Source organism: Sebastes fasciatus, chromosome 1 (genome assembly GCF_043250625.1).
Source record: "Sebastes fasciatus isolate fSebFas1 chromosome 1, fSebFas1.pri, whole genome shotgun sequence".
Lineage (NCBI taxonomy): Eukaryota > Metazoa > Chordata > Actinopteri > Perciformes > Sebastidae > Sebastes > Sebastes fasciatus.
The window spans coordinates 5,620,274-5,675,116 of record NC_133795.1 but is presented as its reverse complement, the minus strand read 5'-3'; the positions used below and the strand labels follow the sequence as shown (position 1 = coordinate 5,675,116).

At 40.8% G+C, this 54,843-nt stretch overlaps 2 protein-coding genes across 3 annotated transcripts in view; one reads left to right on the top strand and one right to left on the bottom strand.

Annotated features, from left to right (window-relative positions):
• Positions 1-10,195, top strand: part of LOC141775804 (uncharacterized) — an 18,595-nt gene extending 8,400 nt beyond the window's left edge. Inside the window, exons 9-12 of one of the 2 annotated variants that reach the window (XM_074649546.1) lie at positions 1,615-1,687; positions 2,296-2,415; positions 4,642-4,759; positions 8,820-10,195. In XM_074649546.1, coding sequence (XP_074505647.1) covers positions 1,615-1,687; positions 2,296-2,415; positions 4,642-4,759; positions 8,820-9,015 — 507 coding nt within the window. In that variant the 3' untranslated portion in view covers positions 9,016-10,195. The remainder of the gene's footprint in view (positions 1-1,614; positions 1,688-2,295; positions 2,416-4,641; positions 4,760-8,819) is intronic. The other variant, XM_074649614.1, reaches the window with a different exon arrangement.
• A 17,433-nt stretch (positions 10,196-27,628) lies between these two features.
• On the bottom strand, positions 27,629-36,847 carry mdfic2 (MyoD family inhibitor domain containing 2). The gene is made up of 3 exons (XM_074651026.1): positions 36,436-36,847; positions 30,408-30,635; positions 27,629-28,008 (listed from the first exon to the last, which is right to left on the bottom strand). Exons 1-3 carry the CDS (start codon positions 36,530-36,532, stop codon positions 27,755-27,757), a joined length of 579 nt encoding a protein of 192 aa, XP_074507127.1. The 5' UTR covers positions 36,533-36,847; the 3' UTR covers positions 27,629-27,754.
• Positions 36,848-54,843: the final 17,996 nt, after the last annotated feature.

The following is a 54,843-nucleotide window of genomic DNA, read 5'->3' as shown; positions in this document are numbered from 1 at the left end:
ACAGTCGTGCAGTAGATATCGTGTGTACAGAGTAACAACATAATGAAAATACAACAAAAACAATCCATATGACAAATATTGATACATGTAATGTGAACATATGAAGAGATGGATCCAGGAGGATATGAAGGTGCTGCCAAACAGATAGAGCCTGAGCAACATGACTTCCTCTTCACCATCATATCAACTCTGTAATGGTTAAATTATAAGTTATTAAATCATCAGTTAAGAAAAACACAATGTATTTTTCTAATCCAATAGGTTTTTTAAATGGTATTTGTAGCTTTGGAAGCAGGAGGATTTTCTAAAATCATAAAGGAACAATTGATCCTTCGTTTTATAAAAAAAAAAAATTTAAAATCACCAAATTCTGAAACGTTTTTCAGCGGACGGCAACAATTAAGCAGTAGCACCTTACAGCAGGTACAAATGATGCAAAGCCACAAACCTGTGCTTTCATACTTACACAATTATCTTTAGTAATTTATGCTATATTCAAAATAAAAAATGGAGAATTTGTTTAGAAATTCTAAATATTTCTGTAAATTCTGCCATCGATTTGCTGGAGAAACGATCATGTCTTCCTTCAGTAGTTTGTTTCTATGAGAACTCGTTAGAGCACTGGTTCCCAACCTTTTTTCCTTAAGGGACCCCTTTTCTATCATTGAGTAAACTGACGAACTCTGACTAAGTGACATATTTCATAAATATCTCATATTATATTCAATGCATAACAATAGCAGTACAGAACAACTGATAAACTGTACAATTAACACAAACAGTGAACGCAATAACTGCAGGAAGTTTGTGTAAAACGAGCGATTTGGATGAATTTTGAGCAGATTATTTCCTGTGAATGTTGCATCAGAGATGAGTTGTCCTGTTATTTTTAGGAACTTTTAAAACAATAATCTGTATTATGTATTTTTATGTTTCACAATCATACATACATAGGCTTCTTTTTTAACAAATTCAGTGCTTTCTCCTCCATGACGCCTCTATTAGCTCTTTGGTTGTTTTAACTGCGTTGCAACTTGTTTCTAACGCAGGACGAGGCTGTTTAGCTCTGTGAATATAACCTGTGTTCAGGTCTTCACCGTGCCCTTATCCTGCTTATATCTTCAATAATAATTCAAACTTTAAAAATAACAATTGCATTTAGTTTTCTTCACATAATAAATGAAATGCTGAGATATAGATCAACTGTGTATTTTATTAAAAAGTTGTCTTACACCCCTTAAAATCAAGAAAGTCCTCACGACCCCCTGTGAAGCTTTGGCGACCCCTAGTGGGGGTCGGGACCCCCGGGTTGGGAACCAGTGAGTTAGAGTATGACCTAATGACTGATGGTCCAACCAGCTTTAGCTGCGACTAAAATTAGCTCTAAATGATCTAGTCACTGTCAGACATCTCTATACTGTATACATATATATATATGTATGTGTGAGTGTGTGTGTGTGTGTGTTTTTATTATATAAGCCCCACCACCCAAATGTTGTTTAAGTAGTATTCCTGTCTCCAAGGATAAACTACATGTTTTTGTGTTGATCAGTGGCGTATCAGTGCCATAATAAGGTGTTTAATGTGTCTCTTCCCCCTGAATCCTCGCCTTAGGCAGCAGGTCGAGTGATGTTGAAGCAAGGATACGGCAAGATTATCAACACAGCCTCCATGGCCAGTCTAATAGGTGAGTGATGATTCTATTCCCCCACCTTCTCTCTGGAGCCCCTCCATGTCTGCTTTTAATCTCTCCATTTGGCGTGGAGAGTCGGGTCGAGAGGAGGAGGAGGAGGAGGAGGAGGAGGAGGAGGAGGGGGAGGAAGGGAGAGTTAAATACATTTGTGCTGTGCAGTTATGTGCGGGAGGAGTACACATCACGTTAAATAGTTTTTATCGTCAGACAGAAGGTCGTCAGAACCGACTTTAGAGCAGCACAGTGGTTGAAATAAGAGAAAAAAAAAGTGCCTGTTTTCCTTTAAAACAGGATTAGCCAGCTTTTCTGCTTTGCAACTTTTACCCCAGTTAAACTGTTGTATAGAGATGCATCCACCCCCTGCACACAGTAAGCAGGAAAGTGTCGGTGATTGCGTCTCGCCGAGGCGGTTTTGCATCATAATAAACATCCCCTCTCTGCGGAGCTGTCTGGAGGATGTGGAAGGCAACCTGAGGTCCAACTTGGGAAGGGAGGGTTCCTGTGCAGCCTGCGCCGGCAGCCTTGTTTGAACAGCGGAAGACACTTTGAGAGTTTAGCGAGAGCCGAGTAAAAGCCGTGCATAATGTTCCTCCTTCCAACAGGTTCCTCCAGAGGAGCAGCAACACTTCATCAGCAGTATAGTCAAATCGCCAGTAAACCCGCTGTGCCATATGGGCCCCGGTCCCGACTGCAGGGGCAATCTGTAAAACAGGAGCATGCTGGTAAATAGAGGCCGGCGTAAAAAAAATGATCAATTACTCACATTACGTACAGTCCTTCAGGAATTTACTTTATTGGTCTGGACATCTGTTATAATATTGTCATAATGTGTAATCAGATGGGACCTGTTCTAGCCAAGTGGAAGCCCAAAAAGCAGCCGTAAATGCCCAATTAAAATGCACAATGACAGCTTTTTGTCCATCTGCTGAATAGAATGTGTGTGTGCCCACTAACGCCCCCTCACACACACACACACACACACACACACACACACACACACCGTTTCTTTTTTTTTCAGAATAATGGCCAGCAGCTCAAAGACACCCAGACAGGAAATATCCAAGTTGATATGATCACACTGACCTTACTGAGGGATTTGTGACTCTCACACTCTTACCTGCAGACCTCCGCTGCATAGTAATGCACGTTACAACAGCCGCGGCATTCTGGGAAAAAAAGAGTGCATCATTTGAACTCGGAAGAATTCAAAATGTAAAGGCGTGCCTGATAAAGAGCATGTTTTCTCCCACTTGAAATGGGCAATAAGTAGCGGGGTGAATGTTAAAGAGGGCTTTGGAGAATGCTCTCCTTCTACCTCCTTTTCCCTTCTCTGGGGATTACTGCTCTTTAAGACGGCGAAAAACATCAATGCAGGTTTATTTAAAGGATGAAGGCATTTTCTGAATGGTATTTTGGGGCCGTATCATCAGGTCTTGAGCGAGGATTAGTGCTGTTAGGCATTTTGAGCTGTGTTTCCTGTCCTGATAAGTCGGATTTCACCTTCAATCTGCGTGTAAACCCTGGGCTTTGCTCCTCCTCGCCTGCTCCTCTGAGGTCCTAGCCTACCCTTATCCAGCCCAGCCCAACCTCGCCATCCTCTGCTATCTCGCCACGCTCTGCACAATCCCACTCAACCGCACTCTCAGCTACGGTGCCCACCCTTTACATCTTATTTTCTTACCAACTTTTACCTCTACCCCTGCACATTTTCTCTCCTTTTTTTTTTTTTTTAACCGTGCAGTGTAAGCGGGATGCTGCAGCCCTTTTTCCTCCCCAGGACCGGTCCCTGCCTCTCCGCAGCTGGCCGGTATTCATCATCCCGGTCTCACACTGGAGCCATTTGGCAGTGAGATCGGCGGGTGATGAGGTTAACTACTAAAGTTGTATGTAACTTGGAGCCTTCCTTGCGATGATTAATCAACCAGCAGAAAATGAGCCCCTGTCCCGTTATCCCATGCAGTGTGCAGCATCTGTGATGGTCAAGGCAAACAAATGGCTCCCTGTCTTTGTTGCTGAGGACAGAGCATAACTGGACATTATGAGCAATTAATTTTACATGGCTTCATCCTCAGAGTCCCCAGCAGCTAATGGAAGAGCTTTTATCTAGCAGGCATCCACGAGAAACCGCATGAGCTGCATTATGAAATGTATATGTTGTCAGCTTTTGTGAGAAAGGAACTCTTTGTTTTCTATCTGTAACACACGTTAACGCAAATTTGTTTTGACGCCAATAATTTCTTTAACGCATTAACGCAACTTGCGATTTTTAGGTTGTAGTGAGATCAGTTTTAAAGCTAGAATGAAGATGCTGGCATCATATGAAACTAGAAAAACCTAGGGAATCCATCGGTACCAACCAACGTCATACTAGCTTGTTGCGAAGGAGGCTAAATAATGCCACAAAATTGCGCAAAATTTTGGCGAGGAAAAACTGTCATGGCTATTTTCAAAGAGGTCCCTTGACCTCTGACCTCAAGATGGGTACCCACGAGTCTCCCCTTTACAGACATGCCCACTTTATGATAATCACATGCAGTCTGTTGGGCTTGAGTTTGCCATGTTATGATTGGAGCATATTTTTTATGCTAAATGCAGTACCTGTGAGAGTTTCTGGACAATATTTGTCATTGTTTTGTGTTGTTAATTGATTTCCAGTAATAGATATATACATACATATTCATAAAGCAGCATATTTGCTCACTCCCATGTTGATAAGAGTATTAAATACTTGACAAATCTCCCTTTAAGGTACAATTTGAACAGATAAAAAATGTGCGATTAATCGTGATTAAATGTGTGAATCGATTGACAGCCCTACTAAAAATAAGATTTTTTAATGAGAATTGTGAAAGTGCATGCCATTATTAATGATGCAGTAAATGTTATTATTTATATAAAACGCTGTGTTGTTTCTATAACTGATTTTCTTTCCATCCTCCACCCTGCAGTCCCTCATCCCCAGAAGCAGCTTTCCTACAACACGTCCAAGGCCGGAGTGGTCAAACTGACTCAGACTCTGGGCACCGAATGGATCGACAGAGGAGTGTGTGTCAACTGCATCTCACCGTAAGTGCTGTCTATTCTTCTAGGGCTCTCGCAATAACCGCAATATTGCTATACTGCTTGTCTGCCTGTACTGCTTTTCAATATTGCAATACTGCAATATTGACAAGCCAACCACAGGGGATGGCAAGCAACCGCCACAATCGCAATGTTCAAGTTTTTTAATTTTTGTATTCTTTGCAGTAAGAGCGCCACGTTTTTACACTTTGCTACAAACGGCAGCAGCGTGACGAGGCGCCAAGCGTCTATTCTGTACTGTGCGCTGCACGTATGATGTTTTTTTCTGGTCGTCAAGTGTTGGAAAATGTTCAACTTTGTGTAAAACTCCACAAAGACCAACCATCACATCCCGCATGTAGGCTACAAGTGCTGGACAACAACAACAACAATGGAGGAGAAATTCACAAACACAGACCAGCGGGTCTGTCCTCTCTCCCTACGTGGTACTCTACCTTGTGCCAACATTTTGATATTCCATATCATTGCAACCAGACGCAACCAAAGCAAGTATTTTATTTGTTTTAAAGGTCCCGTATTGTAAAAAGTGAGATTCTTTTATATTATAAAGCAGGTTTAAGTGATATATAAATACTGTGAAAGTATCAAAACACTCAATCCATGGATAAATGCACACAGCCTGCATTCAGAAACTGTGCGTTTGAAACAAGCCGTCAGGATTTCTGTCCATTTGTGATGTCAGAGATATCACAATATTTAGACCATTTCACAGTTTTAAACGTAAACATACTAAATGTGTCCCAGTTTATTTCCTGGTTGCAGTGTATGTGAATGACATCAGCTGACAGGATGTAAACATGGACCCAAGCTGTTTCCGTAGCAACGCAACTCTGTTGCCATTCCGTTGAAATGCGCTAAAACGGAGCGTTTCAGACAGAGGGTGAATACAGGTATATTCAGACAGACGGTATGAGAAAAAAATTATGTTTTTTTAACATTAAAGCATGTAAACATGTTCTAGTAGAAACCCAAAATACAAGTATGCACCTGAAAATGAGCATGATATGTCCCCTTTAAAACTCTCATCTTTGTCATTTAAAAAGCAACAATATACCCAATAATAGCCGAACAATAAAGCTTATTTATACAGCATTAAAATCAGGATAAATATAGTAATTTGCAAAAATAAAAGTTGCAATAATATTGCATATCGCACTGTTGAAACGGTCTTTATCGCGACAGCCCTAGCCTCCTCTTCTCTTACAGTCTTGTGCCAAAAACATAACCGGTCCACCTTTTTGTGAGGGATTGAGGTGCAAAAAGGAAGTGGCGATTAGTGTGTTTGCTTTCATATGAAGAGCCCCATTTGAGAATGATGCACTAATTTAAGTCCTCAAACAATACATCAGTGCTTAATTAGATGACGTCTTGAGGGATGAATCAACCAAACACTTGCTCTAATTGTTCTATTCAATTAGGTAATCAAATTTGCCGCCTCACTCCAAGTGTCGGCGCAACAATAGCGTCCTTGTTTGTATCTATTTGTCTGTGAAGCTGAGCAGGGGGGAAGAAAGGAGGAGAACACAGGAAGGGTTGTGTGTGTGTGTTTGTGTGTGTGTGTGTTAAGTGGAGCATCCCTTAGCCCCAGCCATCCCTGAGCAAATCCGTCCGGTGGCACCGGGGCGAGCCAGGCCCAGCCACAGCCCCAGAACAAAGCCCTCACACACGCGTGCCGCGCTCAGCTTTATTTATCGGCAGCTTGTTTGCTAATTTTAATTTGCAAAGAAGCAATTCTCTCTCTCTCTCTCCTCCCCCGCCCCCCCTTCCCCGTTGCTAACCGGGTGTCTCAATGGGCCGCTGATTTCTTTGAAGTGACAGTCGGTAAATATGCATAAAAAAAGGGGGACACAATTAGCGCTCACGAGGTTGACTGGAGCCTGATTCCATTGGCAACTTTAGCCGCAGCGGTGATAAGCTGCATTATCTAGAAAATTGGCTGAGGGAAAACAGTACCTCTGATTGCCAGCAAAGGTTCCAGATAACAGGGCAGCTGAAGAGAAATATAATTGAGGTGGAATATGTTAACCAAGGTGTCACACGCTCCTTGGAAGTGCTAATTTAGCCAAATGTTGGAATTCCATATCAAGGCGCCGGGATACATCGAACAATGATTCAGGCCTCGTGGCTTTTAGTCACTGTCACGTCAATTGTTGTAGAGAGTCAGAAGTCGGCTTGTGTTAGGAACAGGCGGCTGTGTTGACATATTTATTCAAATGTAGGATCTGTGATACATCATTGTAGAAAGGGGAGAACTGCATTTGTTGTGACTAATGGTGTCGCAGAGCTTTTCAACACCAGTGAAGTCACAAAACCAAAAGCAGCAGTTTTCTTATAAAGTCCACCTGCGTCAGAGTTGATATCCTTTTAAAAAAATTGTTTGCATGATCCTGTTTAACTCAATGTAAAATAAAAACCATCATAGCCAGAGCATTCATTGTTTTTGCAGCAGAAAGCTCAGGCTTCTGTCTTTCGTGTCATTACATTGTACGCTCGTGATGACATCATTACATTACGTCACGTTATAAAACAAAACACCTTTGCACCAGTGAGCAACCGCCGGTTTTGAAAAGTGAAGCCAATGCTGAAGTGTCTTAAACTTGCATTCTTTCTAACAGCCAGCAGGGGGCGACTCCTCTGGTTGCAGAAAGAAGTCTGATTGTATAGAAGTCTATGAGAAAATGAGCCTACTTCTCACTTGATTTATTATACCCCCGCGACAACGTAGTTGAAAACTCGAAAACGATTTAACTTAGGAACTTCAAATTTTGCATTCTGGTTGACAGTGTGGTCTAGTTGTGCCTTTTGGGGGTTAGAAGTCCAGGGTGTCCATTAGTTAATTAGTTAATACCCATTAATTCCATTTGTTCCAAAAGGGCAAAACCTTTGGCAACGGGGTCAAGCAGTGAGCGGGGAGCCATGCTCATTTTTGCCTTGTTACCTCAGTAAACATTGTAAACATGGGTTTATGGTCTCAATCGCTAGTTTCAAGTCTTCTTCAATACAGCATGATGTTCATTTAGTAAATTCTGGTCCCATTTAGAGTCAAATAGACCATAAAGCAGGGGATGCTTTAGGGCGGGGCTACCTTGTGATTGACAGGTCGCTACCACGGCGTTGTCCAGTCTGAGAGTTGTCTGTGTTTTCAGTTCATGGAAGTTGATTATAACCTGTTTGGTCGCCTAAAAATATCTTATTCAGCATTCGGTTGTACTATAGCTCCACCCACTCGTGTCAGCAGCGTAACATCCACAAACAATTCACGGATTTGATAAAGTACATTAACCGTAGTACAAAAGCCATACTTCTAAATAACATACTTCTAGATATCAAACATGTTATTTATAAACATTATGTAATATTCATCATCGCATATATCAGAAAATCCAACACCTAAATTAAAAAATATTACATTAAGGTAGAGGAAAAAGGAAAGAAGAAATATTTAATATGTACAGTAATTTGGTTTAAAACACCCTTCTAAATAAGTAAAGTTAAGTTATGACTATATCTATATATATATATAATAATAATAATAATAATAATAATAATAATAATAATAATTCAATATTATTGACTTACATCACCTTTCAGCTTAGGTTGTACAGATTTTAAGGAGATGAAGCATCTGAAGATACTCCCAAGAAATGACGTCACAATAATAGCAAAAATACCGATGTAGGCAGCGGTGGACCTTTTCTATTATAAAGTTCAAAGGGTTAAATCATGTTTCAATCAGGAATCGGAGCAGGAATATGAAGGAGTAGTTGCATTTAATACGTATTTAACCAAAGGCTTTGAGCAAATGATGCCAGACGTCCCCTCACACCCGTGGGCTCTTCCTGAGACGTGCCAGCAGTCCCACAGTAAACATCATCAGAGATGCCACGCCGTGCCCTTTCTTCAAAGGATAATTGGGTTTATTTTTGTCACCAAAGTGGTGGCTCTGAAACAACGCTGTCACTCCTGGCTCTGAGCTGTGATGCCTTCTGATTTCATTGTGTGTGTGTGTGTGTGTTTTTCTTTCTTTCTCCGTCTCTCTTTTCAGGGGGATTGTTGACACCCCTCTCATCCACTCGGAGAGTCTGAGGCCTCTGGTGCAGCGCTGGCTGTCAGATATCCCTGCTGGTAGACTGGCTCAAGTGACAGACCTGCAAGCTGCAGTGGTCTACTTGGCATCTGACGCCTCCGACTACATGACAGGGCATAACTTAGTCATAGAGGGTGGGCAAAGTCTGTGGTAAGATGAAGAGATGAAAACTTTTTTTCTCTCTCTCTCTCTCTCTCTCTCTGTCTTCACTCTCCTGGGAGAGGTGGCATTCACACGATCTCCTTCTGACACATTCCCAGTATTATTAGTTAAAATCTAACCTGGTGTTTAACTTTTGGTGAGTTCACGTCTGTTTTCTAGTGTGATGAGATAACTGGCAGCTTTTTAGTCCTCTGTGTGTCCTGTATAGGTTCAGTTTGATGTCACGTGTGTTACGACTGTGGCACGCTGGACTTTTTAGAGGATGAAAAACACTGTATCATGATAAATACAAGATAAATAAAAAGAGGTAAAACAGCTGCCTGTAAGTCTTCTTGTCACACTGTGGAAATGTGCTGCTAACATGTCTGAGAAAATCTCTGTGAAGTCCTAGAAAGAAAAGCACAAACTCGTTGCAATCTCTGCTGTATGTTCTCTTGATTATTTTATACAACAAATGCTGTTTAAACCAGGATTATTATAGTCAACTAAAACAAAAATAAGTAGTGAAAATCATTTTTTGTAAACTGAAACTAAATAATAACTATATCCTTTAAGGAAAAACTAAACTGAAACGATATTGCTTTGTTAAAAAAATTAAATAAAAATGAACATTAATTCATTTTAGTCTTTTACCTATAATATATCACTGCTGAAAACAAAAACCCTGATAGCATGAATTTCCATCAAGTCTCGTGACATTGAACCACAGAAATTGAACAGACTTGACATTCCAGTAGATGGCGCTATCTATGCCGCAGTTGCTCCACTAAAGTAGCGCAAATATACAATATACATATAGCTACATACTTCTGAGACATTATACCTGACCCTAACAAAAACAAATTAAAAATAAATAAATAAAAAATAAAAATAAATATATAAAAACTAAACCTTATCTAAAAAAAAAAAACTGAAACTAGCAAACGCACTCTGAAACTAAAACTAAACTAAAATCAAAACTAATTGAAAAGTCAAAACTATTATAACCTTGGTTTAAACACACAACACTTTTGATAAATGTGACTGTTAGTGTCATCTTAAATATCACTTTGTTAAGTTGATTTTTCAATCTCTGTCTCATACAGATGCACTTCAAAGTACTGTACATGATAATTAAAGGTATGGCTGTTTTGTATTGTGATAAATAAAGAGACGGCTTCTTTGCACGAGTACATGAACTGTGTGTGATTTTTGAATAACCAAATTAGAGCTGCAACGATTAATCGGTTAGTTGACGACTATTAAATTAATAGTCAACTGTTTTTATAATCGATTAATCGGTTTTGAGTAAGAAAAAAGTCAAAATTCTCTGATTCCAGCTACTTAAAATGTGAATATTTTTCTGGTTTCTTTACTCCTCTGTGACATCTTTGAGTTGTGGACAAAACAAGACATTTGATGACATCATCTTGGGCTTTCGGAAACACTGATCGTCATATTTCTCATATTTTCTGACATTTTAAAGACCAAACAACTAAATGATTAATCAAGAAAATAATCGATAGATGTTGCCGCCCTAAACCAAATAAACTGGCCAATGTAAGCTGCATGTTATAAGGTACAAAACCTTGTTGTTTATTAAGTTTAAAATACTCAGAAAGTACCAGAATGTTTGGTTCAGTGATGACCACTATGTGAGTCTGATGCCAGTGAGTTTATATCGTGCACCTTGACTCACCGCTCCTTCTGGTCCTTTTGTGTACCACATGCAGGATTTACAGCGTCCCAGTCCGCCTCTCTGCAGCTCTTTCTTCCCAAATGGTCCCCACAAGTGGTGCTTGTGAGCGCCATCTTAATTGCTCCATTAACTGTTTGTGCGCCGAAAAACAATACTTAAAGGAGAGGAGAGGTTGGCCGAGGACATGACCCCCCCCCCCCCCCCCCCCCCCCCCAGTCGCTGCAATTATGCGAAAAGTAGCGGCCAATTAGCGCCCTCTGCAATGTGACACTGTTGCTGTTTATGTGAGCAACTTCAACTTCTCACTGTTAGTGACCGTTCTCTGATTTACATAATTGAGGGATTGGTCATTAATGGGAATGGCGTGTGAGAGGATCCCATTAAGATATGGAGTGAGATCTGATCGTCTCCCTCTGCTCTGTAGCTATTTATCTCCAGCTGCAATAGCACATTAGAAATTATTGGGATTCTTATCCTCAAACTTAATGGCCAAATATCAAAGTTTGTCACAGTGTTTGCATGCAAAGTCTTGCAGAATTTGTTCACAAGAAGGCAGATTGTTTTTTGTGGGCCATTTCCCCCATCCTGCCACCGAGGGGCAGTATAAAGACAGGCAGCTACAGCACTGACACAACGTTACAACAAGAGGTTATCACATTATTTGCTATCATCTAAAGGTAATAACGGTGAACTCTTGTCTTACGTGTGTGAGATAAAACAAGTTCACCTCTCCAATTCTAGTGTGCAAACAGCTCAACATGAGAGACAATCAAAGAAATGCTGAATAAATACTCATGTTTTCAATTAAATGTGGTTTGATAGTGGACAGTTACATTTCAAATGCATTAAAAAAATGTAATTTTAATCAAGAGATTGGAGTAGCCTTTAAAGTCCAGAGACAATGAAGTGCAAATATGAATCCAAAGCAAGCCGATAAATTACAAAATCTATTTGCATCTTCAGACTAAATCTTTTAACGAAGACAAATAGGATTCAACCTTAGTGTTTTTCATTTATTCAAGTTAAATAAAGGTGAAGTTGGGACACACTTCTGTGGTTAGTTTTACTGAAAAAAGGGATTGTTGCATCCCTGAGTTTAGCACAAGGGATGCAAAAAAGTTGTAATGCACCAAAAGCTGCTTTTACCCAGAGTCCTTCTGTTTCCAGCTGTCCGCTGTCATCATTCAGTGTCTAAACTGTTGTTTTGCCGTCATGTTTTGCACCACATTAAACTCTTTCAGAGCCCTCTTGGAGGTCTTGTTTTCCTTTACAATTGCAGCTCAAAGAATCAAATGTATAATTTGAGCAGCAAAATGTGATATCCCCCCTCGAACGTCATACAGTGGCCTGCTTCATGAAGTGTAAGTGATCTTGAATCCATTATTTATGACCTCCTTTTGCTACCATTACACTGACGAGTGGGGACCCTGTTGTACACAGCGCTGTTGTGCTAAACAGTTCTCCAGCAGAAAAAAAAAAGCCACTTGCGCCCTCACACTTGAAATCAACTTTGATTAATGCCCAGCTCTGTCACGGCATGCAACGTTTTACAGCAGCAGACGTTCAGAGGGAGACCCGGGTCGATGGCGAACAACACGATGAGGCAATGTGTGTTGCTGAGAAGGCTGCGTCCCGGTGACAAGAGGACCCAAGGGTTTATGGATGACATATTAACATTTGACAATATCAATACACTTTTATTGATGGATTATGGCGTCCTGTTACACGGCCACTCAGTGAGGTGTTTGAGGATGAAATGTTACCCCCTTATAAATTGAGTTGAGCCCCCTGATGCTACCATGTGCAACAGCAAAATGAAAATGTCAACATTTATCTTCTAATAAGGGCTGGCGTGAACTTCTAACTCAATGACCCAAGACGATTTAATTTGACTAATTACCTGATGACAAATCTGCTTCACAACAAATGTAAAACTCTAACTTTGCTGTGTCACGCATCACTTTTTGAAAATGTCTTCAATCCATTGAAATGACCAAAGACAACAGCTGGAAAAGATAAATGCAGTAGCCAATGTATCTCGCAGCTGCTCAGACATTTCAGATATCTTACATTACCTGTAAGTATCAGTAAATATCTTTTATTAACAATGTCTGCTGTGTTGCGCTTAAAGGAATACATTGACATTTTAGGATATACACTTATTCGCTTTCTTGCCATGAATTAGATGAGAAGATTGATATCGACTAACTCCATAGACGGCAGCTATATAAGACGTGGACGTAGTCACTGTGACATCACCCACTGGTTTGTGGACTGCCGTTTTGAAGCCTCGAGTTCAGCATTTTGACTGACGCCATCTTGTTTTTTTGCAACCAGAAGTGACACAAGAGGGTGGAGCTAAGTACAACCGAACGATGAATAAGACACTTATAGGCGACTAAAATGAAAACACGAACAACTCCCAGACCGGACAACGCCATGGTATAGCGACTTGTCAATCACATGGTAGCCACAAGCTAAAGCATCCCCTGCTTTATGGTCTATTTGACTCTAAATGGGACCATAATTTACTAAATGAACATCATGCTGTATTGAAGAAGACTTGAAACTAGCGATTGAGACCATAAACTCATGTTTACAATGTTTACTGAGGTAATAAATCAAGTGAGAAGTCATTTTCTCTACTTTCTTTAAAATCAGACTTCTTTTTGCAACCAGAGGAGTCGCCCCCTGCTGGCCGTTAGAAATAATGCAAGTTTAAGACACTTCCACATCGGCTTTAATTTTGAGACCTGGAGGTTGAATACTGGCTAACTCATGTTTGTACGGTGAATATCAAGATAGCTTAGCTTAGCTTAGCTTAAAACCACAATTTACCATTTTAGTTTTTTGTTTGGATTAAACAAGAACATTAACTGTAGAGGTTCGGGTCGGCATCCTTGTGTTACCTCTGGACATTGCTTCCAGTCTTAATGCTATGCTTAGATAACTGGCTGCTAGAACTAGTTTTATATTTCCTGTACAGAAAGTGGTATTGATTTTCTTATGCAGGCTAACTCTCGGCAAAAAAGCAAATAAACATATTTCCCAAAAATGTAAAACTACTCTAACTGCTCTTTAAAGACAGAAATCACCAACAAGAAACCAAACAAATGAATTCAAAATGTCTATTTAATCCTCTCTTACAAAAGCATCGGCACCAACTATTGACTGCTGTTTCATTTCGATCAAGAGAGGTTGCATCAAGTTTAATTGTGTTCTTGTGTGATTGTGTGTTTGTGTGTGTTGCACTTGACTCGCCGAAGGCATTGGATCATCGTCTACCGATGTTTGTTATCTCATGTGTTATTCATTGAAAAAGCTGTTTTGCTGTTTGCTCTCCTCATGCTACCTGCTGACTTCACATGGGGTCACTTTAACTGGCTGCTGTGTGTACTCAGATGGATTGCCAATAGATGAAAGTGTGAGGACTTTGTCAAGCTGCAATATTATTATTATCGTATTCCCTTTGAAGGCTTGTGAGGTGACTTGCACAATCGGGCTTTATTGAGAACTTTTTTTTTTTCCACCAACATCATGTTTCTCATACTTTAGTTGTGTTCCCGTTTAATTTCTTGGCTTTAAAAAATGTTTTCATAATCAAATCACAACATACCTGACGTGCTTTTCTTTCATTATTTGCCATGACTGCAATAATGTGTTCCTGCTGCATTATCTTTTATCCTTTATTCCACTGTATCAGATATGATACCAAACAGGATTAGGATTTATTTTTCACAAGATGCCTCCTATGACATCTCAAGAGGTATCTAAGAAACAATTCAAATGTCCACATCCTGTATCCACATTGTAAATGTATCAGGCTTTTATTCAACGCTAATACTGAGCCAGGGAAACATTGCACTCCGAGTTCTCTAATTACAATGCAGCTAATGTGTTATTTCCTCCCCAAGTGGGATTACTTTCATCTTTCCCATTAAGATGCACATTTTGTTTGGATACTCAAATTACAAACCCCATATTAAATCTGACTGTGCAAAAGGCATTGATCATAGCCCCGATAGCTGCACTCCAACTTTGATTTAATTTGCACTTCCATTAATATCTATGAGACGTCCGATTGTCGTCTTGGGCATATTGATGGTATTGTAAGCCCTGCCTTCATATAATGTTCCCCAGCGGCAATGAGGAAATGTTACAGAGAATTAGGCCGAGAAGCAGGCTCAGTGGAACTGGCACTGCAGTCGGAAATTCATTACCCTAATAAATAGAGAGGGGGGATAAAAAAGCGAGAATCTTAAGAGAAATTTCTCTCTCCCTCTCACCACAAAAACACAAAAAAAGCCCTCACTTTGGCCTGAGAGTGGATGACTGTAACCAGCTCATTATTGCTGCCCAAGCACCCAAAGGTCTTCTTGGGACCCTGAGAAGTCTTTAAAATGTGCCTGATGATGATTCAATAGAAAAGCAGCCTGTCCATCATGAAGCTTTATGTCTACATACTGAGCTATTTGGATATATATATATATATATACGTGGCTGCATCAATGAGAATGCGGCCTAAATCTCATTAAAACCTTCAGAATAGAACGAAATGAACATCATTTAAAGAAAACACAATACAGTCGTAGATTCATTGTGAGCTAGATAAGTGTCAAGCCAATGCTGATTTCGTATGTTGATTAATGAAGTGCCAACTGAGTATATGTACTGTTCCCTTCCCTTTGTTGAAGCCCTGACACGCTGTTTTCTATGGGGAAAACACGACCGGAGCCAAGAGACGTGAGTTATGCTGTAATTAATGCAATCATGAAGATGAAAATAGCTGTTGTTGCAACTAGAAAACGACAATGAAGAGCGTGTGAACCGAGGAGGAGGAAGATTCATTGTTAGGTGACTGCGATCAGAGACTGCGCTGTCCTCCGAGGCCCTCACCGAGGCTCGACAGTGTATCTTTCGGCGTGTGGCGTCTCTGAAACAAATATGTTTTACTGCATCCCTGTAGCACAGCTTTCATTCCAGACATCTGCAAGCTTTTTTCAGTGGATGGCACAATTTCCCTTTTTGTTTTTCGAGAAAAGGGGGAGGGCTCCGCTTCTCTTACGATTCTGCCAGAGTGATTCATTTGCAGGTCATTAAAAAACTCGTCTTTTGAAAGCGTTAGGCTGCTCAGGTGGCGAAGCCTGTGCAGGGGAGACACGTCGTAAATAAAGGCCGCTACATTTCAAATGCCATAAATAGGGGACACCTAAGGACCTTGCATGATTGCAGACATCTAATCATTTAATTTATGCGTGTCTAAAGGAGCCCTCATTAACATTCAAGTAGCACTCATCTGTCTAGCGGGATCACTCCGAAGGCTGCATCACTCTCAGATGGAACGTATCTATTTGGGCAACACAGCATGGCTACACACTCAGCAAGCACCTTCTCGCTTCTCCCCCCCCCCCCTTTCAATGTCATGAGAGACACAGCATGTAACTCTCATAACTTACAGTGTGTGATTTGTGATCCAGTGATTGTGTTGCTGTTAATGTGGAGAACCTTTGACAAAGTTAAAGTCGTATTCTCGAGGTCACAGTATACAGCGTTGGGACTAACAGTTCAGGCTGGGTTGCGGCTAGGGCTGGGTATCTTTAAAATAATTACAATGCCAGTACCTTTAGAGAGCTACAGGAATGAGTCCTAAAACCTAGATATTAACATTTTAGCACTTCTGGATCCCTCGTTTGGAAGTCGGTGGGTTTTTAGTTAGATGCCTGAAATAAGGTCTGTGGTTAACGCAAGCTTAAGAGATTTTAATGTTTTGTTCTACGACATAAAATGCATCAATAAATACCCCACTCGTGCATCTTTAAGGCGTAATGTGTCCTTAAAAAAGGCGGTTGCTAACAAGTGACTAAATGAGACTACTAAACTTCATCATGTCGACTGATCTGCCTCGTTGTCTATAATCACGCTCATGCAACTGTGGTTTATAGCCTAACGTTAGCTTTTTACTTCTGGCGATTTTATTTACTCTTCAAAAATCATAAAAGTGGTGTTCATCTGTGAAGATTATCTTGTTGAACAAAATGTGCAAGTGTCATAAATGTGTGTTTGCCACAGAGCTCATTTTCTGCCATGATCTGCCGTGATGCTGACTTCCTGGTTGATCTACAAAAATACATCATCCTGTGAGCCCTCTATACCAGTACCCTTAAAGTCATACCGATACCAATAGAGTACTTCATTTGATACCCATCATGTGAATGGAAGCTGTGTGTGTGTCCCACTGGCTAGCTAATCACCACCACACTGCATAGCGTTTTTTTAAATAGAGGACTCACTTCCCAGCATTGGACACTTGATGGGCTGCCACACCTGATTGGACGAACGCTTTCTGGACTGGGCTGCTGCTCCCAGCTTTCAAAACGGAACCAACATGGCAGCTTGTTTGGACACTTTTTTCTCGTATATTACAAAAATAGTTCCGTTTAGATTGACAATGATAAGTTTATAAGCCTCTGATTTGCATAAAGTAGCCTAAAGTAGCCTAGACCTAAACTTTATGTAAATGAGGAGCGGCCGACGTGACGCCGTCACTCTAAACGCAATGCTGCACTAATGCATTGCAGAATTAAAGGGAAGCGTTGCCCTTGTTAGTTCTGTATGTGCTGTTAGCACCGTTAGATGTTAGCCGCCTGCTCAGACACCTCCGTGTTCAGAGCCCTGTGCCTGAAGGCAATATCGGCTGTATGGGTTGTAGCTGCTGCGGTAGTGGGCCAATCACACGTCGCATTAAATCGAAGAATGCTTGTGGTGATTGGCTGCAAGCAAAACCATACAAATAGCCATTTTTTTCTAAATCTGGGCACAAAAAGGATCGATTGTAGGTATCGTTTGACTGGAGAAGTTTCCATACTATTTAGTACTGTGTTATTTCGGTCGATACCTTAAACCTATCGAGTACCGATACCCAGCCCGAGTTGCAGCAGATCATTTAACCTTTTCTCAAAGAGCTCCGTCTGGACAAAAGGTGCATCTTGGACTGTGTTTGCAGACGATCATCATCATCAGCCTTTTGATGAGGACAAGTGAAGCGTGTGATGTTTATTTTTAAAAGACTGTCTGAAGTCTTTGTTAGCACTGCGATACTGTAACACACCTCAGTGTCTGCACAGCAGATGCATGCATGACAGAAACTCAATAATAATTGGCGTGGATTGCTTTTGACACGTGCTGCTTGCTGACAGCTGCTTTGTTCTATGGTCAGATTTCATATTTAACACATCAAAGAGTTGGGATACTTCACACTCTGCTAAGGACTGATAGCAAGTCTGACACTTTGCTGTTAGGAGAGGAGAGAGTTGGTCTTTCTCTGGCGGAGAATAGAACAAGTTGCATTAAGTGTTCCTTTTTTTCTGACTTTCCTGCCAGATAAATGAAGTTATACTCATGAACTCTTTTACAAGGAATGCAGTAAACATCACAGAGGAAGTGTCATGTTTACAGTGATTATGAAAGAATTATTGGCAGGAAATTCCTGCAGCATAAGAGCATACTTAAAAACTGTCCCTTGCATGAGTAATGTGTACTGTACGCATGTGGATTTCATAACTGTTGTGAACATGCTCTTGGGGTGACACTACGGAAGTGTCAGAATGACTTCGCAGTTAGATGATTTAGTGTAACGGTGACAAATGAAAGAATTGATTTTTCTCTAAACCCTGATCTAAACAGTGATCATCCAAATAGTTTATCAACCACAACTAGGCCCAGCAGGTCCGTCAAGCTTTGGATTTCTCCACACGCAGAGATAGGGGGCATATAAGGCTGCAGTCAGAACGATTGGCTACCAATCATTTAAAGAGTTTGGAGGGTCTTTTTTCAGCATTTCCAAAACTAAAAACAGAAGAGCTAAAGTGTAAGGAATGGATTTATCCACAGTGACTTGAGCTGCAATAGTTAGCATGGCCAGCTAACCAGCTTACTATCTCAGTAAGTAGCCTAATGGATCACTTCCAAGGCCTTATGAATTGGCATATTATTAATGGACTACATTAGTTTGTGGTGCTACAGGTTACATAAAATCTCAGCATACAACTAGCACATCCACTGTGTACCTCTGGGCGTCTGTAGCTCAGTGGGTTGAGCGGGTTGTCCTTTAACTACAATGTTGGCGGTTAGATCCCCGTCGCCTACTGTCTGCTTGTCGAAGTGTCCTTGAGCGAAACACTGAACCCCAAAGTTGCTCCCCGGGCGCTTTACAGCAGCCCACTGCTCCTACAATGCTTAGGATGGGTTAAATGCAGAGGTCAAATTTCATGTACGTACCTGTATGTACATGATATATACTGTATGTATATACTACATATACAGTATATATATATATATGTATATGTAGTATATATATACTGTATATGTAGTATACTTGTATGTAATCCACGTAATTGTGAACCAGGAAGTATAAAAAGCGCCAAATGCTGCGTAAGGAGGAGGCCGGGGTGGACGGGTGGGTCAAACAACACCGGACTTTTGCCCAGGAGACCGGCGGTCGTGAAACCAGAAGTCAACGTTGATTTATTTGTCACGTAACTTCCATACTTAAAGGCAGGGTTGGCAATGTTCTCCAGAAAACACTATTTGTTATATTGGTTGAAATGGTCTTTACACCAGACAGCGATCCATTACTTATGAGCTCTGAAAAAGGACCGGAAAAGAGTCGCCATCTGTAGCTGCTGTAATCCTGTAAAAAGGTCTACCAATCACTGCCTCGCGGTCCGCTTGGAAAGAACCAATCAGATGCCTCCCTGCCTCCCTGCTCGTACTCTACCCTTGGCGTGCACCAGCCTGAACTCAAAGCGCGTTGCCGCTGCAAGATTACTGGAGAATGGAAGAGAAAACTAAGCCAAAAGTATTATAGTAAGTTTAGTAGTATTATAACATACAGGCTACAACACTGAATAAACTACTGTTCATGGAGCCACCGGTGGAAAATGTCTTTGTCGTAAAGGACAAAAGTGGACACAGTGTCAGGTTTTCCAAGAAAAATGGACCAGTTCCTGTTTCTTCACAGAGCTTAATGGAAAGCCAGGGTGGTTAGTGTGTTCACAGCACCTTTCAGTGCTCAAGGAATAGAATATTTGGCGGCGATGCACTATCAGACTCATCACGGCGGAAAATAACAGAACTTCAAGGGCAACTGAGAACACAGAAGATAAGTGAATTGTTGGCAGGTTTGAGCAAACAGCAATCTGTTTTTCATCTCAGGCTGTTCATCATCTGTTCTGTAAATGGATTTTTCTTTAATTGTGAACATTTTCAAAATGTACTTGTACTTCTTTACACTAAAGGAAACGGGAAACATTTGGAGGTGTTGTTATTTATAGGTTATTATGCAACGGTTTTACTGGTCCGGCCCACTTGAGATCAAATTGAGCTGTATGTGGCCCATGAACTAAAATGAGTTTGACACCTCAGGTTTAGGTTAACATTAGCAGCTCTGTCCTGCTCTTGATAGGATTTGGGGACATTTACACTCCAGCAACCCTGGCCAACGTTACCCGAGATAGACGTTTGCCAAACACATCGGTTAATCCTCATCCTAAAAGCTCTTCCTCTTGTACTGTTAAACGTGCAACATATTGTGTGAAAATACAAACCAGTGTGTATTAAGCAGCCCAGAAAACCAGAGTTATGTTAGAATGAAATAAGATGTCCATGTTTATACATGAATCATTAACTGCATGGTGAGGGGGGCTGATTTCTTGCCTGGGACATGTAGCTTTATCTTCAGTCTTTTAGCACCAATACATATTTAAGACCCATATATGATTAAACTGGAAATGTTAAAGAGTTATCCGGAGATTGTGTTTTAAACCAACTCATGGAGCTAACTTCAGCTTAATTAGCTAACCTGCTAGTTGATTTCTGGAAAACAGTTTCAGGTTACGAATTAGAAGCCTGCCTTTCTCTTCCTCTGATTGAAATCAATGTTTACATGATTTAATGTTCAAAAAACACTTTACTTCTCTCATACCGGCTGTGCTACAGCTCCTGTTTTTACCCTCTGTCTGAAACGCCCAGTCTGCTCTGATTCGTCAGCTGGTCCGCTATTGTGATTGGTCAACCGAACCAAACTCTTCGGACTCCGCTCCAGCTCCGCTCTAACTAGCTTTGTTTGAGGGCGTGCCAACTAGCCATTATGCAAATGTGTTACTTGGTGACATCACAACGTAACAGAAGAAATGGCAGGACATCCATCAAGGCGTTTCAGGAGCAGTGTTTCTGTGGGGGATAGTAACTCCCTTTGGCGTTGACTTTGGGCTTTGTAATTTTGCAGACCTTTTACATGCACAAAAAAACTATAACACTAAAGGAAAGAGGGAAAAGCACAAAAGCATAATAGGTCCTCTTTAAATCTGCCACCGTTATCATTGTAAATTAAAGGAGAGAATAGAAAGCCAACGGTCAGTTATAGTTTACACATCGTCAGCACAAGCCTTGAGAACGGACTGATCCTGAGTCAGTGTAGCTTTTATTAGGTTTTACTGAACCCAGACGGCCGGGAGGAAAGTGGAAGTATGTAAGGATAATGTGATAAGTCCCCTCATCAGCCCATGAAGACCTGCAACACCCCCGCTTCATAAGGTAAGGAAAAGCAAGGCGGGGGCCCTTTAATGGCTCTGAGTTAAACACCACATTTCACCCGAGTGAGAGAGGCATGCTCTTCTCTATAGGCAGTATCCAGCAGCATTTTGATGTCTCTAACAAGAACACAATAAATTGTTCCTCATTATTCAGTAATTAACTCCAATGCGCCGGGTCCCCATCCCCCTGCGCCACGCTCTAAATCACCACCCTCCTCCCCTCTTCTCCTCCTGCTACACAGCTCTTTAATTTCCTCTATGCTTGTGGGGGGTGGGGGCAAGAGAGGCTGGAAGTGAGGGAGGGGGGGGCACACACAGCTTGATGCACTCCATCATCCCCTTGCCACCCTCTTGTAACCCCTTTGCCCTATCCAAGCCACACCCCTCCCTTCCTCCTCTACCGGTGTGTGCTCTCCCTGCAGGACGCCACCTGGTTAAAGGAGGGAGAGGTCACCTGAGCCGGGACGACGGGCTCCAGTCACGTTCGACGCAGCTCCTTGTGCTATCAAGGCATCAAAACTCGCCTCCCGGCCCTGCTCGCTGTCTTTTTTGCGGGGCTTTCCCCCTTCCTCCTCTGCTCTTAATTGTTAAAATGAGGTCATTAATTGGAGGCTGAGTCAAATCACCTGTCATTTCAGCTGGGAATCATGCGCTGATTGAAAGGTATCATAAAAACCTGCCCAGGGCCTGGTTTTGGCGGCGCCTGCTGGGAGCTCCCTTTGTGCCTTGACAATCTCCGCCCATGGGCACACAACTCACTTTACTTTTCTCCGGCAGAGATTAGGCGGGTATAGTCTTGGGTGACACACATCCATGCGCGTGGCCCAAATATAGATTCAAGAGAGTCAGTAGTGTCAGGCGCAATTCCTGGAGGATGTTGTGGGGAGTGTTCGCTTTCCACTGTACTATTAACGCCCCTGACCTAATTGAGGATGATGCTCGCACACACCACTTCCCTATATGAGAGTGAGGTCAGGTTCATTTGATGGGGGGGTAATTGTGAAATTGCATGTAAACTAGGACAATAGAACAAAAAAAATTAGGACAGATGACAAATTTCTTGACAGATTTATAATAAATGTCCCGCTGTATAGAGATGTAGCGTGGTAGTCCAGCAGTAAAAGTAAATGTGGACTTGATTATGTTGAGGAACTGTACTGTTTACTGCCTTCTAATGTCATAATTTGGTGAAGCTAAATGTTATTTTGCTCCGACGGCGTTCTGCATCATGGGTGTAACTGCAAACTGGGTTTACGAGAAACACATGCGTCGGAATATTTGAAGTGACGTCAAGCTGAATGCACCCAAACATTCTTCACCTTGTGACAGCTACACTAAGGTAACAGAGAGCGGTACTCTCAGCCACTTAAAAATGCTCCATTTGCTTAAGAAAATCACAGTGAAAATGTTGGCAATATTAACACAGAAAGACCATAAGAAAAAAAACAGGCTTAAATTATTCCGAAGGCACAATGAAAGCTTCGGGACCCCATTTTCCACATGGACTTAATCTTGAGGAACACTACATAAGATGCTGACAAACCCGCTGTTTGAAATAAAAATCCTCTAAACACATGGCATTAATATTTAATGGTGCTGCTTCCTCGGGAGGCCACTCTGGGCTGCAGCGCTGTGTCTGAAGGGAGACGGTATTAGTGCTGTGTGCTCTGGAGGAAGAGCAGCCTCACACTAATGAAGCGATCAGGGCCTGAACTCTGAAGAAACCTCATATCCGATTAGTGAGCAGAGATGCATGTAAACACGGCGAAGCAGCACGCGATTAGATCACTTTGTTAATGTGAGTCTTGTGTCACTAAACACAACAGCCGAGGAGCGGCGTGCAGCTTTTTTGAAGTGTTTTTTTTGCAAGCAACAACACGTTTCGCATTTAATCATTTCAATATTACAGTTTTCTTTTTGACCCTCTGCACAAGTGTTTTGAATTAAGCTAGTATGCAAGCTAATGGGTTAACACTATCCTCTAAGCAACCATTAAAGGTGCATGCATGTGTTGTGCAGCAGTGAAAACCACCTGACCTTGTCCACGTCCGGATGGGGGCCGCATTCGAGCCCCGGCCAGTAAAGGACAGGCCATTTGGATGTTATTAAAAAAGCCGAAGCCCATGCTGCTCCCAAAGCCATCAGGTAATTTGAAAGAGATCCAGCGAGTTTAAGATGTGCAGATGTTTTCGCTTTAAAACTGGCATCTGTTTATGCAGACGCACTTTATGTTCGAAAAACCACAAAGGACCTCCAATAGGTTTTATGGAGCAGTATCAGCTCGAGCACTCAGCTTTGTAATTGTGCTGCACCAGGTAATGAGAAAATTGGTCACAAGCAGTGTTCCCTGTAGATGTAACCCGCAACATACAATTTTGCACAGCATGTGCAGTATCTACATTTATTTTTTGTAGTCTGTCTGAGCTCCTGTGCGGCTTTCAGGAGGTCTAACGTGGTCACAGTTTAGAGCCTAATTCATATACTGTAAGAGGACGGATTCTATCTGAAAAATACATGTGCAGACACAACAGTCTTCATTTAACTTCATACATGAAATAGTACATAGAAAGTCAGATCTTTAGTAGGGACATAAAAATGGTGCTGTGTCTGTATGTAATGTGTAAACCCTTCGTCTTAAAAACTCTGTGTTTTCCTCTAAAAGCAACCGATCCGACGAGAATTTGAACAAAATATTTCAGTCTGGTTTTCATAAAATGACAGAACTGAAACAGCCTCTCTTTGAGTTGCTGATGATTTCCTGACAAATCCTTTTCTGTGCTGTGTGACTAAACTGCAACTTTCAACACAACTGATCAAAGTGTTATAATTAAAAGATGGAGGATTTGGATTAGTATCTCTGCAGCTGCTCTGGCCTGGTTTTAATATTACCTGTCAAACAACTTTCATCCTCTATTAGAAAATACTGCATGTGAAAAAAATATTTCTTAAATTTGACTCAAGGCTCAGTTCTGAAGCCAACATAATAATATTGACCAATATGTCATGTTATCGGTAATGGTTACCACTTGGACACACAGACTATGGACACAGTTATGAAGAAAAGTAATGTAGCATTCAGTGATAATCAAGTACATAACAAGTACGATCATTATTTTCCTTCAGTTCTCCATGTGCTGTTGTCACATATTCAATCCGATATCATGCCAAAGCATGAAACAGACCCGCCTGTTCGCCAGAGGACATCGTGTCAGTGTCCAGTTTTGCCTCATATTACACACGTGGTGCAGTACCAGCAGGGGGCATCAAAACCACTCACTTAGGTTTAGGAAAAACGCCATGGTTTGCCTTAAAATAAGTAAATTAAGTACAATACGAACAGAAACAACGTAGCATAAGTACTGAAAACACATCACAAACGTCACTAACGTCTCCTGGTTGAAAGTCCTGTGTTTGTTGGACCTATCCACCTTCTCTCCTGCCCGTAATAAGCAGTCTTTCTCCCATTTTATTTTACGTCACTATAGCTCTGAGCGTAGCATATTTACGCGGATGCGTTTACATTGCAGTCGGTACAGACTACATGATGTACAAATAACACCCCGAAAGCAAGAACGGCGTTCATATTGTAAATTATCATGTCATTAATATGCCTTTCGTTCGACCAGGCTGACATATTATCTTGAGTCCTTGGCAGCGGTGTAGGTTTGATTCCAACCCACGGCCATTTGATATGTGTTATTTCCTCTCTCTCTCTCTTCCGCCTTTCATGTCATTCTCCAGCTGCACTAATAAAGGCAATAAAAGCGCAAAAAAATAATCTTAGAAAACTTTTAATAAAAACACATTATATTCCATTTCTGCCAATAGATCCCCCCCAAATACACTGGACCTTTAATTAGAAAAGCCATACATGTCATGTTCAGAAAGTGCCCGCTGTGAGTGCAAGAAAAAAAACGAAACATAAGGAAATATGATATTTATTTTGATGGATTACTTTCAATATCGCAAACAACTTTCTAGCTTCCAAATTGATTTCAATAAGACACTAGCATGAACCTCCTTTACAAAAATGTACAAATTGTTAACAGAGCTGACATGTGGCCATAGTCTTTTTCTGTGTGAAACACATGTATAGTTGGTATAATTACTCTTTTTCCCCTCTCTTTTTCAGTGCTAAACTAGACATCTTCCATTGGTGGCTCTAGGGCAAGAATAAAATAATTCTGAGCTACAAAGCTGAAAGACGTGAAGTAAAATGATAGATCATGGTATATCTGCTTTACACATAATAGTGAATGATCAAATTCCCCCTGCAGTTCAGATCCATTCTGTACCATGTGCTTTCGCCATTACCTCAGTGTACAACTGTGACAACGGGAGACGGCAGTGCTTCTGACAACGGCACTATAATAGTCTCCTTGTTTGTGGAGTGAGGTTACTCTCTTGGTCTTTACATGTAATGGCAGAAAACAAATGTTTGGTAATGGGAGATAATCCAGTAACACTGTGTTGTGCGCCTCGGCTCTCACGCTGACCTCTCCGGGAAACAGATGATGCTTAAGTACAATGTTGTCCTGTGTACTGTTCTCACACTGACATAGCAGCCATGCTCCTGTGTCCATTTCCCATTATGTGACAAGGACATATTTCAGACTGAAGTGATCCAAACAGTAATCTACCACTTGAGAGAACTGTCTTTGAGAACAGAGGTCGAGGGGAGCGACAAGGACGAGTGTCCTACAAATGCCATATCCAACAGCTCCTGTGTTTCCAGTGGCACTTGAACTGAAATAGGCACGCTCAACAGGGGACAGGCTTCAAGATTTATTTTTTTTTTTCCTCCATACTTCAGAAAGATGTTGAAGCTGGAGTGCTTGTTGGTGTGTGTCAGCGTGCGTATCAGCGGAGCAGCGGTGGAATTCGCAGGCCTCAAGGCCAGTGTATTGTTTGTGAGGACAGTGCTCCCTCGCTGCATAGTGATTTGGTACTGTACCATTGAAATTCAAGACTCTGCATTTGTAAGACTGTTAAGGTATTCATTCATTCAGAATCTACAGTAGATGGTGATTGTTGCAGCCATGATGTGAATGAGGTCAGAGACAGAAGAAATATTTATTTACAAGGGCAGTGTTGGGATGCAGATGCATCAATCAGTTATCAACAACCCATTCTTAAAGGAACAGTGTGTAACATTTCAGTGGATCCATAAGCAGAAATGGAATATAGTATTCATGACTATGTTTTCATTAGTGTATAATCACCTCAAACTAAGAATTGTTGTTTTTGTTGGCTTAGAATGAGCCCTTCATATCTACATAAGGAGCAGGTCTTCTTGACGCAGTCCGCCATGTTTCTACAGTAGCCCAAAAGCCTTTAACGTTTTTACATTACCTGAAGGTCACATTAGTTCTCCGATACGCTTATGAAACTGCGGTAACATGAGCCGCAGAGTGCAAAACCGTGGTACCGCCAGCCGCCGTCTGACTTCCGTCGCTCTAAAAGTAGTGTTTTAGGGTGCTCAAGGGATGACATATTTTTGTAGACCAACCAGGAAGTTAGCATCGTCGTGGTTCCCTCGACAAAAAGCCAATGCGATTTCTCCACTGGATTTTGGATTATTGCAGAAAATAAGCTCCGTGGCAAACAAACATTTATGATACTTACACGTTTTGTTCAAGATAATCTTCACAAATGAAAAACATTATTATGATTTTTGAAACATGAATGCTCTAGAAGTAAAGGCTATAAATAAACCACACCACGGTCGCATGACTGCGAATATACACAGCGAGGCTGTAAAGCCAGACGTGTCAGCGTGATGACGTTTAGTAGTCTCATTTAGTCACTTGTTAGCAACCGCCTTTTTTATGACAAATGAAAGCTTCAAAATTCACGAGTGGGGTATTTATTGATGTACTTTATGTCGTAGAACAAAATGTTAAAATCTCTTAAGCTTGTGTTAAACACAGACCTTATTTCAGATATCCAAATAAAAACCCATTCAAAAAATCCATTGACTTCCAGACAAGGGAACTAAATGTTAACTCAATTGCGGGTTTTAGGACTCATTCCTGTACTATTATGGTCAGGATGGCCTATGAGCGAGACAAACGGCGTTACCATGGTTTTGGAAAGGGAAGAGTGAGCGGAGGGGAACTCAGCTGGTTGCAATCTGCAACAACACCACTAAATACCGCCAAATCCTACACACTGTACCTTTAACGCAGCAATATAAGATGTTCTGGCTGAATACTGGTTCAGGGTCTATTTCATACATTCAGGAGACATATAAACACAAGGTCACGTGCATACACAGATGGATAATGTATATATTTATTTTCATACAAATGTTGCATATTTCAGTACAGCTTTAATTAGATTTTCTTATGTATGTATTTGTGTTTAAGCCCTTGGAAATCCTCCGCTTGACGCGGGACAGTCTGATATTTGATCATCCAGCCAGTTTCTTGTCATGATCAGTGATTAGTATTGGTTTCCCACTAGTGATAGCATAATTCAGACATCTCCATAGCCAACTCCAGGCAGTCACCTGCATCCTGACAGGAACTGAACAGACCACAGTCCCAGTCCACGCGGGACTCATCGTTACCGGGCGCTGACTCCATTGCTGAGACGACTAGTTTGTAGTTGGGCCAGCAGCGATTGACACATCTCTCACAGGAGCCGGGTAGCATGAGGATCAAATCGTAGAACCGGCAGAAGAGACAGTTCAGGACAATTCCTGCACAGTCAACTGAGGGAGACGCATACAGTCAGATAGGACATTCAAAAGGTGTGTTAAGTTTTAGAAATTCATTTTTTAGATTTTGTTGGTCTTCAAATAAAGGCCTCTCCTCTTCACACGTTTGCAGTGACCTCTTTGAGATGATGTGTGATGAATTGTGTCTAAACCATATCTTGGGACATAAATCACCTGCACTGCTATAAGAGCTGCCCTTCACTTATATCTCTAGCATTTTAAAAGCCTCCTTTACTTCCTTTACACATGCATAATTTAGGAATTCATGCCTTGATCCCTCACAGAGAGACAAGCAAGAAAGCTGTTTGGAGACATAATCAATTATCAGAAGTCTCTCCCGTATACTTTGCCAGGAGCTTTTCTAAGTTGCCTTGTGGTTGCAGTGAAACAATGTGCTACAGTATGTGTGTTCCCAGCAACCTTTGCCAAATGGTGCCCCCACGGGTGCTATGAAGCATGAGATCATCAAATGACACTGACCATGAACAGTTACTCACCGAAGACATGTTGTTGGAAAGTCCTTATGGCCTGTGTTGTAAAGAATTTGGTGAAGGCGCCCCTCCTACAAGACCGCACAACCCTCTACATTTTGATTTGATTTTTTATCTGCATGTGGATCAAAATCAAAACACTGTTGGCAATCATGCTGATTTTGGGAGAGTATACTTTGCAGTATTATGAGGGTTTTGTATGAGAATGAATTATGCTAAGTTTTTCAGAGTTATGTAGCACCACCTATTGTCAAAATGCTGTTCAACTTTGCAGAGTCACCTGTACTTGGTATGAGTATAAATTATATAAATGTGGTTGCAATTTCACAATGCATTCAATATCAATTTTTTGACAGATAGGCCTTTCTCACAGAAGACATTTTGACTTGTCACAATAGGAAAAGCACGGGTGTAAATGATGAAATTAGGGATGGCGGTATTCCATTTAGCTGCTTTGATTTCTGGTTCCTGGTATCGTGCATGCTGGCTCACTGTCACTCGCACTAAATGGAGAAAAAAATGACATGGCAATTCGCCATGTAGTCTGTATTGGCTGTAAAGTAAACACATCTGCATAAATATGCTACGCTCAGAGCTAGTGATGTAGAATAAAAAGCAATAAACATTGCTTATGCTGGGTGGCAGGGGGGGTGGATGGGTCCAACAAACACAGGACTTCAACCAGGAAACCGGTGTTCGAGACCAGTGTTGTTGAGTTATTTTGAATTTATGTTCGTGACGTGTTTTCTGTACTTCTGTTATGTTGTTTCTGTACATATTTTTTCGTCATTTACATACTTATTTCAAGCCCAACCATGATGTTTAACGAAGTGGTTTTGTTGCCTAAGCCTAACTTCGGCCGTTACCGTCGTTTTGTTGCGTGGCGTAAAAATTACTCGCAAAAAGCCTGAAATGCGTTCCCATGACACGCAGAATGTCTTCTCATCATTTGTGTTATTAGTAACATGTGCTTTTCCTATTATGACCAGTCAAAAAGTCTGCTGTGAAAAAGGTCTATTATGTCAAATTGTTAATTATGTCAATTATGTAAAAAAATACATAGAATATCAATAAACAAATAAAAAGCTACAGTGGTAAAACTAGTTCTGTTGTTCGTCAAGAAATATCTCCAGCAATTAATTCCTTCTTAAACCAGAAAGTCCGTTTTACATTTCAGTCTGTTTATGGATTAACCAAACGAGATACATAAGTGTTGATAGGTGAACTTTAGAAAGGTAGGTAGAAGTATTTCTGGACTTTGAATAGAGTCAGGTTGTTTCCCACTGCTTCCAGTCTTTATGCTAAGCTAGGCTAACCCACGTTGTGATTCCAACTCCATATTTAATGCACAGACATTAGATTGACATCAATTTTCTCATCTCTTGGAAAGAAATTTTAATGAATAATTTCTTTAATTTAAAATACTTACCAGTTAATTTAATATTTCATTTGATAGAAGCATGAGAACATAAACAGTGTGTGGTGTAATCACTTATGCTGCTGCATCTATAGTAGTGAATCTACTTTGGTGGCCGTTTTTTATTTTTATTTTGCATTAGTCTTTCTCTTTTTTGCTGTAGTTTCAGATTCTAAATTATTCACACATTTTCATAATTGATTATATGAACTGTATTTAAGCATTCTCACAGCATGGTGAGGCATAAAGCTTGCAATTTGTCAAATATTCTATTCTGTCTGTGGTCTGTGGCATTATTATTCTGCATATTAATCGTCGTTTATTTCATCAGTAGAAAAGATATGTTTGGATGAAAAAGTTCATTTCATAACAGTTTTACTGAGGTCTCGACAAAAGATTTTTCCTTCAATAATTTCAACAGCTGTGTGTGTGTGTGCAGCTAGAGGGCATCAGATAGGGGGTGATAAAGTGATGGTGTCACTAACCTCCCATGTTGCTCTGCTGAGAAGACGACAGAGAGTCTATGGAGGAGGAGGAGGATGCTGCAGAGGGAGACCTCCTCAGGTACTTTTTCAAAGAGAACAGAGGAGAAGAAGGGCTGTCACTTTCTCTAGGCCGCTGAGTGTCTGTGTCTCTACCGGTCTCCCCAGGCTCAGCGTCTGTAGGGGCACCAAGTCTCCAGTCGCTGGCTTGAGCCTCACTTTGTATCCTTTCTGTCCAAAAGACGAAATGTTAAATAAATAAAGACACATCAGGCACAATTTGATTATTTGTGCAATTTCTGATTGAGAATTTAAAGACCACAATGCCAGCAAGAGCACAGAGGTCTAAAGACGGTCACAACGGGCACTGGTTTAACTGGTCAGATTTTGATATTTTTGGAACCGAATTAAACGATACAATATAACACAACACGATATGATACAATACGGCATGATACAATACGACACAACGTGATAAATATGATGCAATTTAATATGATACAACACAATACAATACAACACGATACAATACGATACGATACGATAATGTACGATACGATACGATGCAATGCTTTACAATACGATACAATATGATACAATACAAAATTTCTGTGTACAGGATTATCCATTTTTTTATGGTCCAGACGTTGTTCTTCGGCACAAAAAGCCTTTAAAAGAGCGTGTATAACATCACAAAACGCTACAGCCTTTCAGTGAAACCAGACTATTGAGATTATTTTAATAAATCAAGTGAGAAGTAGGGTAATTTTCTCTTACACTTCTATACCTCTCAGCTGTTGATTATGTCTCAAAGGGCTTCTTATGATGTTATTTATTTATTGGTGTATTGTAAATACTGTGTTTTTGTTGATTGTTGTTGTTTGTTGTTGTTTTACTTGATGGCAATCAAATTTCCCCACGGGGATCAATAAAGCTGTCTATCTATCTATCTATCTATACAATCGCAATTCATTTTGTAACCAGAGGAGTCGCACCCTCAGTTTAAGGTACTTTCGCTTTGGCGTCATTTTTCAAACCTGGAGATTGCTTACATAATATAATGTAAGCAAATGTATTGAAATTAGTTATTAAGTTCATAAACATACAGTCATGATAGTAGTTTACACTGTTTTTGTTTTGCTGTTTTATTTGGTGTACTGTTTCTTTAAGAAGTGCAGCAGGTAATCAGCCAATCAGGAAGCTGCAGCGCCGCGTGCTGGAGAGAGAGAGTAAAGACAGCAGTAGACTGTAAGGTAGTAGATCACAGGTGATGCTAGCAATGCGGAGGACGGAAATAAGAGGAAAGAAGAGAGTTTGAGGGGTAAACTTTTGTTTTTTCATCTTTGGAGGATGTTGTGTTCACCTTCTGTCATTGTTGAGTTAAAACTATTTTCATCATGTCAGTTAGTTAGCATGCTACTTCTTGTGTATCAAGCTAAATGATCAGCAGACATTGTCAGTAACAGTTAGCTAAACTAAGGCAGCGTGAGGACGTTTTATATTGTGTATTTTGACGTTGTTTTCTCTTTAAAGCGGATTGAGAAGCTATATGCAACAGGCATGGTCAAGTTCAGCCTTCTTAGTAAAGGTGAGTAGAGGTGAACGTCGCCATTTCACGGCGCGTTTACATCACATCCGGTGACTGAGGACGTCTCCAAGCTTTCTATTCATTTCCTAGTTGTAGGTCTACAGTATGGCGGAGTATTAGAGCCACGTTGAGGAAAAATAAATAAATCCGAGATTTCGAGAATAAAGTCATAGGTTTACGAGAAAAAAAAGTTGTCATATTATGAGAATAAAGTCATAATATTACAGAGTAGTAATGTTATGTATTATTTTCTTTTTTTCTTGTAAAGTTATGACTTTATTCTCGTAATATTACAACTTTTTTTGTAAAATTATGACTTTATTCCTCGAAATATTTTTTTTTTTGGTAAAGTTATGACTTTATTCTTGTAATATTAATACTTTTTTTCTCGTTAAGTTATGACTTTATCCTGGAAATCTTAGACTTTTTTTCCCTCAATGTGGCCCTAATACTCCGTCGTACATTTACACTTTGTTCCTCACTGCATTAGACTTATATACTATATATTTAGACTATAAGCTGTGTTACCTTCATCACAATGCTCAAATGTTTTGCAGCTCCAGACAGATTTTTTTTTTTTTTTTTTTGCCTAAAATGGCTCTTTTGATTGTAAAGGTTGCCGACCCCTGGCCTAGTTTATGTAGCGCTGCATGTCGTTTAGTTGACTTTAAATATTTACATTTTGTAGCGGGTTTTGACAGCTAACTTTGTTGTTACCTGTTGTATCTGTCTGTAACCTGTGCCGTGTTGGCGAAAGTGACCCTGTCGCTAAGCAACCATGAGTCTAATAGGAATGGGACTCACTAGAGACCCCATGATATGATCTTATTGCGATTTTAAACATTTTACATTATACTGAGAATTGTGATAAGATATATTGCGATTTACTACCTTTTTTCAACTGAAAATTATGAAGTTTGTCAACATCTGTTTTATCTAAAAAGATGCAGTTTTCATTCACATATCTTGAGGTCAGAGGTCAAGGGACCTCTTTGAAAATAGCCATGCCAATTTTTCCTCGTCAAAATTTCGCATAACTTTGGAGCATTATTTAGCGTTCTTTCTGACAAGCTAACGTGACATGGTTGGTAGCAATCGGTTCCTTAGGTTTTCTTGTTTCATATGATACCAGTATCTTCACTCTAGCTTTAAAACTGAGTCCGCTACAGCCTCTGAAATGCAGAATAGCGGCCGGATTAAGAGGTTAACAGTTTATATAATAAAAGATGGATACTTGTTGTCCGTGTATCGATACAATATTCACGCGTAAAATATTGCGCTATATCAATTTTTTTTCCCCACCTCTAGAGTTTAACTTTTTTTGTCAGATGCAAAGTGCAAAGGTTAGACGCGTCATAGCTGTGGTATGTGGGAATTATATCACGGCTATGAACCAATCAGATTGCTTGATTTGAGCTACGCCGTTTTATAAATAACTGATATACAGAATGTGTCTACCCTGCAAACACAGGAACTTGAAATAAAGGTCTAAGTAGCCGGGGATCCTCTTAAAAGTTTCAGAATCAGTATGGTAGATTCATTGCTTGGAAATTATTGATTGACAACTGTCCATTACCTCCTGATGTTTGAGAACAGCTTTGTTTCTTGTGGAGGCGTATACACTAATAAACACCACAGAGACACACAGATCAGTGGAGCTGTGAACCTTCATGATGTGTCATGACCGAAACGTGAGATGTAGCTCAGTCATGTTATTTCCATAGCTTCAAATACAGCTGATGAGAAGCATGTATGTTAAGTTATACTTAGTAAATGTATAAAACCTATACTGTTCACACCACAACATGTACAGTCTGTACACAAAGAGCCGAGTCTACATGTGCTGAAGTTAGACTGTGAAATTTAGTGTGCAGGAGTAGATCTGTTTGTTAACATCTGATTTAAATAGATATTAATGAATTATTGCGCGGGGTGCAGACTGTTTACTTTTTCACCACCTATTCAAGATGAATTATTCACCATTCCTTTCTGTGTTTTATTTAACATTTAATGCCTAATGATTTATTCACACTCTGGACACATTTTTGAAAGTCGGATAAACTGTATTTGTCTTACCTAAATTGTTGAAAGAGAGATACAAATGGACGTTGCTCAGGGCTGTATTGGCCATTTTTAAGATTTTATTAGCTGTTTTTCAATACGTACGAAATAACAAAGTTCAAAATAGTCTCCCATGTTATCACCTTTCGTCAGCTTGAGGTTTCCTTTTATCTCTCATTAGAATTGTCTGTGTTTTTGATTGAATGAGAAGTGCAGAAGGCAGAGGTTGGCATTTGAAGAACAAAAAGTGAAAACGAACTTCAAATCGGCGCTGTCTGTGTGTGTGTTTGTGCTTAGAAGCTGCGTGATGCTCCCGGGTTATCAAATGAATTAAGTAAGAAGTGCAGCTGGTCCATGCCCATGACCATTAGCTGATAGAGAAATAAGGCCTGCAGGCATACTATGCATTTTTCAGGTTTTGTTCCAGTGTTTCGCCCGAGCCACGCTCACTCATTAGACACCGCAGTTACTGGATCTGAAGATAATTTCACTTCATGTTTTTAAATTAAAATGCAAACTTGAATTTGCAGCACATCAGAACCACAGAACAGAAAACATCCACACAATTTATAGAACGTATGTAAGCAGGCGACGGACAAAATCCATTTGTTTCATTACTGCAAAATGTGATTTGCTGGATAGATTGTTCTAAAACTACAACTTTAAAAAAAAAAAAATTCTCAAGTTAAGTATTTAGTTCAACATAGCAGTAAGGGTGCTTTCACAAGCCAACATTTAGTCTGTTTTAATCAAACTCGGGTGTTGTTCAACCACTGGTGCAGTTTGTTTTGGCAGATAATTAGCAGTAATTGTAGTCTGGTGCGGACCAAAACACAGGCTGCCTGTAGGGCTGAACGATTATGGCCAAAATGATAATCATGATTATTTTGATCAATATTGAGATCACGATTATTTATCAATGATTATTTATAGATCAGGGACAAAATATTTTATAGCAATTTCACATTTAAATAAACATCGCGCTGCTTTCACTTCCATGTTGTGCTACATTCTAACTGTCAAAAATTGGAGATATTATCCTTTTTACTTTGTTATTGTCATTTATACTGGTTATTTGCATAAAAACACACAATTGATTAGGAAATGAAAGATTGTATTTGTATTTAATTATTTGCTTTGATTAAAAAAATCTTGGCATTAGTAGTTGTAATAATGTATTATAAGCAGCTTAGAGGTACTGTAGTGTTAATAAGTTAAACAGGTCATATTTCTCTCTAATATCTTTTTTTATTGCTGCGAAACTATCTCCTTCAAACAACCGTAGTTATTCAAGTGTCTTGCCAAAAACTACATTTTACAAGATTACATTGGAACGCATCGTGATAGCGTTATAATCTACCATCACCCAATTATCATTTGTACTGAGTGGAGCTTGAACGCATCATAATGTAACTCAATGGAACCTCCGTTAACGGAGGTCTTTAGCTCGGTGCTGTCGGCAGACGAGTCGGTCACTGTGATTACTGAGTGAGCAGCATCATTGGAAGGAATTACAATATAAGAAGAGTCTGATTAAGTTAATTGTTCCAAATGTTTTAACGTTGTTCCTCCACGGCTTATTATGGACTTGCAGTTGCAAATTGCAGCTTTATGTCTTCTTCACTCACGCTGAAGAACTTCCACACCGACGACCTGTTGGTGTGTGGATGAAGTTACTGATTGTGTGCCGCTGTGTGCCGACATAAAGCCATCATGTGGCGGCTGTACGTGTGTGTGACCGGCAAAAACTCAGATATATGAGACTTCTTGAGACCGCTTGATTTATGCAGCAGAGTTTTCTATTTAATTGTGGGAAGCAATAGCTGCCTGTTTGGGCATTTGTTGAGATGGACACAGGTAAACGACAGGTTAACATCAGCGGGAGAGGACTGACCTGGACTTCTGCAGAAGTTTGATGTACGTGTTTATGATGAACATACAGAATATGCTAAATAAAGTCCACAAAACTAGTGACATTTAGAAAGGTATTTGAAATAAACTGGAGGAGAAGGGACTTGTACGCACAGTAGATCAGTGCCGAATCAAAGTGAGAAAACTTCGACGGCAATATGACAAAGTCGGCGATTCCCTTCATAGAAATGGCAGCTCTCCAGACTTCGTAAACACCCCTCAGCAAATTATTTTTTTATTTGTTCCGCCTTAGTTTGTGCACTTTGAAACCGAACCAGACTAAATAGAAAACACACCAAAAGTATCAATTTCACTAAACGGACTATGGATTGTGAAAGCGCTCTACTTGTGAAATCGCCTCGGCACCAGGAACAGGAAGGATGACGACCGTACGTTATCACAACAGAGATTTACAAGCAACAATACTGATGCTCAGATTTTTTTCCACAGACCTGAGTCACATCAACTTACCTCCTCTCACCCACGCAGAGCTCTCCTCAGCGGTGTTTACTCTCCCTTTGTCTTTCACATCGGCTCTCAGAGTCATTTCATCTGCCATCTGGTCCATTGCATCACAAATAAAAAATGCACTTCTTATGACAAACCTGATTACCTCAAGCCAAAAGAAAATATGTGGCTGCACACAGCCGAGGCCGACGGGAGTTAATGTCAAACACAGTGTTGCCACGGCTCTGTGTCTCCATGCACTCGTCGGCTCTCAGGATTAGGTTCTCACGCAGCGGGCTGCGACATAGTCTTTCTCGTTCCTAGCTGTGTGGAGGCAGCTGTTTACCTCGGCCAAGCGGAGAGCATCCAGGAGAAATTATCCTTTACATTGCACAGGGTCCATTTGGCCTGCTGCCTGCTGTACTGTAAGCCTCTCCAATGTTCCAGTGACGTTGGCAAAAACACTGTAGATCCACTCCAACTAATAAAATGTTGCTGACTTCGTCCTGGTGATGTTTTAATAGGACTTATTTCCCTCTATGAAGTGATAATGAAGCCAAGGGCAAATGCAGAGCATCACATAATAAAAGGAAATTTCACATTAAAACTGCAATTCCCTATACAAATGCATTATTAAGCAATCAGGACACACTATAAAGAGATTTTGTGATGTTATAGCAGAATGGGAGGTAGAAAAGTCACTGTTTTATATTAAAATATTTGGCAGATTATTGTAAAGAAAAGGCACATTTAGACAGACACCCACTCATGCACACACGCCACATTTCACTCCTTCAAGGCTGTGTTTCTGCCGAACATAATATGCATGAGGCAGCCAGCGCCAGTTTGTTTGTTGGGGCGAAGCACGCGGTGAAACATGGATAGCGAGCTGCATTCAAATTTCTCCGAATACAAGCCAACCAATTTACCCTAATTAGGCTCAACACTAGAGTTGCATTTTAATAGACGCCCCGCTGTGTTTGCATATGTTTAGAGAACAAGAGCCCTGCTAATTGAAAAATTAAGATGTGAGAGTATTTGTCTACTGAGCTCCCACTATGCAGCACTCAGTGTAAATATGACTCCTGAAGAGAGGAGAGTTTCTAGTGCTTTCTTTCTTTCTTTCGTTCCTCCTCCTTTCATTTTCTTTTTTGTTGTGATGGTGATACGACGTGATGGAGAAAAGACGGACCAAGATTGTGCTCTTGTGTTCTTCAAGTGGCCCACAGCGCAGATGTGACAGCACCGTATTCCCACTCTTGTGGTCTCTACGGCGGGTTTAGTTTCATTGGTCAACGTCAATCACGCCGTCAGGGAGGTTCAGCAGGTTGCGTGGTTAATTTGGCTCCCATGGAAATGTGCTCTCTGTGGAAATGAGCTGCGCGGCCCTGCGTCTGCAGAAAAGTCACCGCGGCTGACACTCCACCCCATTAGAGCTTTCCCTAATGCAGAGTGAAGTGACAGCCCGAGATCAAGTTCAGGTACAAATTACACTACATCTAAGTGACAGCTTTCTGACCCCCGTCGCCGCACTTACGGTCCACTCCATTATTTACAGTTGTAAACAGGTGCTCACACATATCCAGCTTCAGTCTTGCTGTGTTTATGTGCTGTTTGTGACTCAAAGGGGAACCTGTTACTTCTCCGTCTTAATTTCCCTTCAAAGAAAATTACCAATTTTTTGGGGATCTTGCTTATTGTTGTTGAGTGGAGCGACCGCAAATATTAACCCGACGATAATTTGGTTTATAACCGCGCTGTGGCAGAGCACTCCATTAGCAGCGCTGGGTCATCACATTTTGCATGTGTACACCTTAGTCAGATTTCTGTCTGTGGTTTGATTCCGCTCATGTGCTACAGAATGTCAGAAGGTGAGCCAGAGTGTTTCGTTTGAAAATGAAGAGCAGCACAGCCGCAAATGGTGAGAGAATTACTACAGCAACTATAGCAAAAGTAGCAAAAACACAAGTAATATATCTTGCATTAAAAGGATTTATAAATGCATTCCCATGAAAAACAATGCCAACAACACCAACAATGTTTATTTCCCATTAGCCTCGAGTCTACCACAGCCTCGAGGTTGTGGCTAACTGAGGGTCTAACCCCCTTTACTTTAATCAGAAGCAGGTTTCATGCAAGACACGGGAGTTGTAGCATTTATCACCAACAAATAGCCTAAACTGTACACACTAGGGATGTCACAATACCAGAAATGTAGTAGTCAATACCAATACCTGTGAAATTGCTCAATTCTCGATACCCAATTCGATACAGTAAAAAAACAAAACAATAAAACCCCATGTACTTCAACATACACCGCCAAAAACTAAATTAAACGGTTTTTTTTTAACTTTTGATAACATTCTAATTTACATTCACCCAATACTCATATTTACTGAATAGAGATTGGACGTATCATACTGTAACTCAATGCAACCTTCGGTACGTTAACTGTTAGCTCCGTTATTTAGCCAAGCAGGACTGTGCTGCCCACCGACTGCTAACAGCTAACGTTACCAGCTCTACAGCCGACTTCAACACGTATTTGTTGTTCACAACGTAGCATTATCTATCGTACCCGGGACGACGTTAGTCTCGAGCCCTGATCCCTGGTACCTACGGTACTGTTAGGAAAAACGAGTACTGTCGCGTTTTCAGAACGTTGGTATCGACTTGTTTTCAGAACGTTGGCATCGACTTGTTTTCAGAACGTTGGCATCGACTTGTTTTCAGAACGTTGGCATCGACTTGTTTTCAGAACGTTGGCATCGACTTGTTTTCAGAACGTTGGCATCGACTTGTTACCGAAGTATCGGTTCTCGTGACATTCCTAGTACACACACTGCACTGCTACGTTCACAGCTTACTGATAACATCATACTCGCTCGCTCCCTCTCTCTCTCTCTGTCTCTCGAACCGCATACGCGCTAATGTTACGACACACACGGCGGGCACCGACGTTACCGACATATCAGTGGGCTGAACGGAGATGATATGCTGGCGGTGGTGGCAGTCTGGCAGTTGAATAAAAATATAAACTGCTTTTGTAGTTCGAAGAAGACTAAACCCAAAACACTCAGTCGCCATCTTTCTGAGCTCAGCTGCCTGTTACACCACAGACACCGACCTCTGGTGGCGCGTGCGGTGCACTACAATACATCACATCAATACAGCAAAGCGTCTGTATTTATGACGGTATTGAAAATCATACCGACAGGATTTCTAAATACCCTGGTATACTGTTATACCGGCCAAGCCTAGACCACATCTAATATATTTATAATTATAAAAACATTTAACACACTGCAGCTACCTTTAATACTGTATTAATGTATTTTGTTCTGCTGAAATTGGCCATTTGACACAATGTGTGCAACTTGTATTGACACACCTTCACAATTTCTGATGCCTCAAAAACATCCCACATGTCCTATCTGACATTAAATGCAGCATCAAGGCACAGTTCGACCATGTGGAAGTCTTACAGAAAGTATTTTTTTTCTAACGCTGCCTTGTCTGGATCACCTTGGAAGGACAGCTTAACATTTACTCCGTGCATGTGTGTGGTCCTGGCAGGTGTTTCGTGTAACTAAATGGAAATTGTGACTTTTTTTTTTTTCTTTTTTTGGTTTTAGTAAAATGTCTTCGTTTGTTGAACATGCTGCCGGTGCAGAGGTCCCCTTTGCCCCTTAATGAGTTCCACAGAGAATAAGTGTCATAGTGGGCTCTGGTGATGAGAGCAGACTCCCATGTCACCTTGAGGCTGGCTAAGACAAAGAGAAGACGACTCTTGATGTCATATTCACTCTCTCCTTTTACAAATGGTTAACCCTGGTGGACCGGCTTTATTTTTATAGGCATTTGTCGTTGTCCTCATATAGATAAAAAGTACAAATCTAACATGTGAGCGATCGGAAAACAAACATTTGTAGTATTTTATATGTTAAATAATGAGACTACAGTTTCATGCTCATGCTTGAATTATTATTACTATACTGATAGCCTAATAATCACTTAATAAGTACGTTTTTAAATGATAAAACCCTGGACATCTGTTTACACAACATTACATAAAGATTTACCCAACATTTTTTGGCTTTGCGTTGCTGGTGGCTTCGTGCTCGCCGACGCCACCACCACACACATACAGTCTGTCAGCGCGGGGAAACTTTAACGAGTGTCCGACAGACCGCGTGAGTGTGGCGGCGGTGAGTGTGGGGTTGTTGGTGGCATTATAGCTGTGAACGTAGCAGTGTGTGTGTACAGTTTACTTGTCGGTGAATAAATGCTATGTCGCGCCAACTTCCTGTATCCTGCAACTCCGCCTCTTCCTCTTAAGGTGGGCTGTTAAGGTGGACCAGCTTTTCTCCTTAAAGTGACGAGCCGCTCCTCTGAGCCGCTCAGCTTTTTAATTAATTATGAATATTTCTTTTAACCGTTTTAACCGATAGCGTTAATCGGTTAAATAATGTCGGTTAATTATTAACATTTCTACACTGAATAAAGAAAAACATCCGCACACTCACATCTGGATCCACTCCTTCGGAGCATTGCAACCACTGGGTCTTAATGAGGATTTTGACATGAGTGTTTTGCTATGAATAAACTATAATAGATTCTATATGCTCTATGATTGATGATGGCTGAAGGCTGATGTTTACATAGCATTTATCTCTATTGTTGCATATTCTATCTTGTTGTGTATATTGTTTTTTTTTTAATATTCAATATGCTGCTTAGTGTTTCTTGACTGTCTTTATAGTCACTTTGTCTTTAACTTGTAGTCCATCATACCCAGGACTACAATTCCCTTATTCAGCCACAAAAGTTAAACTGATTGACACAAGTGCATTAAGGCTAATCAAGTGATGTGTCTCGAACCTTTTGTACAGCTCTCTGACCGAAATTATATTTTTTAACATGTATTTTTGTACTGACTTGAGTGTGCAGATGCTTTTTTTGTCATTGAGTTTGATAGTCTACAACGCCAGCACCTTAGTTTAGTCTAATAATGGGTGAGCAGTGTTTTTTTCTCTAAAAATTCGCTATAAAAAAATTTATTTCTAGGTAAGGATACTCTTTTCCAGGGATTCTTTGTGACTTCTACCATCTGTTTTCACATCCAGTTGGTGGTAAACTTTAGGGCAAAAGAGACGGGACTTGCCTTCCAATAGCTATTTCCTTACAGGATTAGGTGATAATCCTGAAAAATCACCTCTCAGAAACTGAGCCGGGCTTGAGAGGAGATGAAATATGAAATCAAAGAATCCCTCTCTTGACGGACCGACTGCTCTACTGTTGGTGAAACACACTTGGCGAGCTCTCTGAGAGTATACATTTCAGCAGTTATTCGTGGGCTTCATTAACTACCACAGAGTTTACTGTGGAGCAGTTAGTTCTGATCCACTTAAAGTGCTGCACCTTAAAGCAGAGCTCACCTTGTGTGCTCTGGGGAGTGTTAACCCATTAAGAACACAATAATTCATTTCAGCATAATTTCGCTCTAATTGAACATGTCTGTTATATTCAATTTTTTTCACCATCTTTAAGGACACCTGCCTACCTTTATGACAGCTGAGCAGGGCGGCGGGCGGGGGCGGGGGGGAGCTCCTGCTGCTTGTCACAAAGGGAAGAAATCACAGTTTCCAAATTAAGATTGTAGATAAATGACCTTACAAAGCAAAGGAAATCAAAGAAGTATGGGAATGGGGTAAATTGGATTCTTTGGCGTCTAACAGTATATGACTTAAACCAACTGGGGATTCTCTCCACAGTGGAGGAAGTGAGAGTTTCCTAAGGCTACAGTCCCACCTGGGACCTCCTCATGATCCATGGGGTGTTCGTAAAAAGCCTTGAAGTTATTCAAGGCTAAATAGATTTTTTTTCTATTAACATTTAGGCTGTATTGCTCTGATTTCAGAGCTTCTATACTGGTTTCAGGCGATCTATTTCATTTTACACAGTCAATATGATGTATTTAATTTGCATAGCTGAAAGGTTTAATGTCTGAGGTCTTATTGTGTCACGCTGGATGTCAACAATGATCAAACAACGGTAAAAAATGTCAAATCTTTTGATTAATGAGATTTGTTACATTTGTTACTTATAATATTTTTGGCATTCTTCATCATATTGTTTAGAATATATCTTTAAAAATGTATCGTGGCTATATCGCTATACAGTAGCTTATAACTTGGTGGGTGTTCCTTATAGGGCTGGGTATTGTTTGAATTATTTTAACTAGTGTCAATATGATACCTGAGTTTTGGCAGGCTACTGATACCCAAAAGTTTGTTTTTTTTAAATTAACTTTTAATCTATAAATATAGATGTCTTTCTAGAAAACACTTTTTAGCAGAAATAAGCAATTGGGTTTTTTTTCAGGTATAATCACAGGGAAAAGGGAAAATAGTTATTTCCCAAAAGTATTACATTAAAGATGATTAGCCTGCCTACAATGCATCCTAAAGATATATGAAGTGTTAAGTAGGTGGCTTTACTTTTATGCTGAAATTAAAGAAAACCCTCCATCAGTGCGGCATTTGTACAAAACGAGTCCTCGCGGCTTCACACCGGCATCATGAGAAATCCCCATTATTACGGACCAATTTGCTCCTTCAGATAATCAATGTTGGCGCTGACTCAAGCCCTGCTCCACAGGCTAAATGCTTGAATTGATCATTGACGCTTTCTCACCAATAAGCAGTTTAAAATGACTAATTGGGTGAGGCTAAGAGTAGCCCGGGCTTTTTGCTATTAGTGTAATGATGATATGACATCAGACGTTTTGTGTAAAGCATTGTCTTGTTGTTATTGGGCAAGACAGATTATGATTGGGTTTAGTCAGTGCACATTATGAGATGCTCCTTAAGTAGCATTCATAAAGCAAAGCTCCTCGCCGTGTCAGAGTGATAATAAGGGCAGTGATTCATATATACTTTAGGAGTCAAGGGGAGCAACCGCGTTAGACCTGTATTTTCTTTTATTTGTCCTTGCTGTTGGGGGATCATGGATCTCTTTGTCCCCGCGTATAGGGCCTACATCAGACGGAGCGCTCGTGTCTGGCGAGTCATTGATATGCCAGCTCTGTTTTTACACATTGTCATTTTATCTTTCTCATTACCGTCATTACTACAGACTCGGATACATCTCATTACAAGGGTAATTGGGACAAACATAAAATCCGTGCACCCCCCCCCTTTAAGTTGGATATCTTTCAAACGCTCAAAGTAGATAACCGCCGTGTTAGGTCCACAACAGCTGTTAATATTTCATGATAATATAGCTTTATTCCCACTGATATCTGTCTGACTTATGTGTTTCTTTTGATGGCGTGTTAAAATGGAAAAACCTGGATGTGCACCTGTGCAGCTAATCACACATACACATGAGCTACAGTGTAATGTGTGAATGCACGCGGACACTCGCTCGAACCTCCGAGCACACGCGCACACACGCTTTTATGTCGAGCTGGCTCCAACTTCTGATGTAATTTTATTTTTAGCCGGTCCTCTTGTTCTGTCGGAGCCCCATGAAGTCTTTTCCATCTACAACTTAGTTCCTCAGCCAAATATTGACTTTGGGATCTGATTATTAAGCAATTTCCACAAAACTTCAAATTACTATCTGAACAATTATTTTAAAGACGTTACAAGACCCAGTAGACCCCCAAGGTCTTGAAACTGATTATGCAAAAAGATAATTGCTATGAAGATTTAAAAAAGAATGAAATTGGTTTGACAAACCTATAAGTTGTTAACTACTGCTCAGTGCAAAAGAATACATTTGCTGACAAGGCCACAAAGAACCGGAGCAGAGGAGGCTTTTCCCCGTGTGCTCAGGTGGGCGGGAGGTATCGCTCTCTTTATTATCGCGGCTAATGGCGTTCCAGATCTGTCCTCAATTATACTGGGATGAGATGAACTATTAATTAATAATTCTTCTGATAGATAAATTGTGCCGTGTTCAGCAGATGTGCACTTCTTAGAGATGAGAGGGGACACAGATGGAGGCTATTGACCAACAGTGGCCCCCGTTCAGCGTCTTGCCTTTATAGATGTGCGAGCTTTATCTCCGCTTGACACGCTGTTATGTTCCCCGTCCCTCCTGTCCCGCTTTAACTGCCCACGTACCGTCAGCGGGCGTCCATGTTTTCCTGATTTACTGTGTGTAAAGGCAATGTTGCATAATTTGTGTTTTAAGAAAAGATATTAATCCTTCTTCACATTGCGGAAAATGGTTATTTTTCCCCCCTCCCAGGTTAAATGTACACTGCCTGAAAAATGACACATCCTCAAAGTACTTTTGAGCAAAGGCTGAGTTGTATAATTTTCCCATAAGCTCGGAGCGTTTAAGTGTAGAAAGGAGGAATTATATGGCTATGAATGGCTTCCTTAATAGTGATATCACTTCCTAGAACAAAAGGAGGTGGCTCCGCAATGAGCTGAGGGAGTGCGGACGCCGGCTCGATTGGCCATTTCCGCGGCTTCCATTAAGGTCATGCACTGCGCCACCGCGCCGGAGAGTGCATGAGTGACAACACGGCCAAGACGAATGGAGCACTCTCCCACAAACCTCGTTAAGACTGAAATCACCGAAAAAATAATAGTTATTAAATTAATTGCAGTCATAATCTCGTAAAATATGTGTCAAGAAATTATGTGCGGTTCGATTAACACATAACATGGGTGTCAAATCTGTAATAAAACCCTGATCAATAAAACAATAACCATGTTGTTAAAAGCAGTCATTGAAAGGTGTTGCTGGCAGCTGGCTCCAGGGGTGAGCAACCCTTTTAATATAAACGGATTTCATCTTTCCACCGTGTCACCTAAATCACCTCAATGTTTGTGTATACAATTAAAATAAGATAATAAATTGCAGCAATGGATGGATTACGAACGCTCCCTTCGACCCCATACATCAGGCTTTGTCACTGGCCCAGAAAATGCGTGTCTAACAATCTGTTGATTACAATGCGGTGCGAGCAGAGCGCCCCCGCCGAGGGAGGGGCGGTGACTGTTGCAGGATACATTATTTTAACATATTGTTATGTCTAAATCGATAAGTTTTAAACGAGCGCTAACGACTGCTATTAATTAAACTTTCAGAATCTTTTATTAGAAAAGTTACCACTTGTGCGCTTGATTTAATGAATGGTTTATTATTTCATTTTGTTGGCCCTGACCATTATGCCCAAACGACTGGTCTTTTATCTTGAAAAGAAATGAGGCAAGGCATAGTTTATTTGCAGTGCAGAGACGACGATAACGCGCCAGTTGAAGGGCATATTTGTTTTAAAGCCTTGGAGGAGTAACCGTGCCTGGTTCTTGATACAATTTGCCTTTAAACCACATTGAAATCATTTTCCTCCCTCCCCCCCACTCCTCCCTTCTTCTTTCTTGCTATTTGGCCCTTGAGATATTATTATTTTTTATCAGTGTGTTTATATGAAATCATTTGAGTGGGTATGTCAATTTAGAAATGAAATTGTCTGTGCAAGGGAATCATTCAGATTGGAAATTAATGGTATTGCAATTAAAACTTGGGCGTTACAGTATTTGGTAACAATTATGATAATGACTCTAGCTGGAGGTGTGAATTTCACAAGCGGGGGGAGGTTGTTAACGAGTGGCGTGCTGGAAAGCTAGCAGTGTAAGCCTCTTCCTCCCAGTGTAAAAAAAATATGTTTCCACCAGTTTCTTCTAATAGAGCAATGCCACTGAGAAAAAACTATCTGGGCTTCTCCTCCGCAGAATGTGTGTTATTCCATTACTGAGCACAGATAAACTGCCTTTTGTGATATTGCTGCAGGAAGCTCTTTGCTCTCAAGCTACCATTGAGTGAACGTGTCCTACATTGTGCCGTAGTAATAGAGTGGTTTATCAGCTCATGTTGAGAGTAGCTATAGGCTAAGTATGGTTGAGAGTCACAATTACCAACAGACACAACATGCTGTTTGTCTGCTCATGATTAATGCGCTGGATCAATGTGGGCCGCCGCCGCTGCAAAGAAGCCGGGTGATGGAAGATTCCTGCGAGATATTTTTTCTTCTCCCTGTTTTCTTTTCTTTTTTTCCACACACACACACACACACACAGACACACACACACACACACACACACACACACACACACACACACACACACACACACACACACACACACACAGACACACACACACACACACACACACACACACACACACACACACACACTGCTTTCATCCAAATTGGATGATCAGTGGGGGAATTCTCCCACTCTCTGGGGTTTTCGCTGTGGTTTGTAGATTTTGCCTTCAGGTATGAAATTCACTCAAACTGGAGAAGTCCTTTATCCAGAGACTGGCTTTTTTTTCAATTGAGCATAAGCAGCAGTCCAGATGGGGGGAGGGGGGGAACAGTCGCCTTTTATTTTTTAGCCGGAAAAAAGTGTTTACTCTGCTACTTGTAGTTGCATGTGAATAGAGCTACAACAAGATTAGTTGTGAATTATTAAATTAATCTCCAACTATTTTGATAATCGATTCATCGGTTTGAGTATTTTTTTTTAAGGAATAAAAGTCAAAATTCTCTGATTCCAGCTTCTTAAATGTGAACAAACCCTGTAAGTACTTGTATGAATAGCAGTATTAGCATTGGATTGAGTTGTAGCCGGTCTATGATTAGTTTTAATGTCAATGTTTAGCATATTTCCTGGCCTGAATCATGTCCTGTAAAATGAAGAATAGAGACAGATTATGTTAGTTGAGTTTTTACCAAGAGGTGGGTTGTTCAGGGAATACAGGCTGCTACTGTGACAGCATGACAAAGCATTAATGGGTTTCCTTGTTCTGACCTACCTTGTGACCTATTAAAAACCTGCCTGGGCCCACTTTACACTGTAAAAATAAACTGCCAGTGCAAATGCCACGGTAACCATTACGCATAATGTAAACAGCCAATGTAAAGCCTAATTTGCACCGTGACACTATATACTTAATAGACAAGACTACTAATCAATTAATTGAGAAAATAATCAACAGATTAATCAACAATGAAAATAATTGTTAGCTGCAGCCCTACATATGATTAGGATAAACCATAAATACCTGGCTAATGAAGTTACTGTCGGCCTACATCAGATCTGTTCTGTTTGTGTGATGTGGAAGGAACACCCAAAAGATGAGATTTATTGGCTAAATAATAATAAATACTAAAAGGGCTGGTGATACACCTATCTCCCAATTCGATACTATCATAATACTTGGGGGCCGACTCGATATGTGTTGCGATTCGACTTTGCGATTTATTGCAATTTTTTAAAAACCTTTTTAACACTAGACCATGGGAAAACGGTAAATCATACACTTCTAGGGACTTTTACTTAGGAAAATATCTACATTGATAAAGTAAAAATGTTTGATTTTCAGCATGTTTCAACATTTTTTTCCCCAGCAACCTAAAAATGAAAGAATGAAGACATTTCCCTCACAAATTAGAGGTATTTTATTTTTTATTTATAAGGGAAATGTAACATGTTTTATACTTCTGGTGAATATAATCCAATCAATCCTATTTACATATATGCATCTTGCATATACAGTTCCCTTTGTTAACACCTTATTTTGAAAACCGGACGTAGTACATAGGTACAATACATCGATTTCCCCCCCCCCCCCTTTTATACTGTAACTACTTAATGGAAGGAATGGTTTGACATGTTAGGAAATATGCATTTTGGTTTTATTTTCGAGAGTTAGATGAGAAGATTGATACCACTCTCGCGTCTGTAGGGTGAATATGTAGCCGCAGCCAGCAGCCAGTTAGCTTAGCTTAGCATATAAAGAATGAAAACAGACCTATAACAAATCTATGACAAGTATTTGACAAGGAAAAATTTGAGAGTGCTCCCGCTCCCCGTGTCCGCCGCAGCCTCTCGGTCCTCCTATGATTTTCTCCCGATGCATGTTGTTTGATGTCGCAAATCTCTCCGTGACTAATAGAGAAAACCCGGTGGCAGACGGGGCAGTTGGCCTTGAACACGTTCTCACTCACGCATCCCAGCCATCGGTAATCGTTTTCCCATTCCCTTCTGTATTTCTTTAACTTGTTTTGCCTGCGGAAAATGCACATAGGTTGCCATTTTTTTAAATCCTGCACCACCGTCAGGCATATTGAGTGACAATATGGATACAATACATAAGCCTGACAGCGACCAATTAGAAGCGCATTCTCAGTTTGAGTAGTGGAATATAGCGTGACAGCAGGCTGAGATGACAGATCTTCTATCTCATACAAATCGCCCGTCTTAATAGTCTAACCTGTAATATTTCTCTCACATAGATTTGCGTTGAATTAAAAAATATGGAACAAAGTGCGTCCTGTATCAGTTCAATACGGAACACATCTTTTAGTTTCCAAATGGGGTGTTTCCGTATTTTACAGGATGATTCCGTATTTTACAGGAAGGTTGGCAACGCTTCATATTGGTGACGTCATCGCAGATACATTTGCTAGATACAAGCTTCGAAATTTTGTGGGTTGCAGCGAGGGAGAGAGTGCCTGCGCAAGAGGAAAGGGAGAGACCTTGTGCTGTTGGCAGAAGGGCCGTTGACTGTGTCTACTCTGAGCAGCATTGGGAATGAATTACAATATCATTTGAATATATGTCTTGCTTTTTCCCTGATGGTCTGAGTAAGTCGCTAAAGTTGCAGCTTTTTAGAAATAAAGTTGCTAAGAGGGTCTGAAAAGTCTCTAAACCATTGAGCAACTCCGGGGTCTGAAAAGTGAAGCCAATGCTGATGTACCTTAAACTTGCATTGTTTCTAACAGCCAGCAGGGGGCGACGACTCTGGTCGCTCAAAGATGTCTGATTGTTTAGAAGTCTATGAGAAAATGAGCCTACTTCTCACTTGATTTATTACCTCAGTTAACATTGTAAACATGAGTTTATGGTCTCAATCACTAGTTTCAAGTCTTCTTCAATACAGCATGATGTTCATTTAGTAAATTATGGTCCCATTTAGAGTCAAATAGACCATAAAGCAGGGGATGCTTTAGGGCTTGGCTACCTTGTGATTGACAGGTCGCTACCACGGCGTTGTTCGGTCTGAGAGTTGTCTGTGTTTTTGTTTTACAACTTTAACCCTTTCACAGTGTGTTTTCAATTCATGAAAGTTAATTATAACCTTTTTGGTCGCCTAAAAATGTCATATCAGTGTTCGGTTGTACTTAGCTCCACCCTCTCGTGTCACTTCTGGTTACAAAAGAACGACACGGCGACGGCCAAAAGCCAGAATTCAAGGCTTCAAAACGGCAGTCCACAAACCAGTGGGTGACGTCACGGTGACTACGTCCACTTCTTATATACAGACTATGCTTTAAATCTAGCGAGAAAGTCGCCCATAAAACGGCAAAATTAAATTGTAATGCTTTTTGTACGGATTAAACGAAAAAAAAGATATAACATGTTAATTAGTGAGCTTTAGATCTGCTGGAAGCCAAATTCTTATGCTAAGCTGAGCTAACCATCTCTAGGCTGTAGCTGCCTACTTACCATTCAGCCATGGGAGTGGTATCAGTCCTCTCATCTATCTCTCAGAAAGAGAGCGAAAAAGCATTTCACAGAATGTCGGACTATTCCTTTAATGACCACCACCTCTCATCATGAACATTTAATGTCATTCCAGTGGACACTCTGAATGCAGCTCGATTGTTCTGCTAGATTCAGAGCAGGCCATTAAAACGACCAGTACGCTCTCATCTCCCATTTCAATGGATTTCAAACAAAAGCCGATCACTCAACGTACGTGTCTCCCACTGAAAGTGGCATATGTGGTTTAAGTGCAAAGGCCAGCATCGCATACCAGAGGTTACTTAGCAAGATTTTATGGATAGGCCTGCCACACAGTATTTAGATCTAACCCTTTCATGGTTCAAACAAATTATAATGTAATAAGCTTTTTGGATGGAGCCCAAAAAGTGTATTTAAACGACATACAATCCACCAGGAGGAGCGTTTTTTTTTTTTACCAGGATGCTGAGCCCCGGAGCCGAGACTGAGAATTACCCATCAACTCTTGAGCAGATTCAGTGGTCAATAATTGAATGAGTGAATCCCATTGTCCAATTACCCGCATTATCTGTGGATACTCCTCTCATTAAAAGGCTAGGGAGGAAGGAGAATAATTAAAAAGATTTGCAGCATGGGCATTTAATGATCACGCTGCTTTTGCCTGATATACTCTCCAGGACCAGTGAGATCATGTGGGATTGAAGGCAGAGGAGCAGCCCCTCTCCCCCCCTCCTCTAACCCACACCCTCCCCTTTATCCCTGCCCTCCCTGCAGCGCCAACTGGCTCCAGTCTGACAGCGAGTGGGCTTCAGCCACGGCTCTGCAGGGACGAGCTCACACTGTGGCCCCGGAGGGGCTCAAGATGAAACCATACAGGCTTAGCGTCCCATTTGCAAGTTTTCAAATTCACCCTCTTAATGTAAATATACACTGAACATTAAAAAACAGCATGGTACATTAAAAAAAAAGTCGCAGTGCCAAAGTGCAGTGTAAACACTTGTAGTAGAGTGCTAAATTGCTGTTTGGCTGGCAGTGCTGCTGGCAGCCGGGACACATACCTGTGGTAGGAATGCCCTCATCAGGTAGAAATTCTTTGCACCATTAAGCTTGTGAGTGCTTTGAGAAAAATACCCAACCCTCCACCCCCCCTCCTCCTCCAAGCTCTTCTTCCATGAAGCACGGCTTTAATTAGCGCAATCTCAATGAATAACACCAGTGCAATTTGGTGGAGATCTTTCGCCGTAGGGGCCTGCTTAGTTCAAGATGTTTTTTACCTCAGTCTCAGAGAGCGCATCACGCGGTCAAGTGTGCTCTTGCGTGGTGTGTCTGGAGGGCTCTGCTTTTACTGTAAACATGCTTGAATTGTTGCTCAGGAAATAGCGAAGCAGAATGGTTTCATATCTCAATAGAAGCTGTCCAAAAGTCGGCGAGTCATCCCGATGATGCAAACAGCTGACCGTATTTAGTCATTTCCTCTCATTAGGAGCACTTCTGAGGTTTTTCTTTTTTGATAGTGCTCGACTTGATATTTGATGTTTATGGAACTTCTTAAGTGGTGTAAATATTAGTTCAAATGTTTCCAGGCAGCTGGCATGGGTCAAGAGGCTGTTCTCCGAATGGAGCTCAGGGAGAAGTGTTTGATCGCGTAGTAGAGGCAACATGTGGTTGCCAAAACCGGCTGACAGACCGAACTCGCGTACCAGAATCCAACACAGCTGACATGATTCACAGGATATAATCACATGATATTGGGGGTTTTTCCCACATATGCAAGTTGTCATCTGAATATCTCTGCATCAGTAGTGATTTAGCGTTTGATTTGCAATCTTGGCAAGGTGGCGTATCAAGTTGTTTGCTTTCGTCAAGATATTGACATGTTTTATAAATATGTTGAGATTATTCATTCACAATAAATCTTCTGGGAACTACTGAGAATCTGAAAGTTTATTTCTTATTTTGATCCACCAACTTTTCCCTGCATTTTTTCTATCTTTGTTCTAGTAAAAAAAAAAAATCTTGGTTCAAATATGAGTTTATTTACTGAAGTCATCCCCCTAAAAATATTACAAATTCTCGTACAAAATCCTCAATTTGAATAAAGTGATTCAGTGTATTAAATGTTTGTTTTTTTGTTTGTTTTTTACTAAAACAACTTTCTTTAATGAATATAACCTGTCAGTGTGCGGCAAGCGGGAGAGCAAATTGACCGTGGTGGAAATGTTTTTTTTGAAAGGCTAAACACCAACAAATATGGATTGAAGTAGAATATTTTGTTAGATGTTGTGAATTTTGTACTTTACAATGCTCTCTTGAGTTATTGGAAATGTTTGGATCACACGAGTCGGAAACAATCTTACACAGCCAAAAGGGAAATTGGGACTCTTATATAAAAGCATGAAGAAAATATAAGAAAAATAGAAATAATTGAGTATGTAACATGTAAATTCTGTACATAATGCTACAATATATAAATAATATATGTAGATAAATATAAGTACATAATACAAATAAGAAATATGTAGAAAGTCGCTAATGTACATCAAACACATATATAACCTCAGTATAAATATGTAAATTAAGTGTGTTAAATATGTTAAATATATATGTTAAATAAGATCTGGGAATTATCCAGGATTAACAGGTACATTGTTTCTGGAAAAAGGGAAAAATGTTTTGTGATTTGGGTTAACAAACCCTATAAGTATTTGTGTAAGTGGTAGTATTAGCATTGCATTGAGCATTGAGTTGTTGCCGGTGTATGATGAGTTTTAATGTTATTTCCTGGCCTGAGTCATGTCCTGTGAAATGAAGAGACGAGGCAGATAATGTTTATTTGAGTTTTTACCAAGAGGTGGGTTGTTCAGGGGAATACAGGCTGCTACTGTGACAGCATGACAAAGCATTAATGGGTTTCCTTGTTCTGACCTACCTTGTGACCTATTAAAAACCTGCTTGGGCCCACTTTACACTGTAAAAATAAACTGCCGGTGCAAATGCCACGGTAACCATTACGCATAATGTAAACAGCCAATGTAAAGCCTAATTTGCACCGTGACACTATATGCTGAAAAAACCCCTCATCTATTTGATCTACAGCTCTCTCATTAGTGGTAACTATAACTAGAGCAAACCCGAGGTAACCCCCCGAAATAGCACTAAGGCTAAATGAGCAGATATTGCAGTTATATCCATGAGGCAGATTTTTACTGTCATTAGAGATATATTGTTTCCCACACATCTCTCCTGCGCAGCCTCAAGATGAAACGCTGTGTAAAAGGTGCCATAAGACTGTCAGTGGAGATTAATCACACTTATCCCTGATCTGTGGTGGCATTCCTAACCGGGTCACCTGTAAAAAGATTCAGACTTGAGAGCTGAAATAGTCCAGCTCGCTCTCATGGTGAGATCCAGCACAGAGAAATAACCCACAATCACATGAGAGAAACCAGAGAAAAAGCACATCAGCAGCTGCTGAATCACAGAACAGAACAACTGGTTTTCATGATGGCGAGATGATTTGGGTTGTTGATGATTGATGTCTATAGTGTGTGTGTGTTATTGCACAGTGGAAGAAATTGAAGCAGTGTCGGTGGTTAACCTCAGTCATTTGTGTTTATCCTCTTCAAATTTTAGGTTCAGCTTTTCCAAACTGACACTAAATAAACACTTGCCAGGAGATGGGAAATAGTCTGGGTTTTATTTTCCAGTAATAAGCTTTTAAACTGCCGGTAATTCCCCCCCAAAAAATAGGTTCTCTCTTCTTCCTCACCTATAAGCTCCTGTTTATGATGGCAGTGGAGCGTATAATTCAGAGGTCAAGCACAGAGGATGGCAGCGAGGTGTCCGTGCCAGTTGGACTCGGATTAACAATCATCCATTGTGGAGAAACTCGGCGTCGCCCCCTCGTTCCTGGACCTCTCGCTTTGCTCTGTCTCCAGGCCTCTTAACTTTTCAGAGAACAGAGTTCTGTCTCAAAGTTGAGCAGCTCAGGCCAAGGATTTTCCTTAACCTCTTTTGAGAAATGGACCGCGGGGTGAATTCATAAAAGAGCAGTCTGTTGGACAATTTGTCTTTTGACAGGAGGGAACATTGGAAGCCACCAGAGGGTGGTCAGCGGTGAGTGGCACAGGCGTGCCTGGGGCGGTACCTGCAGGCCATTCTTCCTCATGATTTGTCCTGGATGAGGAGAGGAGGGGAGCGGCGGCGCGGGCCGCCATCTGGCCCCGGCCGGGGAATTGGGTGGTGAGGTGCGGGCGGCGGGTGCGCGTTCGGTGTCAGTACGGCTCCATCAGGGCTGTTTGCGAACAGATGTTCTGCGGTGTGTTCGCTCCAGCACGGCTCAGGAGGGAAGACGTGTCTATCAGTGGCTGGAGGCTTTCAGGGGAGCAGCAGACTCTGACCTTGAGGCTGCCGCATGTCAATCCCTGTCTCCTAAAGCCCTGCGAGACCACCAAACACCGCCCTATTTGGTTAGCAAATAGACAGAAAAACTGTACAAACACAATTAATTTCTGATATCCATTAAAGTGGGCTGCTCAGAAAAAAAGTTCCCAGCAATCTTGATAAAAGTCCACAAAATGTAGCACCAGTCAGGATTTTTTCTTCAGCCAGGGATCAGTTTCTCTTTGGTTTAGCGCGTATTACGCTTCCTCGTGAGCAGAGGACAGTGTAAAATGCAAGGGCAAGAGTATCCATATCCTCTGTCTCCATCACCCCGGATCTCGGCAATCAATAAGCGTTTAATCAGTCAATTATATGGCACTAATTTAACAGCCTGCAGGTAGAGCCATCTCCGAGCACTTCCCCATGAAAATACCGGCTGTAGGAAATTTATCTTTTGGAAAAATGTCAGAGCAGAAAATGAAGTTTTCAAAAGGGA

Excerpts from the sequence above, each read along its gene's own strand:
- mdfic2 (XM_074651026.1), bottom strand. The coding sequence starts at position 36,532 with ATGGACCAGATGGCAGATGAAATGACTCTGAGAGCCGATGTGAAAGAC. Across the intron at positions 30,636-36,435 it reads CTCTGCGTGGGTGAGAGGAG|AAAGGATACAAAGTGAGGCT; the intron begins GTAAGTTGATGT and ends TCTTTTGGACAG. Across the intron at positions 28,009-30,407 it reads TCAGCAGAGCAACATGGGAG|TTGACTGTGCAGGAATTGTC; the intron begins GTTAGTGACACC and ends CGTCTCCCTCAG.